Here is a 67,498-nt window from a genome sequence, read left to right as displayed (position 1 = left end):
TACAGAGCTTTAAAGTCTACAATGGGCTTGACACAAATTACCTCTTTTGAACCTCATAACAATCCCAGGAGGTAGAAATGTATCAGCATATAATATGCATAAAGTTTAGGTTGGACCTGTTCCTAGAAGAGGAGAAAAAAAGAGTTCAAAGAATATCTTTCTATTCTCCAGAGTATCAGGATTAAGGAAGTATTCCTTTGGAAAATTGATGAAGAGCTTAAAGCTAAAAACACAAGAGGCTTGTAGATTTAAAGAACCAGAAAGAAATCTTGACCAGTGTCAGAATATTAAAAGGTTAAAAATGTGGAAAAGAAAAAAGTAAAGGACTAGTGAACACTTGAAATTAAGAAATAAATACAAGCTAACTTTCATAACACTAACCACTAAATGGAAAGGAAAAGTGGCATAGACTCGGGTGTGTCATATAAGTCTTCTTGTACAGTATCTCTCTCCCTTCACTTCTGGACAAAGCTTTTGAGATTTCTTCAATTTCTTGTTGGTCAGTCATTTAGTTGTGTCCTACCCCATGAACCATTCTGGTCTTTTAGCATTTTAATATTCTTCATTGGGTTTTTTGGCAAAGACACTAGAGTAGTTTGCCATTTCCTTCTCCAGTGGATCACTTTTTGTTTGAGATCTCCACAGCATTGCTTAATTATATTGAACTAAACAAGTTCTCTGCCATGTCAAGGCAGTAGGAGAGAGGATTTCTCCACAGGAAGGTAAATTTTCTTGCTATCAAAACTATTTTCAAGAGCAAGCTTCCCCAACTTATGATGGCCATCACAATTTCAAAAAGACTCTCTATAAGACTGACTATCTCTATCCTGGCCAAATAGTGCCATCATCCCTCCCCAAACACACACCAAATTAAAGATAATTAATAGTCAAACTCTACTAAAATTTTTTTATCAGAATCAAAGACTTTTTTGCATGTTTTTTTCTCTAAATAAGCAAGCACAATAGCCTTTCCTCATGTTGCCTAATTTTCACAGTTGTAAGAGCTCAACATCAGTGTGAAGACAGAAAGTATCATAGGAGACCAAAATAAACACTGGGCCTATTTCATTTCATCATGTTTCTTTGTCATCTTGGCATATGTCTGGTTGACCTGTACCCTTCCATACAAGCTAGAGTTTTATATGGAGTGATGTAAATGGAGTGAGTCTCACATGTGTGATGAGTCTCCACTTGTGTTTACAAGGATGCTGTGCTTGTTTGTGGCTTGAAGGGAGACAGAAACTTTTCTAATTTCTTCTCTCTCTACTGTTCTCTAAAGCATATTTCTAGGAGGTGAAGCAGAAGGTTGGGGCCAGAGGACACCACATTATTCTTCTCAAAGAGAGAAAGTAACAGGCTAAAAATCTATCTATCTGTTCCTTTAAATATCATTTATCCAGAGGATATGATTGAGTTCCATCTAACTTTTGATTGTTTTGTCATTGGGGGGAAAGACCTCAAAGCTTCAAAGCCAAGGCTTAACCCCTTCCCCACTCCACTATGAATATACAATGGCAAAAAAAAAAAAAAAAAATTCCACATCCTTGTAAAACAGAAATTAAAGAATGTATAAATCAAAGAATATATACTAGATAATATAGAACTAAGACATTCTCCTATTAAAAGCAATCTATAGCTCAATCAAGAGAGAGATCTCACCCAAGGGGAAAACTTTCTGTAGCCCCTATAGTACAACGTTGGGACAGGAACATATGAAGAGTACTTCTTTCTCTTATTTCTTCCCAGCATCTTTTTTTTAAGTAGTCTGAAGTGGGGTTGGTCTCTTTCATCTTATCTCTCAAAGCTGGAAAGTCAACTTGACATAGTCAAGTGAACATAGGTTCACAGAAGACTCTCACTTGGAGAGACCCTAAAGATGAATTGCCTGAGAACTGAAACGCTCATCTCTCACCAGCTCTCGCCCCCATCTCGTACATAGAATAGGACCTTCTTTCAACTTCAGGAAAAAGGAGAGCATCCAAAGTCAATGGGCTTTGAGACAAGGATTATTTATACTTAAGATCTGCACTGAACTCAGTAAGCTATTAGATGTTGGGGAACAGTCAGAGAAATCAATCACCTCTCTAACTTCTGAAATCAGCTTCTTAAACCCTAGAACACCAAGTTTGGTAGTTCATAAGCCTTAATATCCAAGGGGTTACAAACACTAATTAAAGTTGTGTAGCAGTAGCAAGGAGGACATCCTGTTAAAAATTCAAATAGAAGAAAGCATCCCTATTGGTATAAAAGTTGCACTGAAGTTTCTATTTGCAAATGATATTATACTGATAGCATCAAGCTTTGGGACATTATATAGAGCCTTCTGAGTAACATCCATAACATTCAAAAGCATCAGACCGAGGCATCCACGTAAGAGAAACAAAAACATAAGAACAATGCATATTTCTAAGTTCAGAGGTTCTTCAATATTTTGGGGTCATGGTAGTTTGGTGAAGCCTATTAACCCCTTTTCAGAATAGTATTCTTTGTTATGGGAGATTATCATTCTATAAGAAACGATTAGCAGGATGACTTCAGAAAGACTTGAGGAGACTTACATGAATTCACAATATTTAAGTTTTTCGATGTTTAGATATTTTTCTTCGGTGAAGCAGAGGTTTTGCAATGTTTTTTCACAATATTTAAGTTTTTCGATGTTTAGATATTTTTCTTCAGTGAAGCAGAGGTTTTGCAATGTTTTTTCACAATATTTAAGTTTTTCGATGTTTAGATATTTTTCTTCGGTGAAGCAGAGGTTTTGCAATGTTTTTTCACAATTTTTAAGTTTTTCGATGTTTAGATATTTTTCTTCGGTGAAGCAGAGGTTTTGCAATGTTTTTTTCACAATTTTTAAGTTTTTCGATGTTTAGATATTTTTCTTCGGTGAAGCAGAGGTTTTGCAATGTTTTTTTCACAATTTTTAAGTTTTTCGATGTTTAGATATTTTTCTTCGGTGAAGAGACTTACACGAATTGATGCTAAGTGAAGTAAGTAGAATCAAGAGAACATTATAATAGCAACATTATGTGATATTCAATTCTTATGGTGTTCTTATTTAATATGTTCTTATTTAACAATGAGGTGATTCAGGACAGTTCCAATAGATTTGTGAAGGAGAGAGCCATCTGTATCCAGAGAGAGGACTGAATATGGATCACAACATAGTGCTTTCACTTTTTTGTTGTTGTTGCTTGCTTGCTTTTTGTTTTCTTTTTCATTTTTTCCTTTTTTGATCTGATTTTTCTTGTATAACATGATAAATATGGAAATATGCAATAATAATAATATTATTATTTCTCTTTTTGAGGCAGTCAAAATTAAATGAATTGCTAAGGGTCACACAGGTGGTGTCAAGTTTCTGAAACCAGATTTGAACTAGGTTGTCCTGACTCCAGGGTCAATGCTCTATTATCGTACAAAAATAATATTTGTAAATGTATAAAATGAACATAGGATTACCAACTGTATTGAAATATAATTATGAAAATATTTTTTAAGTTCACAAACTCCAGGTTAAGAACTCCTGCCTTAATTTATACCATACAATTTGACTAACCAATCCACTAAGTTAGTCCACCAGTCCGCAAATCTTTGACAAGAGGTTACTGATGGAAAACGAGCTGGACCCAGTGTTGCATAAAATAGATTGGACTGCATCTTATCTGAGAAATTTCCAGGGATTTCAATGAATCCAAGAAGCTTCCTATCACAAACCAAACTTTTTTAACCCAACATTCTCTCAGTGATGATATGTTTATGAATGACAGTACACCACAAATTTTAAAGCTTATAACCATAGGTGATTCACAAGAATCATGGAGAAATATACTGTATTTTTAAGTATATTTGCTGGGTTCTCACCATGGTATATGAGAGGCAGCTGTGGTACCTTTGCTGAGATGGAGATGAAAGTGGTTTGCAACCTACCTCCCTGTATAGCTCCCCAGAACATCTGAGAGCAGACTAGAGGAAATATAATCTAGGTGACTCAAATTTCAAAGTGACCAAGAGCAATAGCACTGTAGTCAGGAAGTGGCTCAGATTTTCTCAATTGTCATCAGTTTCAGAAAAGTAAGAAAACCTTGCCAAGTGACATGTGTTTTTAGTTCCTCCTACCAGCAGAAATGGATTGCTTGAGTTCTGAAGTTCTGAGCTCCAATAAAACTAATGCCAATCACAGCCTACTTTAAGCCTTATGTGAGCCCCCCAAACCTGAGGAGAGACAAACTCAGGTCAGAAATGCAAGTGGAACCAAGTTTCCGTGCCAATTAGCAATGGGTATAGATCTTAACTTTTAGCACAAGAAAGACAGATCCAATTCCTTCTCCAAAATACAGCAACAGATAGCAACCTGATGGAGAGAACCAGCTGAAGTTCCTCTTCCCTTGGGACTCTCTGGTCTGGACTTTGCATATTATCAGGAGAGAGAAGTCCCGGGTGTCTGCTCAATAGGGCTACAAGCTATGGAGCAAAGGAATAGATGAGAGTGTTGAGGTTGGGAAGAGGGGACCCCAAAAGTTTGGGGTCCCAGACTGGTGTCATGAGGTATCTCAAAAGAATTTGCAGGCTTGAACCCATCTCCAAGTCAAGGGACAAAGTTTTATTGAAAGTAATGGCACACCATTACAAAGCAGACTGAATTGTAAAGAAATTTAGTAAAGAAACAGAAGAAAAGAGATACTTTTTTATCCAGCTTCTATCATAGATATGCTAATTCTATGGCTTGAGAGTAGGGTTAGGGAGTAATCAGCAGATGAATTGAGGGTGGTCTCCAAAATTTGATTATCATTGATCAGATCATCAGTCAGCAATGAACTGAGAAGTAGTCTATTCAGAATCAGACAGACTGGGTGTAGAAGTTTCCTAAAGCAGACTCCAAAACCAAAAGTTTTAGGGTTTCACATTAGATCAAGGGCAAACTGTCCTATTTTAGCTACAGTATCATTCTCTGCTTCTTTTTGTACTATAAATATAACTGTGCATTTTAAAAATTTAGATATGTAAAATAAATAGAAGGCATGAGTAGATCTTATATGGAGCTCCCCTCAAAAATAGGATAACAGTGGGCCAGAGTAGCCATAGCCCCAAAGCAGTATTTCCCTGCTTACAACCTAACAAGTATGGAAGCAAATCTAATATTATTAACTCCATTACACAAGTGAGGGATAAAATTCAGAGAGTGCTGGCAGAGGGTCACATAATTCACAAACATTAAGGCTACATTTTAAATTGAGGTCTTGATTCTCTTTTCTCTTCATCATAGAAAATTTTATTCATTTATATTTCTTACCTGCATACTTGGCAAACATTCACAATAAGCTGAATAGTTGCCCAAACTAATCATGTAGTTGTGTCAGACAGGAGCTGGGGCTCACTTACATAAGGGTGTGCCAGACTCTCCCTTAATTTCGCCTGCAGGAATGACACTAATGCTAATTCTGGGTGGAGAGGAAACCTGTATGTGATAGGAGTTGCTTGAATATTCTTAAACTTTCAGATCAGAGCTACTCCATCAAATATTCCATAGGATGAGCTGACAAAAACCCCCATCCCAGGACCCACATGGCCCATGCATCAGTGGACAACATGCTGGAGAAGCTCTAGTTTATCAGATGAGGTGAAAGAATGAGGGACTGCATAAAGAGAAAATGTAAATAAGAAGTTAATAGCAAAAGAGGAATTATTTATGGAAACTGAGAACCTTAACTGAAAATAAGGAAGTGTGCCAAAAATAAGGCAGATACAGAAAGACTTAAAAATCAGCCAGTGTGGAATGGACAGAATTGGGGGGAAAACAGTCCAGGTTTCTGAAACACACTTATTGGTTCATCATATGGCCTAGTCCTTGGGGGAAGGAAAATAAATCAGAATCCATTTTCCTGACCACCTCTTCAATTTCTCAATCTAGTTTTAAACATTATGTAAAATGTTCTTTGAAATAAGATCAAAGAAATGGGTTCTTGTTAATATTTGACTTAAGGTCCTACCATACTTTAATATCTCTGATATAATTTCTTCCAAGAAATAATTAACATATTTAAGTGTTTTTATTTATTTTATTTTTACTTTATAAAATAAAAACAAGGATTTCCATAACACAGTATGATTAAAAAAAAAAAAAAAAAGATGATTGCACATGAAAACTGCAATCTACTATACACAAGTGATGGAGAAAAGTTCAGAGAATGCTGGCAAAGGGTCACATAATTCCTTTCAAATTCTTTAGAAATAAACAACAAAATTATCATGTAAATTTCTTTTTTTCTTTTTTTCTTCCTCCCCCGCCCACCATCCAGAGATGGCTACCATTAGACAAATATATAGATACATACATATATATGTATATATTTGTGTTTGTATGTGATTATTCAAGACATTTATTAGTTCTTTCCTTAGATGTAGTGTCTTTCTTCATATGTTCTTTATAGTTATTTATAATAATCCAAATAATTTATTTGCTCAAAATTATTTATAAACAATATTGCTGTTACACTCTACAATGTTCTCTTGGTTCTTTGTTTTAATATATCATTAATTATGAGCTCATATTTTGAAACAATCTTTTCAGACCTTCTAAAGGGGACTGTTCCTAATCAACTTTTTTCCTCCCTGGCTCATCTTATTCCCCAGATTGCTACAGTTCCTTACTTCCTTATACTTTACTCCAGTCCCACTTCAAGCCCAACTTTTCAACTCCTTTTAATGTTTTGTTTTCTCCTGCTAGAATATAAACTCTCCATCTGTATCCTCAGGACTTAATGTAGGTCTTGGAAATTAGTAATTTAGCTTCATTAATGCTTTTTTTATTTAACTATCCTCACCATCTAGCTAGCTTTTTCCCTCCTTTTCTCCCCCCCCCCCAATTTTTCTATTTCTTTTCCAGTCTCTTTCCCCACCCTTATTTTTTATTCCCTGCCACTCCTACACACACACACACACACACACACATGCACACACATACCAACTGCCTTTCCTTTTCTTATGTAATATTCCCAGCAGACTCCAGTCATGCTTTCTTTTCCTCCCTGCCCCCCAGCCATCTTATTATCTCCAATCCCACCTTATTTTACAGTTTGGAAACATAACCAAATCTTTTCTGCCCTTGTTCCTGAGAATTCCCTAGAATTCTCCCCTTGAGCTCTATTTATTCGCCATCTCTATAACTTCCCAAACCAAAACAGCCCCACAGACTCTAATTTTTTTTTTTTTTTTTTTATGTATTGATGGGTTTTTTCTTTTTCTCTTTCTCTTTTCAAAAAAAGTCTTTGTTAGAAAAAGTGATTCACTTGGAGGGGAGAAGAGAAAGGATACTGAGGAAAGAAAAAGTAGACTGCAAAAGAAACAAAAGATATCCTGCAAAAATCTGTATTTTAAAAAAGAAATTTAACTTTTTAAATTTGTATTTATGTTCCCAACACAAAGCATGATGCAAGATACAGAATGTTTTATAAATGTTTTTCTAATTCACACATTTTCTTTGTTCATTATATACTTTACCTATCCTATCTTAAATCATATATAAATTAAATCATAGTATATCATATACCTAAAACTACAAAAGACCACTAAGGCCATTTAATCCAACCCTCTTATTTTACAGAAAGGAAAACTGAGGCATGGGTCACTGAGGTGAATTTTCTAAAGCTACATTAGTATTGAGTACTAGAGGTGGAATTAAATCTTCTGACTCTAGAACCAGTGTTCTTTCCAATAATGTCTTTCTTTTTCCGTGTAAAAAAAAACTTTCTCATTCTCTTTTTTCTCCCTTCATTAGCTTTCTTCCTTACATTCCCTCTTACTCTTAAGCTAGAAAATCCCTACCAATTCCTTCCCTCTTCCTCCTTTCTAATTTATTTATGTCTCCTCTATGATGCTTTTCATTATTCTCTCATCTCTTATCTCTTGATATTCTCATTATTTATGAGCATACAATTATGCAATAAATTAAGGAACTATAAATACAAAGAATGTTTTCTTCTCAGCAAGAGAGAGAAAAGATTTCTATTTTACTCTGGTACTTCTGAGGCAGAAAAATGAATCAAGCCAAATTTTCTACGGAAACTGCTGGCAAGGTGAGTGGAGAGTTTATTTCTTGAAATATATTCTCATATTTCAGTTTAATGATAAAGTGCACAGAGAAATGTGTTGTCTCATTAACTGAAGAATTTTATTAAGTAAAATGTTATTTTACTTGTATATGAAAGAATTGCTTATTTATATATTGATATATTCCTGATCATTTTTGCAATTCAACTTATAAAATGTGTGTTTTACTGAAATAAAGTTCTTGCTACTGAAAGAAGTAATTATTTTTGGACTCCTATTCTATTCCAATCAATGTTAATCAATCTGATAGAATCATTTCAAAGTTCTGTATATAGGGTCTTAGAACTGTGAGCTGCAGATTCTAAGTTTACTTGCTTAACTATAGGAAATTAACTAAAGGACCTCCATACATGTTTTGCCTTGTGATGATGACCACGTCCAGTGGCAGAGGTGACAACTACATGGAAAGTCCCCCAAAATATTTTTGTACCTCCAGATCAATCACTTGTCCGATAGAAGCAGATGACTATTTTATGACTGCTTAGGTCACTGACTGTTAAAATTTGTAACATTTCTTTCTGCCCAAATAAAGAAGAAACCAGTCTACCTTATATGGAGATATCTCTTGCTTTATCCAACTTGTGATCCTGCTGACATATTGCTTATTTTAACTTATGTGTCATATGTCAATCAATGAAATAATTCTGTATTTGGAAAAGCTGTTTTGGATTGACTGGACAGTTAGCCCTATAAAAATAAGGCTCTGGAAAGAAGAGGCATCTCAGATCATGAGGAAGATCTGAGGTCCACTTGATTGGAAGGACCCTTGAATAAAGTGCCATTGACTCAGATCTCTGTGTCAGTCTTTCTTGTAGGTGGACTAATTTTAATCTCAGAGAAACCATTTGGTAAATCCTTTGAATAATTTTTTTTAATCCAATCATCTCTAATATGTATTAAGGTCATGAGAGACTATGTAGAGGGCTAGCCCTGGAGTCAGAAATACCTGGGTTCAAGCCCTACCATACATAGTAGTGGTTCATCTAAAGACGAATCACTTAATTTCTTACAACTTCAGGCAAGGTAGAGCAGAAGGAATATTGGCTTTGCAATCAGAGAGCTGTGGTATCAAATCATGTCTTTGTCGCTTACTATTTTTATGACTTTGAACTTGATCTCATTTTCCTGATCTGAAAAATAAAATATTAGATTAGTAATTCGAATTAATGACTTCTAAAGGTGTCTTCCAGTTCTAAATGTAAAGCAGAACAGTTACTGATCTATATTGGTGGAAGGAATTTTCATATTAGAAGTTGCCTATAGTGATAAAATCCCAAGTCCAATCACTCTCACCAAGACATTTCTTAGTTATAAGCAAGTTTGGTAATAAATTTAGGAACAATTCTTACTAAAGCAGGAAAACATCACAAATGATACTGTCCCTACATAAAAAATGAAGGGAATATAAAATTCTTTTCTCAATTAGAGGAAAACATGTTTATTTTTATGATTGTACTATGGTGATGAATTCCCATCTTAATTTTAGAACAGAATAAGAACTAGCAATTGTCCTGCAAAAGTCTAAACTCTTGGTTCTCAATCCATTCCTTTAAACATTTATCTAGTAAAAGGAAAAATTCACATGTATGTAGCACATTATAATTAATAAGGACATTTCTACACAAATTATTTCTTTGAGACTCTCAATACTATGGTTATGAGGCATGTGAACAGGGATTGGGATTAACACTTCACAAAATAACTGAGCCTGAGAAAGATGAGTGAGATGTCCAAGGTAATTTAACATAGAAATGGTTGAGGCAGGGCGTAAAATCAGGTCTTCAGATTCTACATCTATTACTCTTTCCAATACATAAAAAATTGTTGAAATATATGAAGGACACAGCAGAAAAACCATCAACCTGAACAAAATTCCATCCTGCCACAAGTGTAGAAAGAAATCCATGTTCTAAATGGCTACTTTAATTATATACTGTGTATTCAGTGGTATAATGGATAAGAGGGATGGAACTGAAGCTAGGAGGGTTTGAATTCAAATCATGTTGCCCTCTATCAGCCTCAGTTTCCTCATCTGTAAAATGAGGACAATAGGAACACCTATCTCCCAGAACTGTTGTGAGGATCAAATAAGAGATTACCTGTAAAACACTTAGTACAATATATGTCCCATTACTATGCAACTTCATAACTACTTGTTTCCTTCCTTCAGATCTTTATTTTTATATTTGTCCAAAATGTACAGGTTAGAAAACCATCCTCAGTTTGAAAAGATAGCAAAGGAGACAGCCAGGATGTCTTCAGTAAAAGGGATGTCAAACATAATTTCAACTTATATCAGGAGTTTGTTCTATTTAATTAATTTGACAGGTTATCACATGCAGAGCAGCCATTGCCTGGGCAAGTAATACTCCCTTGTCTATTGAGGAAGTAGAAGTTGATCCACCAAAGGCTGGAGAGGTTCGAATCAAGGTAAATTTGATATTCATGATTATCTTCTAAAATTATAAATTCAATGCGAATTCCTGCGTTACGAATGAAGATTTAGAACTTTTAGTTTTCTCTCTCTCTCTCTCTCTCTCTCTCTCTCTCTCTCTCTCTCTCTCTTTTTTTGCTGAGACAATTGGGATTAAGTGACTTGCCCAGAGTCACACAGCTGGGAAGTGTTAAGTAAGATTTGAACTCAGATCTTCCCGACTTCAGGGCTGGTGCTCTATCTACTGTGCTATCTAGCTGCCCCTGAAGTTTTAATTTTCTATATACTTTTTTTCAAAATTTCAAGAAACTTCCTATCTCTTTAGACTGCCTCCCTGAGGTCTTCCCTCTGCAGCTAACTGATGTCATTAAATGCTGGGTTCAGCATTCTTTTAGCCAATCAGGACTTGCATCCTATGCACACCATAAAGCCCAGGGTCATCTTACAGGGCACTACCCAAAGAGATATTATATGTAATTCAATCCAAATCAACATATATTATTAAGCATTTCTATGTACAAAGCACTAGGGAATATAAAAAAATACTTTAAAATGGAAAATCTATAAAAGATGGCTCTCAAAAATGTTCAGATTGATCACTTACTTCCAAAGACATATATCTACTTGTTTCATAATTAACAATTGCTTCATTAAATGATCTCTTGTTTGGTAAATATCGATCTTTATTTCCCTCCAAACTGATGAGACGCATGCTTGAACATCCATTATTATAAAGCGAGTGATTCAATGTTCTGCAAACATTTTACAATTATTTTCTCAGTAAGATTTTTTTGACCCAATTTATTTTCTAGATTTTCTTAGTTATGAAGGACAGCTGGATGGAACAATGATAGATAGAGCCACAGGCCAAAAGTTAGGAAGACTCATCTTTCTGAGTTCAAATAGAGTCTAAGACACTGGGCAAGTCACTTAACCCTATTTGCCTCAGGTTCCTTGTGTATAAAATGAATTGGAGAAGGAAATGGAAAACTACTCCACTTTTTCTGCCAAGAAAACCTCAAATGGGGTCAAGAAATGGTGGACATGATTTTTTTTTTTTAAAAAAAATTAATACCTTTTTATTCTTCAAAATACATGCAAAGATGGCTCCCAACACAAAATGGACATGATTAAAATTCATGAAGAACAGACAAGATCAAGGTTTCTGTATGTTAAACTTGCTACTTGTTCATTAAATATAGAGCTGATCTTGAAGCTAGAAAGACAAGATTCAAGCTGAAATTCTGACACAATTTGACTTGTGACTCTGAGTAAGTTCTAAGGAACTCTCTAAGATTATAAATTGTGCAGAAGGTATTAACTAGCACTGGCAGTGGGAGTTTCACCATCCTGGAGTCTGCTATAGCACAGGTCTATTTCCTATCTTGAATCTCTTCTTCATTTATACTAGCCATTTTTCATCAAGATGGAATAGTTACCACAGAAGTCACAGACATATAAGTAATAAATGCTGAAGGGGGACAGGAAGTTGAGTGGATTTTGTTTAGCAAAAGTTAATTAGAAATTTGAATATCTGGAATTCAATTTCTAGAGTTTTCAGTTTCTCTTCCAATAAAGCAGAGGTTCTTATCCTAGGCCTGGTCCATTAGATATGTTTCAATTGAACTATGAACATGGAAAGGGGGAAAAAATACATGTTTATTTTCCCTAAGTTCCAACTGAAATTTAGCATTTCCTTCAATTATTTAAAAACATTTTTTCACAGACGCAGTCCATTGTTTTCACCAGATTGCTAAAAGTGAAGTTTAAAACTCTTGAAAAATTAAAAGTCATGATTTATATAATGTGAACAATAATCATTATTAAATAATTTTAAAAGGTTTTAGGGCCTATTTATCACAAATGTTATATAGATATATAGATATATAGATATCTATATCTATATATATATATATATATATATCTTTCTGGTATCTTTTAGGGAATGGATCTGAAAAACCATCCTTGTGGGCTCTCCCTTCAAAGATACAAATTACAATCTGTTTGTATCTATCCTATGCAATGTTCCTGTCTCTTCCCATAAAATATCCACCAATTTTGCCATGCTCCAAGCTTGGATTATGTCTACTCTCCTTTATCTCATCTTCTATTCATGTGCTGTAGAAATGATGAAGCTGCTCATTGGGTCCACCACAAATTTGTGCTAGCTAATCTCAACTGAGTATTCACCATGATAAAGCATTCCATCCTAATTAATTCAGTCTATCCACCACAATAACTATTTCAAACTATTTCATGCATCCTTAAACCTCCTATCCTCCCAGCTGAAAATTATGTCTCCTATTCAAATAAAATATGTGAAGCCATTTGCCAAAACTTCTCTTTTCTTCTTTCCTTCTTATCTCACAACATTTGGATGTCTCTACCCACTAACTCCTCCTTCATTCCAATTTCTCATAAAAAGTAACCTTTTTATTGCCAAGTCAAATTTCTATACATGTGCTCTTAAACCCTATCAGGAGGCTATCTTCTCCAGTAGATTGTCCCTTCTGTAATCCTCATTTTTTCCCAACTCATTCCCAATCTATTCTTCCTAACTACTGCTTACAAACATGCCCTTGTTTCCATTATCCTTAAAAAAAACACTTCTCACTAGATCCTATTAATTACACTATATATTGTCCTAGATCATTCCTTCTTTTTATAGCTGAATTCCTTGGGAAAATCCATTTATAATCCTATTATGGTACTCATAAGAATTCAGTATCAGATTATCTGAGCAATTATAGCATTTTTACTAATGACCTGACTGAACACATAAATGTAATAACTTATATTTTCAGATGACACAACAGCAACGATAAATAACACACTGAATTACAGAATGAGAATGCAAAAATAAATCTTGATAACCTGAAACATTGAGCTTCAATCCCAATTTTTTTTCATTCAATAGGTATAAATGTAAAGTGTAACAAGTGAGTTCAAAAAACCAATTTCAGAAGCACAAGATGGATAGAACAAAGCTAAAAAGTAATTTGTATGAAAAAAATCTGAGAACTTCAATGAACTTCAAGTTCAAAATTATTCAAAAAATATGATGTGGCAGATGAAAAATCCACTTCAATCTTAGGCTACAATAAGAGAGACAGAGTATCCATGATCATGGAAATGAAGTGAGAGTATTCTGCCCTGGTTTGACTATTTTTAAAGTAATATGTTCAGTTTTGAGTGCCTCACTTCAGGAATGGCATGGATATGGAACAGCAAAAGGGAAGAAGATTCAGGATTGTGAGTTCATGTCAATATGATGAGCAGTTGAAGATATTTAGAGAAGATATGGAAGAATTGCAGGAGGATTTCAGGTATTTGAAGGGATTTTCCATGAAAGAGAAATTAGATTTATTCTGTTTGCCTCATGGATGTACATATACACTGGCTTACTATTAAAGGCAAGTATTCTGAGTTATAGTTTTAGACACTGCATCCATACAGGATGCCTTGCACTATAAGTAATTCAGCAAGCATTTATTAAGCATCTACTATGAGGACACGCAGGGCCATTAGATGGTGAAACACAAAGAGCACCATGCCCAGAATCAGGAAACCTGAGTTCAAATCCAACCACAGACACAAGTTGTGTGATCCTGAGCAAATCACTTCACCCTGTTAACTTCAGTTTTCTCATCTATAAAATGAACTCAAGAAAGAAATGGCAAACTACTTCAGGATGTTTGCCAAGAAAATCTAAAATGGGGTCATGAAGAGTTAGACATGAGTCAATAATAACATGGCAGGATCGGGGAGGGAAGAAGAATATGGAATCTGTTGTATCAGCCATAATATGCTTTAAATCACATTTGTCTGATAAACCTAAGCGTGTCAACCAAGGGGGTCAGAGAAAATATAGAAAATTCATCAGAACTAAACTAGATTATGGTGGATTTTCAAATACTAGGATTTGGATGTTTTTAAAGAAAATCTCTCTTTAGAAACATACTTTCTTAGTTTTCTTTGCTTAAATCTCTAGCAAGATGGAAAACAATCATCAGAGGATAACTGGGTCATCTAGCTGGCCCTGACTCAGAAGTTTTTTAAACAAAGGTTCTGATATATACAAAGAATTAAAAAGAGGATTATATATAAGAAACTTTGAACTTCTGTTTTACAACTTTTTTTTAATATACAGTATATACTATACTAGATTTCAGTGAACCTCTGATAATACAGAAAGAAACTATTCTACTGTGTTTGATGTCATTTAATTGCTATGCAGGTTATATCTTCAGGGATTTGTGGTTCAGATAATCACATACTAGATGGAACATTCAAAACACCTTTACCTGCAATTTTGGGACACGAAGGAGCTGGGATAGTAGAAAGCATTGGAGAAGATGTGAACAGTGTGAAACCAGGTGAGGGTGGAATCCAAAATGGTGTTTGATGAGCATCCTCTCCTTTTGACCACTCAACAAAAACAATAAAATTCTCTTCAAAAAGGAAAGCAATTTTGAAGTAGATTCATATATTACAAGTAGATTAAAGGATTCAGAACTGGAAGGAACTTAGATTACTAGATTGCCAAATCCTCTGTTAGAATATAAACCTTCCCAAGTTTATAAAAGTTCTTCTCTCTTAGTTTTGATCTTATGCTTGAAAAATCTTTCTTGATTTGATTGGTTGTCCTTCATTCTCAAAGAAGACCAAATGGACGTCACTATGTTAGAGACGAATTAATATGTCTGAATGTGACTGATCAGACCAATACAAGTTTGGAATGCTCTTTCATAGATCAGACACAAATAGTCCCTATGAATATTTGGGGTGGACTCTCCATCTCTCTGCTTTACTCATAGTGTACAGCATCTTCTCTGAGGAGGGCACATCATGCTGGGATATCCTGTGTCAATGTGTCCCATGTCATATAATAAATTCCAAAGTTTTTTTTTTTTTATATATTGTAGCTTTTTATTTACAAGATATAAGCATGGGTACTTTTTCAGCATTGACAATTGCAAAACCTTTTGTTCCAACTTTTCTCCTCCTTCCCTCCTCCCCCTCCTCCAGATGGTAGGTTGACCAATACATGTTAAATATGTTGAAGTGCAAGTTAAATACAATACATGTATACATGTCCAAACAGTTATTTTGCTGCACAAAAAGAATTGGACTTTGAAATAGTGTATAATTAGCCTGTGAAGGAAATCAAAAATGCAGGTGGACAAAAATAGAGGGATAATTCCAAAGTTCTTAAGAGAAGCCTTGAGAATGTGCTTGCATTGCTTTTCTGACTTGTAAACACTTGCCATGCGTGACTTCTCCATAAAATAATATTAGTACATTAATTTCATGATGGCATGCTTGCCCGTGTTCTAGACAATGGATAATGTTCTTGAGCTTTCCCAGTCACCAATGGAGTGAAACAAGACTATGTGCTTGCTCCCATGCTTTTTAACATGATGTTTTCAGTCAATGAGGACAAACAGGGAACCTTTCTTGACTAAAATCAACCTGAATGTAATTTCTTTAGATACAAAAACTGTGTTATTCAGACAAAGAGCCAGAAAAAGGACTATCTGCCTGTAGTTGTGTCAATAAATAATGGAAGAAACAGGCAGATGATTGAATTATAAAGTGGAGGGAATGGTACCCAGATCAAGGTACATTCTGCAATTCTCACTTCTGGATGTCGGGGAAAGCTTGTGGATAGTTAGGAAGCATGGAATGGTAGCTAGGTGGCCCAGTGGTGAGAGTGCTAGACATGAAGCCAAAAAGACCTGAGTTCAAATCCAGTTTCAGACTCTTAGCTATATGACTGAGCAAGTCACTTAACCTTTGTTTGCCTCAGTTTCCTCAATTATAAAATGGGAATGATGAGCCCAGGTTTTATGTGCAGATCAAATGAGAAAATATTTTGTCAAGAGCTGAGAACAATGTCTGTCATATATTTGGTAAGTACCTAAAAAATGATTGTATCTTTCCCTTTCCCAAATGTGCTAGAGAGGGAAATAACTTGAGACTTGCCTGATATTAAAAGATCAAAAGTTGTGATCTCCTTCAAGTGAAACTATGCTTAGTGCCGCCGAGTCTTGGCAGCTCCTGGTGCCTATCTTCAGGAAAAACCAAAACCAGAATTTTTCAGGTCCTTCTAGCTGCAGCAACAAAGGGCATTCTGGGATATCCTCCTAGTGCTTGGTTTAGGCTTTCAAAATGACTGTTACCTCTCAAGTCTACCCTTTGTAACTAAGGTGTCAATGTTTCATTCCAATTTTTGAGTTATTTTTTATAAAATCCAACATATACAATTTGATGAATTATTTCCTCACTTTATGTTTATGTTATTCCGTTTTCTCTCCATACAATATAAGGACCATTTTCTTCTGTTTTCCTCCCTTAGGAGATAAAGTCTTATTAATTGCTTTACCTCAGTGCAGAAAATGTGACTCCTGCTTACATGCCAAGGGCAACTGTTGCCTGAAGGAAGAGTAAGTACCCTTATATCACTGATTTTGCTTACAAAAAAATGTAATGTAATGTAAAAAAATGTAAAATTGTAATTCTAGAGCTAATGGGTCTCATTTATCTTTGTGTGGATCTGTGTCTGTCTGTCTCCATGAACTAGTATCTTTTCTCCATTTGGATTGATGCTTGATGGTACCACCAGATTTACATGCAAAGGAAGAAAAGTGCATAATATTTTTGGAACAAGCACATTCACTGAATACACCGTGATGCATGAGATTTCAGTAGTAAAAATTGATGATGATGCACCCATGGAGAATGTCTGTGTATTAGCCTGTGCATTCCCCACAGGCTATGGAGCTGTTGTTAATGCTGGACAGGTGAGTATGTGTTGATGGGCAGTTCAATAAACAAGGATTTTCCCTGATGAATGATTGAATCAGCCAAAATGGTCAAGCAAGTACCTTGTAAAGACTCAGGCAGACTGTGCAGAACATTTCTGCTATTTTGATGGTTCAGGTTTATTCAGCCCTAAAAGTCTCACTAGGAGTTTGTGTTCTTCATATGCAGGTGACTCCTGGTTCTACCTGTGTTGTCTTTGGGCTTGGAGGTGTTGGCTCTGCAGTTGTTATGGCGTGCAAAGCAGCTGGTGCTTCCAGGATCATTGGCATTGATATTAATGAAAGGAAATTTGAGAAGGCAAAAGCTCTTGGGGTCACTGATTGTCTTAATCCTCGAAACTTCAAAAAGCCCATCCAGCAGGTGATAATGGAAATGACTGAATTTGGTGCTGACTTTACCTTTGAGGCTATTGGGACCATCGACACTATGGTATGTTATCTGTGGGCACAGAAAGAATGTGTTTTATGTCAGCAAGTAGCTACATATTAAATGAATTTAACCTTACCAAAAAATACTTAAAACTTAAAGACAGCTTTACCTTACCTTCAATGACCTATATAGTAGAATGTTTTAAAATCATTTAAATCACATATTGTACTCAGTGATATAGCATTAGAGTACACAGACACTAAACAGGGGAGGTACTTAAAATAAACTCCTTCATGTGACACATTATTCTAATTAAGAAACAGGAGTTTATGAACCTATCTCATGTGGCTCAAATTGATATGATTAATGCAGCATTAATTTTACTGGTTCTCTTGGTAGTAAGCTTCACAGTAAAACACTATGTAACAGAGGTATAACTGAAGGACTCACAATTGCATTCTTAACACTTAGGTTGCTGCTCTGGAATCCTGCAACATGAGCTATGGGGTCTGTGTAATTATTGGAGTAGCACCAGAAAAATCCCAGCTCTCTTTTGACCCAATGAAGCTACTGTCTGGCCGGACCTTGAAAGGGAGCTTGATAGGAGGTAGGAAGAAAATTTGAAAGGACTAGGGGTTTTAACTCTAACAAATACTTTTGAATTTTTCAGAAACATTGGGACATACAAATATAGCAGTTAACATTTATAGAATAAGAGAGAAGAATAAAGTCAGTCAATGAATTAGTCATATCTTTGTTGAGCATCTATTATGTACCAGGTATGTACTAGGTAGTGATATAGAAAAAGTCAATACAGAGAAAGCTAAAAGTATTTCTATTCCATTTCTAAAATTAGGGGTGTGCCAGAACCAGCTCACAAAAGCTTAAATTTTTGGTGCAAGCATTTACACCTCTGAAATTGGCAAATGTTAAAAAACAGTTCTTTACTTATTGTTTTGTCTATTTTTAGGGTTAAGAAAATAATAGATAATATTTAAAATATGCTGATCAAACTTAAAATTGGGTCCTGTATACATACATTTTTTGGTAGAGTCAGTTATTTTATATATAATATATATGTGTATATTATATATATCATATTATTATAAATATGAGTACATCCCTGACTAAAGGATAGAGTGGCAGATTTATAAAAATTGATTGATATTATTTGCAACTAAAAACTGATCATTATCATGAAAGGCTATTATTCATAAATAAATCAATTCAAAAGTATTTATTCCAGAAGACAAAGGAATGAGGATCATAACCAGGAAAATATAACCTACAAAACTGTATATTCAATGAAATAGAGAATTCCAAGCATTCCTGAAGAAAAAAACTGGAGAAGAGAAGATGGCAGCATAAAGGCAAGGATTTACCTGAACTTTCCCCCAAATCCCTCCAAATACTTTAAAATAATGACTCAAAACAAATTCTAGAGCATAAAAACTCACAAAAATGTAGTGAAACTATTTTCCAGTCTAGGAAAAATTGGAAAGTTGGCAAGAAAGGTTTGTCCAATCAGGGTAAAAGTAGAGTACAGTACAGTACAGGTCACACAAGCATAGCCTTGGCCCAGAAAAGCAGGAGAAGGCCTTGATCACAGTCCTAGATGTCAGTTTCAGGATGAGAAAGAACACTAGCACACCAGAGTTCACAGCAACAGTGGAGTACAAGTGCTCCTCAGGTTTAGGGCTGAAAAGAATGCTTATGATCTCTCACAAACCAAAGCTGAAGCCAGGAGATTAGTAAACAAACCTTTCCTTATAACATACCACCTTGGAAGAACTGAAAACTTACAGATCCCAAGAAGTATCTCTAAAAACAGCTGCCCCCCCAAAAAAAAAACAAAAACAAAAACAAAACAAAACAAAAAACTCCTGAAGCTTGAAACAGTGCATCCTTTATCCTAGAAGCAGAATCCTACTTTAACAAAGAGTTAATAGTCAAAGCATAGGCTAGGGAAATTAGCAAACAACAGGAAAAGATTCTGACCACAGAAAGTTACTATGATGACAAGGAAGATCAAAACATACACTCAAAAGATAATAAAATCAAAGATCCTATACCACAGAAAGTTACTATGATGACAAGGAAGATCAAAACATACACTCAGAAGATAATAAAATCAAAGATCCTATATCTAAAGCCTCCAAAAAAATGTGAATTGGTCTCAAGCCAGGGAAGAGTTTAAAAAGGATTTTGAAAATCAAGTAAGAAAGAAAAAGGAAAAATTGACAAGAAAAATAAGAGTGCTGTAAGTAAATCATAAACACAAATCAACAGCTTGTTAAAGAAGACACACACACACACACACACACACACAACCTGAAGAACAAAACCTTAAAAAAGAGAATAAGCCAAATGGCAAAGGAAATACAAAAAACCATTGAGGAAAAAAATCCCTTAAAAAGCAAAATTGACAAGTAGAACTAAAGACAAAAAAATTCACTGAAGAAAATAACTTCTTAAAAACACAGAATTAGCCAAATAGGAAAAAATTCACTAAAGAAATCAACTTCTTTAAAAGCAGAATTGTATAAATGGAAAAGAAGGTACAAAAATTCAGTGAAGAAAATAATTTTTTAAAAATTACAAATGAGAACTAATGACTTCATGAAAAATCAAGAAAATCAAACAAAACCAAAATAATAAAAAATAGAAGATAATGTAAAATAACTTATTGGAAAATAGATCTAGAAATGATAATTTTTAAATTATTGAATTACCTAAAAATCATGATCAAAAAAAGGACCTCAAGGGGCAGCTATGAGGCACAATGGATAGAGTACCAGCCCTAAAACAGGAGAATGAGTTCAAATCTGATCTCAGACATTTAACACTTTCTAACTGTATGACCCTTGGCAAGTTACTTAACCCCAATTGCCTCAGGGGAAAAAAAAAGGACCTCTACATCATCTTTATTGTCAAGGAAAATTGCCCTGATATTCTAGAACTACCTATTTAAATAGAAATTGAAAGAATCCACTGATCACCTCCTGAATGAGATCCCAAAATGAAAACTCCCAGAAATATAATAGCCAAATTCCAGATCTTCCAAATGAAAGAAAAAAATGTTTCAAGCAGCCAAAAAGAACAAATTCAAATATGGTGAAGTCACAGTCAAGATAATACAAGTTTTAGTAGCTTCTGCATTAAAAGACTGGCAGGCTTAAAATATGATAGTATGAAGGGCAAAGGAGCTAGGATTATAGTCAAGAATCACCTATTGAGCAAAACTGAGATAATCCTTAAGAGGGTAAAGTAGGGGAGAAATAAAGGACTTTCAAGTCTTCTTGATGAAAAATCCAGAACTTAATAGTAAATTTAGCTTTCAAATACAAACTCTTGAGAAGTGTAAAAAAGGAAACAGGAAAAGGAAAATCATAAGGAACTTTAAATAGGAACTGTAAATAAGGAACTATTTACATTCCTTCATGGGAGGATGATACTTGTAACATAAGAATTTTTTCCTTATTATGGCAGTTTGAAGTATATATATATAGACTGACAAGTGCTATTTGAATTGAAGAATATTGAGATCCTTTTACTCAATAATCACTAACCAATCCTAATTCCCAGACCTGTTCAGAGAAATCTCTGGTAAATATAATATCAAATCTTACCTTTATTTTGAGGTCTCCAAAGTCCTCCGGCTGCTATCTCATGCAGATGCAGTTTGAGCACAACAGAGCACCCAAGAATTTATGACAAACAAGTTCAGACTTTATTCACGTGGTTTGCACCTCACTCTATGAAAATAGGAAGGAGGGAAATACAGTTAGTAATCATAACTGTGAATGTGAATGGCCTACTCCATCTCAACTGTGCTTGCCTGGCCTTTCCAATGGACCCTTACAAAGGGATAATATCTAAAGAAAATAAAATTAAGGGATGAAAGAAGAATGTACTGGGAGAAAGGAAAAGGGAAAAGTAGAATGGAGTGGAATGTCACATAGGAAAGAGGTAAGAAAAAGTTTTTACAGTACAAGAAAAGGAGAGAAAAGAATGAGTGAACCTTACTATCACCAGAATTGGCTCAAAGATGGAATAAAACACAGTCAATTGGATAGAGAAATCTATTTTACCCTATAAAATAGTACAAGAGGAAGGAGATAAGTAGGACCAGGGGAAATAGAAAGGAGAGTAGATTTCAGAAGAAGGTAATTAGAAGCAAAACACTTGCAGAGTTGTGAAAGGAGAGGGTGAAAGGAGACAAAGAATTAAACAGAAACAAAATAGTTAGCAAAAGTAATTGTAAAAAAAATTGAAGCAAGTTTCTCTAAGGCTTTATTTCTCAAACATGGATAACTGAATCAAAATAAGTCATTCCCCAACTGACAAATGATCAAAAGATATGAACAGTTTTCAGATGAAATAATCGTAACTATATATACCCATATGAAAAAATGTTCTAACTCACTAGTGATTGGAGAACTGACAATTAAAACAATTTTGATGGGACAGAAAAAGAAAATGACCAACATTGGAGAGGATGTGGGGAAAATGAGATATTAAAGCACTGTTTAGTTAGAGTTATGAACTGATTCAATCATTCTATAGAGCAATTTGGAGATATTCTCAAAGGCATATAAAACCATGCATACCCTTTTACCTAGTAATACCATTCATTACTAGATCTCTATCTCAAAATAGATTTTATTTTTAAAAACTGATCATCGCACAATTTTGCTATTGCTGTATACAATATTTTGCTGGTTCTGCTTGTTTCACTCACCATTAGTTCATGTAAATCTTTCCAGGCCTTCCTAAAATCAGCCTGTTCATCATTTTTTATGGAACAATAACATTCCATTATTTCCATATACTATTACTTATTCAGTTATTCCCCAACTGATGGACAGATATCTACTCATTTTCCAATTCTTTTTTACTACAAAATAGATAAGCTTTTCTTTATTTTTTCATAAAAGCAACTCTTAGTTTTAGTTTAATAATTTAATTAGTTTAATAGTTTTCTTACTTTCAATGTTATTAATCTCACCTTTGATTTTTAATGTTTCTAATTTGTTATTTAATTGGGATTCTTAATTTGTTCTTTTTTTAGCTTTTTTAGTTGTATGGCCAATTTATTTATCTCCTCTTTCTCTATTTTATTTATGAAATGATTTAGAAATGTAAAATTTTCCCTAAGAACAACTTTGGTTGTATCCCATAAGTTTTGCTATGTTGTCTCATTATTGTCATTCTCTTGGATGAAATAGTTGATTGTTTCTTTGATTTGATCCATTCATTCTTTAGAATTGGATTATTTAATTTCCGTTGGCTTTTAGTATATCTTTCCCTAGCCCTTTGTTGAATGTAATTTTTATTGCATCATGATCTGAAAAGGAAGCATTAACTATGTCTGCCTTTCTGCATTTGATTATGAGATTTTTCCCTAAGGGTCAGTTTTTATGCAGGTGCTGTGTATATTGCTGAAAATGAAATATTTATTTCTGTTCCTATTCATTTTCTCTAGAGAGCTAATCATATTTAAGTTTTCTAAGATTCTATTAACTTCCCCTAGTTTCTTTCTTGTTTATTTTATGGTTAGATTTATTTAATTCTGAGAGGGAAAGGTTGAGGTCCCCTACTAGTAGAGTTTTGATGTCTATTTCTCTAATTGGCTTAACTTCTTTTCTAAGAATTTGGATGCTGTATCACTTGGTGCATATATGTTTAAGTATTGATATTACTTCATTGTCTATGATACCCTTTAACAAGATGTGGTTTCCTTTCTTATCTCTTTTAATTAGATCTATTTTTGCTTTTGCTTTATCTGAAATAAAAATTGCTATACTTGATTTTTTTTTTTTTTTGCTTCAGCCAAACCATAATAAATTCTGCTCCAGCTTTTTACCCTCAATGTGTATGTATCTGTTTTAAATGTGTTTCTTGTAAACAATATATTTTAGGATTCTGGTTTTTAACCCACTCTTATGTCTGTTTCCAGTTTATGAGAGAGTTCATCCATTAACATTCACAGTTATAATTACTAACTGTATTTCCCTCCTTCCTATTTTCTTCTCTATATAAACATTTTTGTCTCTTTCCACTCTGTCCCTCCTTAGTAGTGTTTTGTTTCTGACCCACACCACTCTGAACCTGTCTTCCCTTCTATTATCTCTCCTTTCCTCTTTTTGTCCTTTCTCCTGGTGTTTCTGCCCTCCCTTCTATCAAGCCTCTTCCTTTTTTTTTTTTAAACCCTTTCTCCTTTTACTTCCCATATATTCTTCCCTTGCTTCCCTATACAATAAATTTCTATACCCAAGTGAATGTTATTCTCTCTTTGAGCCAAAACTGATTAAATTAAACTTCAGATAGGGTTTAAACCTCTCCCTTTTGTGCCTCTTCATGTGATCTAATTTTCCCATTTTACCTCCCCTTTACTTTTCTCTCAGTACAATCCTTTTCCACCTTTTAATGTCATCACATCAGAGTCAGTTTACACTCACATGTAAACTTTGTCTACGGATGTCCCCTCTAACTGCCATAATAAAAGATATAGTTCTCAAGAGTTTACATGTATCATTTTCCCATGTAGGGATGTAACTGGTTTAATCTTTAAAAAGTATGTGGGGTTTTTTTTTCTTGTTTACCTTTTTATATTTCTGTCAAATCCTTTGTTTGAAAATCAAATTTTTCTGTTTAGTTCTGATCTTTTTAATAGAAATGATTGAAAGAACCTTACTTCATTGAAGATCCATCTCTTCCTTTGAAAGATAATACTCAGGCTAAAGTATGAGTCTCAGTCTCAGTCTGAGACTACTCAGTCTTACTGCGTAGTTGATTCTTGTCATAATTCCTGGTCCGTTGTCTTCCAGAATATACTGGCTCTTCAGTCCTTTACTATAGAAACTGCCAGATCTTGAGTAATCCTGACTCCTCAAAACCTGAATTAGTTTCACCTTTTTTTCAGCAGCTTGCAGTGTTTTTTCCTTGAGATTATGGTTCTGAAGTTTTGCCACAATGTTTCTTGGGCTTTTCCTTATGAGATCTCTTTCAGAAAGTGATCAATGGATTCTTTCAATAACTATTTTGTCCTCTGGTTCTAGTATTTCAGTGCAGTTTTCCTTGATGATTTCTTGAATGCTATATAGACTCTTTTTTTTAGTCATGGCCTTCAAGAAGACAAATAATTTTTAAATTGTCTCTCCTGGATTTACTTTCCAGGTCAGCTGTTTTTCTAATGAGGTATTTTACATTTTCTTTCATTTTTTTCATTCTTTTTAATTTGGTTAACTGACTCTTGATAAAGTCATTAGCTGTTATTTTCATGATTCTAGTTTTTAATATATGATCTTCTTCAATTGGGTTTTGTAATCTCTTTTTCCATTTGATGAATTCTAATTTTCAAAGTATTGTTTTTTTTCAGGGATTTTTCCTTTTGCATATGGCCAATTATGTTTTTTAAGGAATTGTTTTCTTCAATTTTTGACCTATTCCCATTGCATATGTCTCATTTATTTTCCCAATTTTTCTCCTAACTCCTTTGCTTGCCTTTTAAATTCCTCTATGAGCACTTCCAAGAAGGATCTTTGAGTTTATGATCAATTTATAACACTCTTTGAAATTTCCCCTATGATCATTTTGTTCTCTTCAAAGTTGGTATTTTGGTCTTCCCTGTCACCATAGTAGCTTTCTATGGTTAAGGTTCTATTCTGTTTCTTACTCATTTTCTCTTCCTTCCTTCCTTCTTTCCTTTCTTCCTTCCCTTCCTCCTTTCTTCCCTCCCTCCCTCCTTCCTTTCTTCCTTCCTTTCTTCCCTTCTTTCTCTTCCTTCCTTCCTTCCTTTTTTCCTTCCTTCCTTTCTTTCTTTCATTCTTTCTTTTTTTTCTATTTTGTGACTTTTGAGGTCAGGCTCTGTTCTTGAGATAAAGAGGCCACTGTCCCAATCTTCTTATGGCATTCTGAGCCTTGGCTTCAAGCATAGAAGCCTCTTGTGTTTGATGTTATGCTCACAGTAGGGGATAGCCCTAGCTGCTCTCTTCAGAACACAGCCTGGTTTCCCCAACCTGGCAATTTGTCTTCTGAGCAGGGACTAGAAGATACTCCACTGGTCTAGCCTGCTATTGAGCAGGGTCTCAGTTGCTTATCTGCTGTGATTAAGACCCTCTCACTGGACATTTTCTGAGCTGGCCTGACCATCCCTTTCACCCCAGTGAGTCTGACCTCTTCTGAAGTCCTTCTTGAGTTTAAGAGTGGTTTTCTATTCTGTCTCTTCATAGTCTCTGTCCTTTCAGACTTTGTTCAAGGGTCTAATTCCATGTGGTTTTCAAGGGAAATTGAGAAAGCTTGAACAGTTTCCTAGCTTCATTCCACTATCTTGGCTCTGCATCCAGAAGTGAATTACTTGCATCCTCAATGTAGGCAAGGAGTAGGGAGGGAAAAAGAAAGAAATCTGGAATTCAACATTTTAAAATTTTATGCTAAAATTGTTTTTACATGTAACTGGGTAATAATAAAACACTAAATTTTAAATCTAATAAGAAACACACAAAAAGGAAAAAACATATGAATAGAACATTTGACATTCAAACACAAGACTAAAAATAAGCATAGAAAGGTAAATACAATAGCAAAATCATAAAGTACCCAATAAGTTTAAATTGTTTATATTCCTGTACTGGAAAGTTTTATACACACACACACACACATATTCACCTATATATGTATGTGCACGTACATATATGTACATATATGCATATACACACAATTACTTTTTATTTTTAAATAGTTTTTTTCAAGTACGTGTAAAAATTTTTCACATTCATTTTTTTAAATTTTGATTTTCAAAGTTTTCTCCCTCTTTCCTTTCCTTTCCCCCTCCCTAAAATGTTAAGGAATCTGATATACTATATGATTGGTTTTATATAGGTTTTATGACAGATATACATAATTGTAAAACCAAAAGGAAAAGCATCCATACACACACAATGAAAATAGTATATTTTAATCTGCATTCAGAATTGTGTTTTCTATCATGAATCCTTCACATACATATAATTTCTAAGAACTTAATGATTATTATACAGAAGGAATCTATATAGACAGAAAGTATGATTAATTATAGTAGAATGGTTTAAAAAATCAAGGAGTGGACAGCTAGGTGGCACAGTGGATAGAGCATTTGCCTCTAGTCAGGAGGACCTGAGTTCAAATCTCAGACACTTAACACTTCCTAGCTGTATGACTTTGGGCAAGTCATTTAACCCCAATTGCCTCAGCAAAAAAAAAAAAAAAAAATCAAGGAGTGAATAAGAAAGAAATATTAGGAGGAATGGAAAGGAGAAGAAAAATGGGGGAAGTTATCTGGTATAAAAAAGTGTGCAAGGAAGAGTATTGATGGTGAGTGGGAGAATGGAGCAAGCAATTCCTAAACCTCATTCTGCTCATCAGAATTGGTTGAAAGAGGGAAGAATATATATTTGCCTTACCCAATAGAAAGTAGGAATACAAAAGGATAAAAGAAGGAAGAGAGGGGGTGATAAAAGGGAGGGCAGATTAAAAGAGGTACTAGTCAGGAACAAAACAGACTTTTGAGGAGGAACAGAGTAAAAAGAGAGAGAAGGATAAAGAGAATAAAAAAGAACGAGAAGGAAATACAAATCATAAACATGAATGTAAATGGGATGTACATTCATAAAATGTAAGCAAATAGCAGAATAGATTAGAAACCAGAATCCAGTCACATGTTGTTGACAGGAGACATGCTTGAAAAAGAAAGACACATATACAGAGTTAAAATAAAAGATTGAAATAAGATCTATTCTGCTTGAAATCATGATCTCAGACAAAGCAACAATAAAAACAGAGCTAATTAAAAGAGAAAAATCAAGGGAACTACATTTTCCTAAAATGTATCATCAACCAGGGCTTCTTAAAGTTTTTCTACTCAAAAAGCCTTGGTATTGATTTGTGTGTGTGTGTGTGTGTGTGTGTGTGTGTGTGTGTGTGTGTGTGTTGTATATATTATACATGTATACATAATATACACATGCATATATATACAAATCAAACATTTACTGATAATAAACATAATTTTGCAAACCACACATTCAGTTACATGACCCCATATTGGTCGTTTAACAAGCTTTACCTTAGACAATGAAATAATACTAAAATCTGTTTCTCTGATACAGGCTAGGTTTATAGCTCCAAAAAGATTAAAGGAAAAGGCTCTATGTGTACAAATATATTTATAGTAACTATTTTTATAGTGGCAAAGAATAGAAAAATTAGGTAATATCCATCAATTGGGGAATGGCTGAACAATATGTACCATTTAATTGCAATAAAATGCTACTGTACTACATGACATAATAAAGGAAATAATTTCAGAAAAACCTGGGAAGACCGCTAAGAACTGATCCAGAGTGAAATGAGAAAACTTAAGAGACCATTGTACACAATAACAATATTGTAATGATAAACTATGAAAGACTTGGCTACTTTTAATCAATACAATGATGCAAGACAATTCTGCTATTCACCTCCAGAAAGTGGACTAATGAACTGAGTACAAATTGAAGTATATATATATATTTATGTTTTTATTTTTCTTTCTTTGTCATGAAATATGGGTAATATAAAATATGTTTTGCATTTATATGTATAATTTATATATTGCTTGCCTTCTCAAAGTGGTGAAAAAGCTAAAGAGAGGGAAAGAATTTGGAACTCAAATATTTTTAATTAAAAAAATAACTTTCAAACATTTTTCTGCAGAGAAGTCACAAAGGTTGAAGAAAAAGAAAAGGACACAATGCAATGAACATTCAATTTCTTATACATGAATTATGAGCTCTATAGAGCTGTTCAATGCAAATCCTATCTCAATGCAAGGACCCTATCCCTGTGAACAGGGGAAGTCTGGTTCTTCCTGAAAATTTAACTTTGAAATAAATCAGTGGAGGGGAAGGGAGGGGAATCGGAAAAAAAAAAAAAAAAAGATAACATCCAAGTAGAATGAAGGAAAAGTCTTCATGGATAAGATAGTATTTTAACTAGGTCTTGGAGGATTGTTAAAAATTTCAGCAGGAAGGGATTATAAGGATCTTCTAATCATGTAGAACAAAGACATAGCAACGGGAAATAAAATATGAAGAGAGCACAGTGAGGGATCCAATTTGGCTGCAGAGTGAATCTATAGGGGCAATGTAATGTGGTAGACATAGCCCTGAATGGAGAAGCATGACAATTTGAGTTCATACTCTGACTCAGATACTTCTGAACTGTTTGTGCCTGAGTAAATGATTATTCTATTTCGGTCTCAGTTTCTTCATCTGAAAAACGAGACGATTCGACTCAATAGATCTTTTCCAGATCTCAATCTATTCTCCTATGATTTATGATCCGAAGGAATTTGAATTAAACTCAAAATCTGTAGGGCCTTGAATGACCAGCTCAAGCAGTTAAGTTTTATTTAATAGATAAGAAAAGGTCTTTCAGTCTTTGAGAAGAGGAGAAATATGAACATTCATAGGAATATGAATGGAAAATTGTGAGAAGAAACTCACAAGCCCCATCTAGTGTTTCTTCTAGGCAATCAATTAGCTTCTTATGTTACTTGGAAAAGATGGAAAGAAGACTCTTACATTACTGTCAAGGGAAATTTCTCTGTTCATTATTCTATGGTACTGACATTTACTTGATTCATTAGCCTTATTGTTCAAGTACTAGTTTTATCTTTTTTTTTCTTCACAGAATATAAAATCAGAGACGATATTCCTTTATTAGTGGATGATTATATGAAAAAGAAAATTGATGTGGACTCAATGATAACCCATAAACTGCCTTTTGTCAAAATCAATGAAGGGTTTGAACTCCTCCAATCAGGAAAATGGTAAGAGCTTTTTTTGGTCAATTTTGTGCCGACATTTACATAGAAAAATCACAATGAATATGAAAAATTCTTTGTCATAAAATTCTAAATGAGTTAGGAACAGATGAAGAGAGTAGCCCTAAGGAAGGAATCAGGCAATCATCCACTACCAACTTCACTACTCATTAGTTATGTAATGTAACAAAGCCTATCCTTTCATCTCTCTGCACCTCAGTTTCATCATTTAATATAAAGTCAACATAATAAAACCTATCTGACCTACTTCAGATGGTTCTTTTTGGAGGGTAATTTAATCATTTTATTAATAAGGCCAGCAAGTTATTAATAAAAGGATGGTCATTTTGCCATCTCTTTTAGACCAAAGACAATCATGGACAAACATGTCCATCAAACACTTCATCAAGGGTTTCTAAGTAGAGACAATGTGAGAATAAAAAGGGAAAGATGGTTGACACTTTGACAAAAATCAAAAAGGGCAATTTACTTTGAAAAGTAGACCCTATACATAAATGATTCAAAGGGGAGAAGAAATAAATGTCTCCTTTCCTCTAGAAACATCAGATTCAATCTTATGGTTCTGATATGGTCTCAGTTCTTCCCTAGTTCAGGTTACTTGTAGAAATTTCCTTCAAAATTGGTCTTCAACTTAAATTTACTTTGGCTATTCCATATCATCTATCTCCATCTCTCTCTATTTCTGTATATCTTTACAAACAGAAATCAGAAGCCAATTTTATAAGATGAATTCTAATACAAAAATAAATTCATTTACAAGTTGCCAGATGTAACTTCAGTTACAACAAAAAGTTCTGGGATGGATATATAAATACACTGAATAACACAAGTTCCATTAAGTAACCCCATTTTAAAACTGCATATCAAGTAAAGTATTTACAATTAAACATTTTCAGCTTCTAACTGTTCAAATGAATAAGTCCTTAATAAAAATAGATGTCCAAGATACAGCAAAAAAATTGCACTGGTATTCCTTTCCTTAACACAGAACAGTTCTCATATTAACTAAATAACAGAATATTATGGCTTCTCAAATCTATATATCATTTGCCTAATTATCCTCATAGCATTGAGAAATTAAAAGATCTTAACCAAAAATATTTAGTTAGTAACATGTCAAAAACTAAGCTAAACATTTAATTACTTGTTTGGAATATATAAGGTACTGAAATCATAGATCAAATAGTTCAAATCTTATATTTGCACCTTACTATAAAGAATAATTTAAATGTACTCCCAAAATTACTTTATGTAAAAGTTTTAATATTATCTTCCTACTTGTGATTTGTCATGATTATAGAAATTTGCCATAAAAGAATAGGAACATAATAGAAAATGTTCCCTTCTTTTGATGTCAATTCCAAACAAAAGTTATGTAGATGACCAATTTGCCTCAAGCTGGATGGGATATTTTTCATTCAAGAAATAATCATGTTGGGGAAATTAAGTCAGGAGAATCCCACCTAAGCTCATGTTAACATTTGTTCTCCCAACCTTTCCCATAAATACTCCCACGTATGGTTTATGCATATAAAACCCCATAGGGTTGCTGGCATCATGGATCATGGTTCAATAGCATGGCTTGATGATCATACCTGGCATAATCATCTAATAGTCCCATAAGGTCTTAAATAGCAATTTCCAATAATCAGAATTTCAAGTGAGTTCAGTTCTCAAGGATTACACATCCTAGTATTAACTATAATCTCACAGTGTTAATAGTAAAAGATTCACAGGGAAAAAAAAAACACAACTTTATATAACTAAGTTGATACACATTAAGATGCTAATAATACACATTTAGATAATAACAATATAGTTTGGATGTACACATATAGTCATTCTAAATTGTACTTAGAACAGATTTTGTGGAAAATTGTCTATAGTAAAAAAAAAAATCCACATCATATTTAATTGGACATAAAATCAGATTTCCCATTGGGATGACAATAGATAACTCAAATTCTGAATTAAAAAGAGGCTGGGGTAGCCTTCAAGATAACTTTCCTAAGTTTGTTTCCAGAGACAGATAGACACTAGCCTTAGAGCTCAGATATTGTTTTCATTAAGCTACTGACTGTTGTCTCTCCCTAAAACAGTAAATTGGTATTCAGGATCCCAGGGTCTCACTAATCACAGTAGGTTTGGACATAATTGTTATCCAATCAATATCAAAATAGTTTTTAAACTTAAAAATATTTCTCCATTTAAAGTATTTCCCTTTCTTAAAAATTTATCCTGATGTTAAAAAAGAATAATCACTGCACTTCTATAAAGTCAATTAGTTAGGAATCTCTCAAATCACAAATCTCTATTCAATATTTCCTAATCATTAAAAAATTTCCAGTTACTACTTTCCTTTAGCCAAAAAGTGTTTCAGTGGGAAGGATATTAAGTTTTTATAAACTAATGAAAAATACAACCAATTAAATTAGTCTTATAACAATAACAAAGTTTCTCAATATGTTTTCTTCCCTTTCTCTTTAATTATCACCTCCTTTTTTGTCTTGCTTCTCCTTTCACCTTTTAGAATCTAGAAAGATAAAGGTTAAAAACAAATCAAGAGTTGTATTTCTCTCATACCCTTCACCAATATTTCTTATAAAAGAATAATAGCTTTTTTAATGTCAATATGTATTTTTAAAAAAACTGAAACTCTAAAGTGATTACATTCAAGACTAACATATAAAAGCCCTGGCTTCTGCGCAGTTGTGTCCTGATGTCTTTTTTTTTTTTTTTTTTTTTTTTTTTTTCCCAGCGGTGGGGTTGGGGAGGCAGCAAAAATAGTTCAATCTACAAACTTCAGTTTTGGGATCTAATTAAATCTGAATTCATTTAACTTTGTAGTAAAAAAATTTCTTGGCTTTCCTTCATTAGCTTTTGGTATCTTCAGGCTGTTCAGTCTAGATTATTATCAGAATAAAGCTGCAAAAATAAATCATGTTCCTTCATGGAGGAGTCCCAAACTGCTGCTTTTTCATCCTCCTAACCACGCTAACTAGAAAACCTTACACAAATGGAGAGAGAAAAACAAAACAACCTTAGGGACCCAGAAAGTGAAAAATTGAGAGGAGAACAAATAAGAATATAGAGCATATTCTTATAATGACCTTAGTTGTATCCTGAAGACCTGTTAAATGGAGCTCTCAGGAGCTCTCAATGGTAGATCATTAATTTTTCCTGCCATAAATTTAGGGTTTTTATACCTTAATTCTTCTGCAAAAGACTTTGGACCATACTTGTTCAACAAGATTGAAATAATACAGGTCCCTATTTTACTCTATAGCCAGAATTCCCAGGAGGCCTCTCCAAAAAAATCTTCACAATAGAAAAGTCTCCCAACCTGTATCAAGGAGACCACAATTTACTGTTTATAGTAAAAATTCAGAAGGGTTGTAGTTCAAATACTTAGAAAAGACATAAACACATATGTTAACCCAGAAATGATCCAAGGTTAGAATCAGAAGTTTTAGTTTTAATAGAGTCAAAATTTCAACTTAAAGATTCTCAGGATAGGACCTATTTCTAGGCAAAGAAATCTCATGAGTACTCAATAGAAGGGGCAGTTTCCTGGAAGAACCTAAGCCAGAATTGTCTTTTTTCCACCAAACTCCCTTGTCTGACTCCATAATTGAGACATTTAAAAAGGTTCACGAGACATAGTTTTTAATTATTTTATTAATAATATCAGCAAGTTATTAATAAAAGGATGGTTATTTGTCCATCTCTCCAAGACCAAAGACAGAGGATACTTAAGAAGAATAAGTGAATAAATGAAAATAAAAATTTAAATTAAACATGCTATTTAAGTTCCTAATATTATTAATATTGGTGTTACAAGTCTCAAAGTTTAAGTAAACACATTTAAAATTGCAACTTAAATATGGGAAATGTGCAGTGACTGGATAGCAGAAGGGAGAAAGGACTATTGTGAGAAAAAAAAAAAAAAAAAAACTTGATAATGGCAAACCAACAAGAAGGCTAATGCAACAGTCCAAGCATGAGGTAATGAGGACCTATTGTGTCAGATCAGATAAGGGAAAATATAAAAGAAATGTCACAAAAATAGAACTAACAAGACTTAGCAACAGACTGGATGGAGGTCTCAATTTCATCAAAAATAAAGTGGAACAAATACAAATTCTATCTATTTATTAGAATAAAAAAAATTTTGCTTTGAAAACCATAATGTAAATGGCATTTACTAATATTATTATGAAGTAATGTTGAAACTGGGATCCATAGAGATTCAGTAAGCTATTCAAAGGCACATAGCTAATTAAAGCTAGCTGGAAGAAGCTGGGTCTTTAGATTTTCAGAGCGGTCCTCCTTTCACACGCTGTTTGGCTTCCTCTGGTCCCCAGTTACACATGATGATTTTAAACCATGTCAGCTCTCTTAGAAAATATGGGCCCTTTGTCACAAAGGAAATTGTAAAGAAAGGATGACTTGTGCCTCGCTGACATTAACCCAGGAGCCTTACCATGCAGTGGGAAGGGCATCACTTTTAAAGCTCAGTGGCAAAGGGAGGCAGGATGTTGCTTCTAATTTTAAACTTCTCAGACTTTCTTCCTCATTGCTAGAATCACTGGATCAATAACATTGTCCCTGTAATGTTAATACATTCTGAGATTTATATTATATTATAGATACTCTTCAATACAACATACATAGTAGGAAGTTCCCCCACTTTACATTCTTCTATGATATATTATTGATCTGTGCAGAGAATCAACATCAGAGGAAAGAGAATGAAAGGATTCTTTCCTTCATTGTAAAAGTTAGGTCCAGGTTATTTGTTGCTCTTCCTCAAGTGGAAATGTTTTTGGGAGAAAAATCAGAAGTGGAAATTAAGGACAGGGACTATATATACTACTTCAAAATTCTCTTTTTAATATAATCTGTATTTTATATTGCTTTTTTCCTATTAACAAGAATTCATTTTATCTCCTCACCCAGTTGAAAAGAAAAAGAAAACAAAACCCATGTAACAATAATGGACAAGAAAAACAAACATCCAAATTGGACATGTCTGGAAACATGGCTAAATAATTATTTTTGCACTTCTGTATTTCAGTATTCGCTGTATCCTGTTGTTTTGAGATCTTAGTGGGTAAAAGGGGAATGGAAATGCAAGGAAACATCCTTCCTTGCTAAAGTGTCATCCTCTTGAAGACTTCATATTCATCAAAACTGGTGTTGGAAACATGGTACTTCTTAGAACAGTGGAAAGTGGAATAAACTACTTCTGAAGATTGTACTATTAAAAGATGTTTGTTTTAAATGTGTATAAAATTGACTCATGGCTTACCCTTAAGGGTATGGGCCCAGTCTCAACCATGTACTAGATTTGCTTTCTTAAGACAAACATAAATAATGAGAAACTATCAGAAGTGAGCTAGCCATTTGGTAATTACTCTTTTGGCTATAGCTATCCATGAAACAATAACAAGAATACTAAATGAACCTCACTTTTATGAAGACTTCTTACATTCTGGGCCAGAGAAATGGAAAAGTGGAGCAGAGCATTGTCAGAATCATATAGGTTTTAGAACTAGTCTAAAATTGAGGAATAAATCTAGTTCTGGGGTGAAACTAATATTCCATCCCTGTTCTGCACCAACTCCTACCATATGGATCTAATTCAGATCTGGGAAATTCCTCTCATTAGAGAGAATATCCTCCCTTTTTCCCTCACTTTTTGGCTCATATAGTTCTTCACCCTAGGGGAAAATTGTTTAAAGTTTAGCTTATGAGTCAGGTTTAGGCCTTCCCAAGTCAAAATTGGACTCAAAATACAATATGAATCAGGGACAGATAATTTAATAATAATGAAACAGATAATTTACACACACACACACACACACAAATACTCTTAAATGCTACCCATAAATACAACACACATTAAGTGGATTCAGTAACTTAACACATCTACTGTTGTATTTGGCTGTTTGGAAGACTAGTATTTAAACCACATAAGAATATGGGGCACTTTTATAAGACTGCTAATCACATATTTTACATTTCATCTCAGCTCTTCAATATCTAAACTCTCCAGCTAGTCTTCAGCCAGTACTGTGGTCAGTAAATGGCTTTTCCTTATCTATTTCAATTCAATAGGACTGTTGGCCTGCAGATATTCTCAACTTACAAAGTTGTATCTAAGCCTGGACACATCCATTTTAGATTATTTGTTTACAAAAGTCAGAAAAAAAAACAAGTACAAAAGGAACAAAGATAGCCAGGAGCATAGGTACAAACTGACCCACATAAGATATGTACTCACCCAGCTCTCAGGAATCAGCTCGGAATTTTCCTCACATCCCGAAAAAAGGAAAGAGATGTAAAAGATCTAGTCAGTCTGCTTCTGTAGTATAATTTCCCTGGTTCCTTTTGTAACAGTGGCCTCCCTGGCTCTTACTGTCTGAAGGCATATATATTTCATTTTACCTTTATCCAAGGCCCACCAATACCATTAAGGTTATTTGAGTTATCTAGTATCTACCATTGGCTCCAGCCACCATGAATGGTAGTCAGGGATACTTTGCAGTTCAGTCCTTTTAACCCTTTAACAGTTGGATTCACTTTTACAGAAAATAAACATTATTCCCATACTGGGTGGACATAATCTTCACTATCTACTTCCTACTCTGCAGATAGGGAAGGCATTCAGTTTATTGCTTAGCTCAGTTCCTACTTAGACTAGTCCTGATAAGTTCTAAGTCACAAGTCAACTCTTCAAGAGCAAGCTCACTGCCCATCTGGCCCAGAGCTCCCTATTCTATGAATATTCTACCACCTGTGCTTAGAACTGAAAAACACCAAAACAAAACCCAAACCCATTTCTTGGGACCAAAGGGTTAAGGAGAAGAGCAAGAACAAATAGTAGCTATTTCTTCCTCCCAGATGGTACAAGGTGCCCAAGCTGTGGGTGAATGGAAATTTCACCTTCTCTGGATGCCCCAGGAAAGAAAAGGAGTGTCCCAGTCTAATCCTAACACGCAAGCTACTGTGCCTGGCAGTTTTCAAAGACACAATCTGTTCCAACTAAGCAGCCAAATAAAACAGTCTTTTCCAACCCCATGTGGTAAGGATTGAAGAAACAGGTTCTCCCAGAACCCAAGTATCTGAGCTAGGTGATATGGGTTTGCACAAAGCAAATCCTTAATTACACCTCAAATTGACCTTCCAAGAAACACTCTTGAAACCCTTCCTTTTTTTCTGTGTAGCTAAATTGTGGGATTAAGTTCAAGGGCTAGGGTCAGCAGATTAGAATCAGAGGTTTGAATTACAGTTAGGACTAAGGGCTAAGATTAAAACTGAAGACAAGCATTTGAGAGTAGGGTTAGAGCTGGAGGGTTATAATCAGATGATAGGATTAAAATTTCCAGGTAGGGTTAGAATTTGAGATGGAAGCATTTAAGCTTGTGTTAGATTCCCACGGTTGGTGGGGGAGTCAGAAGAAGAGTTGGAGAGGAGGTTTAAGGTTAGAGTTGGAATTTTGAATTAGTCGGAGGTTAGAATGGGGGGGTGTAGGACTGAAAGTTAAGACTATATTTAAAGTCAGGATTAGGATTAGGGTTAGATTTAGTTTAGAATCAGACAGTTTGGGTTAGAGAAGTAAAGTGGGTCAGGGTTTAGGTTGGGTTAGGATTAGGATTAATTTGAGTGTTAGAATCTAAGGGTTGGGTTAGCATTAAGATTAGAGTGGGATATTAGAGGATATAGTTGTACATTATAGTCAAGAGATTAGAGTTGGAATTTAAGATTACAGTTAGATTCAGAGGTGGAGATGCATTTAGGATTAGTGTTAGAATTTAGGATAAGAGTAGTAGTTTAGGGTTTAAATCAAAATTGGGGTAAGGGTTAAGTTTAAAGTTGAAGAATTTAGACATGGTTTATAGCTGCACAGTTAGAGTTGGTTTATGGTTAGAGTCAGAGAATGCATCACAATTTGATTAGTTGGATTAGGATTAGTTTTAAAGGCAGAGTTGGAGACAATTAGGGTTAGGGTTGGAGTCAGAGGCCCTTGGAATTGGATTAGAGTCTGGAATTGGAGACAGAGGTATAGATTAGCATTAATTTCATTATAATTATAATCAGAGGGGTAGATCGAGAGTATTATGTCAGGGTTAGGGTTAAGGCTAGTATTAGATCAAAAAATGTGCATTTAGAGTTAGTTTTAGGGTTAAGTTAGAGTCAGAGGACTAGAATAGTAGGTTAGGGTTAGGATTTAGGGTTGGGATTGGAGTCAGAGACTAAATCAGAGGCTTTTATGATTAGGGTTAAGATTTCAGTTGGTGGTGTTTAGATTAGGTTAGAGTCATCCTATTTCAGATGGAGTCATGTGGGAGGCAAATTCAGAGGCTAGGGTTAATGTTAGGTTAAGATTAGGCGTAGAGATGGGAACTGGATCACTTTTGGGTTGGGTTAAGGTTCAGGCTAGGATTAATCAGAGGTATTTTGGATTTTAGAGTTAGAGTTAAAGTTAGGGTTAGGATTAGAAACTAATTCAGATGCACCAATTTAGGGGTTAGGTTTAGGGATGAGGTTAGAGTCAGAGGCATATAGGCTTGGGATTAGGGTTAGAGTTTGGATTATAGTTAGAGTTGAAGGTAAGGTTAGAGTTAGGGTGAGAATAACCTTGGAATCAGGAAGACTCAACTTCCTGAGTTCAAATCTGTCCTCAGATTACTAGCTATGTGACCCCCTTAATCCTCAAGCCTCAAGCCTCAACCCTTAAACCTCACTTGCTCATCTGTAAAATGAGTTGTAAATGTCTCATTTGCAAATGGCAAACCACTCTAGTATCTTTGTCAAGGAAGAGGCCACAAAGAGTAGAACAAACTCAATGACAACAACAAGGTTAAAACTGACTACTGAAGTTTAGAATTCTCAAATTCCAGCCACCCACTAATCTGACCTGGAAACAGAGATGACAGCTCACCCTGGGCTTGCAGGAAATTTCTATAACAAAAGTCTATTATTTCTTTCAGAAAAATTTCCCAAGCCCAACACCCTTTTGGAAGACCTAGGACCCAATATACTCCAAATTATACATGTGATGAATCAAATCTAAATGAAAAAATCTTATTAAGTTACATTTAGTTCCATTGATCTTTTACTGAGTGGTCATAAGTATTCACAAATTACCTTTCAGTCAGCCCATAATCATTTTTAAATCACCTACTATGGCTAGCCATCATGTCAAGCACTGGAGTTACAAAGAAAGCCAAAAAAAATAAAATAAAATAATAGCCTCAGCCTTCCAGGAGCTCATCATCTAATGAGAGAGACAAAATGCTAGCAACTATTTGCAAAATTTGTATTCCATATATCCTATAGGATAAATGGAAAACCACCAACAAAAGGAAGGCACTAGAATTAAAGGGGATCAAGAAAAGTTTCCTGTTAGAGGTTGAATTTTAACAGGAACTTGAAGGGAAACCAGGAGGCAGAGATAAAGAAGGAAAAAGAATTCCATGCATGATACACAGCCAATGAAAATTCCAGGTCTTTTTAAATAAATAGAACTGATGAAGTCACGAGGACCTGAGTTCAAATCTGATCTCAGACACTTAATACTTCCTAGCCGTGTGACACTGGGCAAGTCATTTAATCCCAATTGCCTCAGGGGGGAAAAAAAGAAAAAAATTCTAAATGAACTCTATTGGCACTATAAATAGTTTCAGACTTGGAAATAAAATTAGGTCAGTAGTGCCTATGTACCCATAATTATACCTAGAGGATATAGGACTAAGGGTATCTCTGTAGGAGTTTTAGGTTAAAGGTTAAAAATAACCTTGAGAGATATACAAGAACCAAAAACAATTATATTCTATCTGTTTCTCAAGCATCTTTATCTAAGTGAAAAGAAGTCCTAATGTGATAGTCAACAGAATGGCAAAAGGAGTAGGGGTTGGGGAAGTTTTATCCTTTCTGATAATGTAGATATAGACATCATGTCTTTTGTTGTCAGCGTCTGAAAAAGTCATCTCCTTTACTTCCTCAGGCCACCTCCAGGAACCACTGATGAAACAAATAAAAGTATGGAGGGGATAAGGTCACTGCACTAATCAAAATAAATGTTTACACGCAGTTGATGGGTTTTGAGCATGGCCATCAGGCCCCAAAGGACGAAGGCTGATACACTTCCTAGGCTTCAAAAGCAATAAACAGCAGGACATGTTTATTAAGGGAAGCCCATCCTCATACCCCCTGGGAACTGCAGCCCCCTAATATAGAGCAGTCATAGTAAGGAGTAAAGCCCCAGTTTTTGAAATATTCATGTAACTCCTTAACTCAGTCCACAAACTTTGGGAGAATGATCAGGACAGAGAACAATCCAGCCAAAGATGATGCAGGAAGGTGTGGTCAGTGAGAAAAGAACTTGTTTTTTTTTAGTGTAAGGGGAAAAACTAAATAGTGCTCTAAGCCTGGTGATTTACTTCTTAAATGGATCAGGCCCAATTGACAATGAACCTTTCCTTCTCCTCTTCCCTTAACTCTCAAAACCAGTTCTTTTGAATCACATACAACATTGACTTCCTCCTCATTATGTCTCAGCAATATTGGTCTCAAAGTTTTGAGGGCACTTATGTATGTGCACATTCAGCAAAATTCTCTCCCCTTAATCATTAATGAAGTGCTTTAAGGTTATACACCAAGAAAATAGTATAGTATATCAGAAAGATCATTAGCTCCAAAATCAGAGGGCTTTGGTAGAAGAGTCCACTAATGGGAGGTGGGAGGTTTCCCCTTCCTGGAAATGGATAAATAAAAAGCCTGTCAATCATGACATCAGAGATGTACAACTAGAAGGGACCTCAGGGACCTCATTTTATAGATGAGAAAACCAAAGTCCAGGGAAGCTAAATGACATAACAGAAGGAAATCTATCATTATCATGTTATGGCCACAGGTAAGTAAGTTTCTTACCTGTGTGTCCTTAAACAAGTCACTTAGCCTTCCTCTACAATGAGGGGAGATTTAACCAACTCCCACTGGCAACCTCCTCCACATATGGAGAGCTCTAATTTTTGAAGGGGTTTTTTTTTTCCCCCTATATCGAGTCTAATTCTGTTTCTCTGCAATTTCAATCCATTGTCTGTAATTCCACTCCCTGGAAAGAAATAGAACCAATCTAATCCTACTTTAAGATGCCAGCCTTTAAAACATTGAAAGATGACTATCACCCCCTCAAAATCTTTCTCTTTTTCTCTATACTTAACATCAGTCAGTAAACATTTATTAAGTGCCTGCTATATGCCAGGTGCTAGACATACACACAAATAAAGCAAAAAATATTCTTACCTCAAAGAGCTTACAATCTAACACCCCAGTTCCTTAAATTGACTGAGCCATAGTTTTCTCATTTGTAAAATGTAGGCTATACCAAGAGAACATTGTACATAATTACAGCAATATTATTTGATGAAGAACTGTGAATGATTTAGTTATTCTTAATAATACAATGATTCAGGACAAATCCAAAGGACCATGATGAAGCATATTATCCTCCTCTAGTAAAAGAACTGATAATTACTGAATATAGACTAAAGCATGCCATTTTCACTTTCTTTCTTACTTTTATTCAAGTCCTCTTATACAAAATGGCTAATGCAGAATTTTTTACGTAATTATATATATATAACCTATATCTGATTGCTTATTGTTTTTAGGGATTGTGGAGGAAATAAAATTTTGAACTCAAAATCTTTTTTAAAAACTGTTAAAAATTGCTTTTATGTATAGTTGAAGGGGAATTTCATATATATATGCAAATGTGTATATAGATGTGTGTATACATATATATGTATATATATATGTGTATATATACATATATATATGTGTGTGTATATATATATATATATATATATATATATATATATATATATGTTTGTATTATAATTGCCCATAGATATAATGATAGAAATCTCAAAGATGGCAAAGTCAGGAAGCTGCTCAAGCTCTTCCAGTTACCCTCAAATACAACATGAAACCAAGCCACTGAACAGAATCTGATGAATGAAAGAACTCTCCAGCACAAGATAGATTGGAAAAATTTTAAGAAACATCAGTTTTATTGGGATGAAAAAGGTGTTCAGTCCAGCTCAGATAGACTCTGGAAAAGCCAGTGAGAAAGTCTTAATCACAGCAAATCAGCAACTAAGACCCATCCTGACTCAGTAGAGGAGCAGATCAGGGAAGCCTCCAGTCCCAGCTCAGCAGGAAAACTCTGGGAAATCAGGCTGTTTCCTGGAAGGAGCAGGCAAACTACCCCCTACAAACACAAGGGTTCCCTATGTTCAAAGTTCAGAGCTACATGGGATGCTTGGAACAGCGCTTCCTTCACCTCAGCTGAGCTCAATCATAAAAGTCAAAACAGAGGAAATACCAAAAGAAAATGAAAAAAAAATGAGCAAGAAACAGAAAAAAAACTTTGACCATAGAAAACTACAAGAGTGACAGGGAAATCCAAAACACCAACTCAGACAAGGACACAATATCCAAAAAGGAGATCTCAAAGAGTAATATGAATTAGTCTCAAGCCCAAAGGGGCTTCTTGGAAGGGTTTATATAAGACTTTAAAAGGCAAATAAGAAAGGTAGAAGAAAAAAGAAGAAGAAATAATTGTCAACAGCTTGGAAAAGAAAGGAGGAAAATTGACTGAAGAGAACAACTCTTTAAAAAATATTATTGGTCAAATGAAAAAAAAAAAAAAAAAACCAATCCACTAAAGAAATCACCTTCAAAAGTAGAATTAACTAAATGGAAAAAGAGATGCAAAGTTAACTGAAGGAAATGGAAAGAAATGTGAACTACCTTATTAGAAAAACAGCCCATCTGGAAAATAGATCCAGAAGAAGTAATTTTAAAATTATTGGCCTACTTAAAGACCATGACCAAAAAAAAAAAAAAAAAAAAAGAGCCTGGATAACATTCTTCAAGAGATTATCAAGGAAAACTGCCCTGATATTCTAAAAACAGAGGGGGAAATACTTATTGAAAGAATCCATCAATCACCTTCAGAAGGATATCCCACAAGGAAAACCCCAAGGTAATCCCAAGTTGCAAAACTTCAGAACCACAATCTCAAGAAAGAAGGGCTGCAATGTGCCAGGAAAAAAAAAAAATATTCAAATATCAAGAAGCAATAGTCAGGATTACCCAGGATCTGTCAGCTTCTGCAATAAAGGATCAGAGGACCTGAAATACCATAATCCAAAAGGCAAAGGACCTAGGATTACATTAAGAATTAATTACCTAAGGCAGAGCCAAGATGGTGAAGAGGACCCATGCTTCATTCTGAACTCCCCTACTACCCTCACTACTAATTACAAAATTCAGCCTCAGAAATAGTGCTTGACTGGTAGAATCCACAAATATTGGGAGTACAACAAATTACCAGCCAACGATAACTTGGAAGATCACCAGAAAAGATCTGTCTTGATTGGGCACAGGAAGAAAGCAACACAGGCATGGAGGCAGAACACAGAGGCTAACACACTGAATGGATAGGGAGCGGGATGGAGAATTTGCAGGGAGGACTCTGCCACAGTGTTGGCTGCTCTGCTTTGGTTGCATAACGGTAGATCAGCAGAGAAGTTACACAAACACCAAAGGTAGAGTGTACTCCAAAACACCAGAGTTTCACGGGACCTGGCCACACCTACCCAGCACTGGGAGTGACTCAGCACAATCACAGCCAGTTGCTCTTTGGAGGGCAGCCCCTCTTCCCAGCCTGTTCACAGGACAGCCACTGTCCATCAGTCCTTATTTTGTAGAGGAAGCTTGGAAACTCCTTGTCCTAAAGGCACACACCAAGGGTTTTTGGTTTGTTTGTTTTTTTAATGAATAAAAAAGCAAAGAGAGCTCTAGCTATAGATAGCTTCTATACTGAAAGTGAACAGATTTCCAACCCTGAGGAGACTAATAGCAGACAGTCTCCAGACAAAACTCCAAAGGGGGATATAACCTGGTACTTTCCTAGAAGAAATTTTTAAAGTTCTTAAAAGAGAGCTACAAGAAAAATGGGGAAAGGAAAGGAAAGTTCTGCAAAAGAGTATGGAAAAGGCATATAACTCATTAAAATAAAGATTTGAAAAAGAAAACAACTACCTGAAATGTGAAATGGAAAAGATAAAGAACTCCCAGGGAAACAGAATTTATGAATAGGAAAAGATAAAGAACTCCCAGGAAAGTGGGATTTGTGAATTGGAAAAAGAAAATAACTCATTAAAAAAATTGTGAAATGGAAAATATTTCTATAACACAAAACAACTCATTTAAAAATTCAATTGGACATATACAAAAAGAAGTAAAAAAAAGTAAATGAAGAAAATAACATTAAAAATCAGAACTGAACAAATGGAAATGAATGATTCTAGGAGACATCAAGAATCAGTCAAGCAAAAGCAAAAAAAAAAAAAAAAAAAAAGAAAAGAAAAACTAGAAAAATGTTAAAGATCTACTTAGAAAAACAACAGGCCTGGAAAAAGATCTAGGAGAGATAATCTAAGGATTATTGAGCTCCCTGAAAATCATGATGAAAAAAGGAGCCTAGACACTATTTGTCAGGAAATCATCAAAGAGAACTGTTCAAATGTTATAGAATCAGAAGGTAAAATAGCCATTGAAAGAATTCATTGAACACCTTCTGAAAGAGACCCCAAAATAAAAACTCCTAGGAATATTGTGGCTAAATTTCAGAACTATCAGACTAAGGAAAAATATTATAAGCAGCCAGAAAAAAAAAATTCAAATACCTATAGCTACAATAAAGATCACTCAGGATCTAGCAGCTTCCACATTAAAGGATCAGAGGTCCTGGAATCTAATATTCTGAAAGGGAAAGGAACTAGGAATGCAGCCAAGAATAAACTACCCAGCTAAGGGGAGCTTTTTCTTCCAGGAAAGAAGATGGACATTCAATCAAACAGGTGAATTCCATTTATTTCTAATGAAAAAACCAGAGCCAAACAAAAAAAATTTGACCTCCAAATATAGGACTCAAGAGAAACATAAAAAGTTAAAAAGAACTCTTGAGAACTATATTTCTGTTATATAAATACATAAAAAGTGCACATATAATCTGATTTTACTGTTATAATATTTTTTAAAAGGGAATTAGAAGTGGAAATGGGATTGTTTGAGAAAAAGGAAAAAATGGAGGTAAAAAGAGGGAAATTATATCTCATGAAGAGGCAAACGAAACCTATCATATCTGAGGGAATTAACGGAGGGAGAGGAATATTGTGTGAATCTTACTCTTATAAGATTTGTCTCAAAGGAAAAATATTAAACATATTTGGTTTAGAGAAAAACTTCTCTCATCTCATTGAAAAGTGAAAGAGGAAAAGGAAAAAGGAAAGGGGTATGCTAAATAGAAGGGAATATAGAAATAGTAAGGGAAAGGTATAAGAAAGGGGGATAGATTCTAAGGGGAAGGGGGGATTCTAAAGAGGGAGAGCTGCATGAGGCAAGTGGTGCTAATAAGCTTAATACTGGGGAGGGGGGTAAGGGAGAAAATAACGAGAAAAATATAATCTAGGGATAATAAAATTATCACCTTCTTGCAACTCTCTTAACTTCTCCTTTAGGAATTTAGATGCTATACCACTTGGTGCTTGAAACTATTTCTAGCCATATGAAAAGATGCTTCAAATCATTATTGATCAGAGAAATGCAAATTAAGACAATTCTGAGATACCACTACATACCTGTCAGATTGGCTAGAATGACAGGGAAAGATAATGCACAATGTTGAAGGGGATATGGGAAAACAGGGACACTGATACATTGTTAGTGGAATTGTGAATAATAGACCCACCCATTCTGGAGAGCAATTTAGAACTATGCTCAAAAAGTTATCGAACTGTGCATACCCTTTGATCCACCAGTGTTACTACTGGGCTTATATCCCAAAGAGATTTTAAAGAAGGGAAAGAGACCTGTATGTGCAAGAATGTTTGTGGCAGCCCTCTTTGTAGTGGCTAGAAGCTGGAAATTCAATGGATGCCCATCAATTGGAGAATGGCTGAATAAATTGTGGTATATGGATGTTATGGCATATTATTGTTCTGTAAGAAATGACCAGCAGGATGATTTCAGAAAGGCCTGGAGAGACTTACATGAACTGATGCTGAGTGAAATGATTAGGACCAGGAGATCATTATACACTTCAACAACAATACTATATGATGATCAATTTTGATGGATGTGGCCATCTTCAACAATGAGATGAACCAAATCAGTTCCAATTGTTCAGTAATGAAGAGAACCAGCTACACCTAGCGAAAGAACACTAGGAAATGAGTGTGGGTTACAACATAGTATTTCTACTCCTTCTGGTATTGTCCGCTTATATTTTTGTTTTCCTTCTCGGGTTATTTTTACCAAGATAACTGTATAAATGTGTATACATATATTGCATTTAACATATACTTTAACATATTTAACATATATTAGTCTATCTGCCATCTTGGGTGGGGAGAGGGGTTGGGAGGAAGGAAGGGAAAAGTTGGAACAGAAAGTTTTGCAAGGGACAATGCTGAAAAATTACCCATGCATATGTCTTGTAAATAAAAAGTTATAATAAAAAGGGGGGGAAAGAAACACAATACAAATATAACTCTGAAAACTCTTTGAAGTTACTGAGAATAATTCAAGAGGAAAATCGCATGTATCTGATACATTCACATTTTGAACATATTTTTTCACTCACATATCTCTTGAAACCTTTTGCAAGTGTCATGTCTAAAAGAAGTAGAATTTGGATATAGAAAAATCATCTACCATAAAGTAACATCTCATTAATGTAAAAAAAAAAAAAAAAAAAAAAAAAGAATTATATATATAACCTAAAGGTTAAACTGTTTACATCCCTAAATAGAAAAATGACATGTTACTCTTGAGAACTGTGATTGTACTGGGGCAGACAAAGCGGGGCATCACATGGATAGAGGATGAAGATGTGAATGAACTCTGATGTGATGATATCAAAGAAAAAACATTAAAGGGTGGGAAAAGGTTGGTACTAAAAGAAAAGGAAAGAGGAAGTATATGGGACAATTAGATCACACGAAAAGGCATGAAAAACCTATTACAATTGAGGGGGGAAAGGAAAGAGGATGAACATTGTCTGAAGCTATATATCATCAGCTTTGGCTCTAAGACAGAATAACTTACTCATTCAGTTGGTTATAGAAATTTATTTAACCCTATAAAGAAACAGGGGGAGAAAAAGGAAAGAAAAGGGAGGGGCAGGATAGAAGGGAGAGTAGAAAAACTAGGAAAAAAAGGTAAGAGAAGTGGAAGAGGGAATGATAGGAGATAAGGTAGGGGGTGGAGTAAGTAAAAAAAGAAACACTACTAGGGGCAGCTAGGTGGCACAGTGGATAGAGTACCAGCCCTGAAGTCAGCAGGACCTAAGTTCAAATCTGGCTTCAGACACTTAAAGCTTTCTAGCTATGTGACTCTGGGCAAGTCACTTAACCCCAACTGCCTCAGCAAAAAAAAAAGAAAAAAAAAAGGACAGGATAAAAAAGAGGATGGAGGGAAATACAACACTAGTAATCATAACTGTGGATGTGAATGGGATGAACACTCCCATAAAATGGAAGCAAATAGCATTATTGGATGAAAAAACAGAATTCTACAATATGTTGTTTACCAGAAATACATTTGACAGAGAGATATATAAAGGACAGGTCAAAGGCTGGAACAAAATTTATTATGCTTCAGATGAAGGTTTAAAAAAAAAAAAGCAGGAATAGCAATTCTGATCTCCCATAAAGCAAAAGCAAAAATAAATCTAATTTTAAAAGATAAGGAAGGAAAGTACATCCTAATAAAAGGTACCATAAATAATGAAAAAGAAACAACACTAAATACAACACTAAATATGAAATCAAGTGGTAGACCAGTTAAATTACTAGAGATTTTAAGCCAGTTAGAGGAAGAAATAGACATCAAAACTATAATATTGGGGAACTCGGTCAGACAAATCCAACAAGAAAATAAACAAGAAAGAAACTAAGGGGGTTAAGGACAAAAAGGAATACACCTTTTATAGGCAGTACATTGCACCTATTAAAAAAATTAACCATGTATTAGGACATAAAAACTTCACAATCAAACGCAGAAAGAGAGAAATAATAAATGCTTCCTTTTCAGACTACAATGCAATAAAAATTATATTAAATAAAGGAACAGGGAAAGATAAACTAAAAGCCAATTAGAAATTAAATGATCTAAGTCTAAAAAATGAGTGGGTCAAACAACAAATCACAGAAATAATCTATAATTTCATTCAAAAGAATGACAATAATGAGACAACAGCCAAAAATTCTGGGATGTAGCCAAAGCCAATTTAGGGGAAATTTTATATCTCTAACTACATGAATAAAATAGAGAAAGAAGTCAATGAATTAGGCATACAATTTAAAAAGCTAGAAAAAGAACTAATTTAAAATCCCCAATTAAATACCAAATTAAAAATCTGAAACTCAAAGGAGAGATTAATAAAATTGAAACTACGAAAACTACTGAACTAATTAATAAAACTAAGAGTTGATTTATGAAAAAAAATAGGTAAACCTTTGGTTAATTTGATTAGAAAAAGGAAAGGAAAAAACTACATTACCAGCATCAAAAATGAAAAGGGTGAACTTATCACCACTGAAAAAGAAATTAAAGCAATAATTAGGAGCTATTTTGCCCAACTATATGGCAATAAATTCAACAATTTAACTGAAATGGATGAATATTTACAAAAATATAAATTCCCCAGAGTAACAGAAGAGGAAATGAATTATTTAAATAGTCCCATTTTAGAAAAAGAAATTGAACAACCATTAATGAACTCCCTAAGAAAAAAATCTCCAGAATCAGATGTAGTCACATGTGAATTTTACCAAACATTTAAAGAACAATTAATTCCAATATTATGTAAGCTATTTGGAAAAACAGGTAAAGAAGGAGTCCAACCAAATCCTTCTATGACACAAATATGGTACTAATACCTAAACCAGGAAGAGCCAAAACAGAATGAAAATTACAGACCAATCTCCCTAATGAATATTAACACAAAAAAAAATTTAAATAGAATGTTAGCAGAGAGTAAAGCAATGTATCAGAAGGATAATATACTATGACTAAGTGGGATTTTCACCAGGAATGTAAGGCAATGACTCCAGTAATTCACTTTGATAAACGCAACAACTCCAACTTCTGGGATTAGAACTTAACTCTGACAAAAAATGCTGGAAAGCTGAAAAAAAAATGACAGAAAGTAGAGACCAATATCTCACTCCCTATGTTGAGATAAGATCAAAATGGGTTTGTGATTTAAGCATAAAGGGTAATGATATAAGCAAATTAGGACAGCAAGAGATAATTTACCTGTCAGATCTTTGAAGAAGGGAGGAATTTCTGACTAAACAAGAAATAGAGAACATTATGAAATGCAAAATGAATCATTTTGATTACCTTAAGTTTTTGTACAAACAAATCCAATGTAGCCAAGATTAGAAGGGAAGCAGAAAGCTGGGAAACAACTTTTACAGCCAGTGTTTCTGATAAAGGCCTCTTTTCTAAAATATACTAGAATTGAATCAAATTTATAAGAATACAATTCATTCCATCAATTGATAGTCAAAGAATATGAACAATTTTCAAATGAAGAAATCAAAGTCATCTGTATCATATTAAAATCACTATTGATTAGAGAAATGCAAATTCAAACAATTCTGAGATAACACATCATACCTCTTAGATTGGCAAGATGATAGAAAAAGATAATGATGAATGTTGTAGGGGATGAGAGAAAAACTGGAATACTAATGTTGTGAACTGAGCAATTTGAAACTATGACAAAGGCTATAAAACTGTGTATACCATTTGATCCAGCAATGTCATTATTGGGTCTTCATTGCAAAGAGATCATGAAAAAGGAAAAGAATCTACATTTGCAAAAATGTTTGCAGCAGCAATTTTTGTGGTGGCAAAGATTTGCAAATTGGTTGCATACCCACCAATTGGAAAATGACTATATAAGCTATAGTATATGAGTATAATGAAATATTATTGTTCTATAAGAAATGATAAGCAGGTTGATTTCAGAAAAACTTGGAAAAACTTACATGAACTGATGTTCAGTGAGGTAAGCAGAATCAAAAGAGCATTTTACATAGTAACAGCAAAATTATGTGATGCTAAATTATGATATACTTAGCTCTTCAGAGCAACACAGTGATCCAAGACAATCCAATAGATTTTGGATGGAAAATGTCATCTACATCCAGAGAAAACTGAAAGTGGGTTGAAGAATACTATTTTCACCATTTTTTTTATTATTTGCTTTTTCTTTTTTGTAATTTTTTTCCTTTTGTTCTGATTTTTCTTCACAACATGATTAATATGTAAATATGTTTTAAATGATTATACATGCAAATCTCTATCAGCTTTCTTGCTGTTTTAGGGAAGGAAAGGGTAAGGGAGAAAAGGAGGGAGAAAAGCCTTGGAACTCAAAATCTTAAAAAATGAATGTTGAAAACTCTCTTTACATGTAATGGAAAAATAAAATACTATTGAATAAATAAATACTCTGTTCTATATAAGAAAAAATAATTTAACCTACCTTATTAACATTTTCTTAAGTTCAACAAACCAATAAATCTAGTTCTATTTGTAGTGCAGATCATAGAAGCTAATAAGGTTGATGAACTAGAAGGGCAATGTGTCCAAAAAATATTTGTGAGCCATATATTGATTTAGAAGAAAAAAAAAAAACACTTGTTAATATTATGTTTTGGGTTCAATATTAGGAAAACTATTAACACAATTGATTATATCAAAAACCAAACTAACAAAAACCATATGATTATCTCAATAGATGCAGAAAAGCATTTGGTAAAATCCAGCATCCATTCCTATTAAAAATACTAGAGAGTACAGGAATAAATTGACTTTTCCTTAAAATAGTAGCTTCTATTTAAAACCATCAGCAAGCATCATATGTGATGGCGATAAATTAGAACCATTCTCAATAAGATCAGAGGTGAAACAAGGTTGCCCACTGTCACCATTACTATTCAATATTGTATTAGAAATGCTAACTTTGGCGATAAGAAATGAAAAAGAGATTAAAAGAATTAGAGTAGGTAATGATATGCAGATGATATGATGGTATACTTAGAGAACTCTAGAAAATCAACTAAAAATTATTAGAAATAATCCACAATTTTAGCAAAGTTGCAGAATACAAAATAAACCTACATAAATCATCAGCATTTTTATACATCAATAACGAAATCCAACAGCAAGAGATACAAAGAGAAAATCTATTTAAAATAACTGTCGATAGTATAAAATATTTGGGAATCTATCTGCCAAGGAAAAGTCAGGAACTACAAGCAAAACTACAAAACTTTCCACACAAATAAAGTCAGATCTAAACAATTTAGAAAAATATCAAGTGCTCTTGGATAGGTCGAATGAATATAATAAAGATGACAATACTACCTAAACTATTTATTTAGTGATATACCAATCAAACTCCCAAGAAACTATTACAAAACATAACAAAATTCATCTAGAAGAACAAAAGGTCAAGAATTTCAAGGGAATTAATGAAAAAAAATGCCAATGAAGGTGGCCTAACTGTACCAGATCTAAAACTACATTATAAAGCAGCAGTCATCATTTGGTACTGGCTAAGAAACAGAATAGTCAATCAGTGGAATAGGTTAAGTTCACCAGACAAAATAATCAATACCTATAGCAATCTAGTGTTTGACAAACCCAAAGACCCCAGCTTTTAAGATAAGAATGCACTATTTGACAAAACTGCTGGAAAAATTGGAAACTCATATGGCAGAAACTAGGCATTGACCCATACATAACACCATATGCCAAGATAAGGTCAAAAATGGGTTCATGATCTAGACAAAAAGAATAAGATTATAAATAAATTAGAAGAATATAGGATAATTTACCTCTCAGACCTGTGGAGGGGGAAAGAATTTGTGATCAAAGAACTGGAGATTATTATTGATCACAAAATAGACAATTTTAATTATATTAAGTTAAACAGTTTTTGTACAAACAAAACTAATGCAAACAAGATTAGAAGGGAAGCAATAAAGGGGAAAACATTTTTACCTTCAAAGGTTCTAATGAAGGCCTTATTTCTAAAATATATAGAGAACTGACTCAAATTTATAAGAAATCAAGCCATTCTCCAATTGATAAATGGTCAAAGGATATGAACAGACAATTTTCAGATGAAGAAGCTGAAACTATTTCTAGTCATATGAAACGGTGCTCTAAATCACTATTGATTAGAGTAATGCAAATTAAGAGAACTCTGAGATACTACTACATACCTCTCAGATTGGTTAAGATGACAGGAAAAGATAATGATGAATGTTGAAGGGGATATGGGAAAACTGGGACACTAATACATAGTTGATGGAACTATGAACGAATCCAACCACTCTGGAGAGCAATTTGAAACTATGCTTAAAAAGTTATCAAAGTATTGCATACCCTTTAACCCAGCAGTGTTTCTACTGGGCTTATATCCCAAAGAGATACTAAAGAAGGGAAAGGACCTATATGTGCCAAAATGGTTGTGGCAGTTTTTTTTGTGTGTGTTTTTTTTGTTTTTTTGTAGTGGCAAGAAACTGGAAACTGAATGGATGCCCATCAATTGGAGAATGGCTGAATAAGTTATGGTATATGAATGTTATGGAATATTATTGTTCTGTAAGAAATGACCCACAGGATGATTTCAGAGAGGCTTGGAGAGACTTACATGAACTAATCTTAAGTGAAATGAATAGAACCAGGAGATCATTATATATGGCAATAATAAGACTATATGATGATCAATTCTGATGGACATGGCTCTCTTCAACAATGAGATGATTCCGACTAATTCCAATTGTTCAGTGATGAAGAGAGCCATCTATACCCAGAAAGAGAACTGTGAGTACTGAGTGTGGTTCACAACATAGCATTTTCACTCTTTTTGTTGTTGTTTCCTTGCATTTTATTTTGCTTCACCTTGTGCAACATAATAATTAATAATAACATAATAATGTTCACCTTGTGCAGCATAATAATAATAATAACATAATAATAACTATGTAAGTATATATTGGATTAACATATATTTCTACCATGTTTAACATATATTGAACTACTTGCCATCTGGGGAGGGTGTGAAGGAAGGGGGGAATTAAAACACAGGGTTTTACAAGGACTAATGTTGAAGAATTGTCTACACATGTTTTGAAAAATAAAAAGTTTTAAATTTTAAAAAGGCAAACAACTTCAAAAAAACAAAAATATATATTATCTGCCTTTTGTTGAATTTTCATTTACTTTGTCAAATATTTCCTAATTACAATTTAATATGGTTTGAGTTATACTTGGGAGTACATATTTGATACCTCTGACTTAGAAGCCAATAAGTTACATCAGAAAGATATGGTCTATCCACATATATAAATGGTGTGAACTTCAAAGATGGAAAAGTTGCAAAGTGAAGGTGGTAGAGGAATAGTCTGCAAAGAGGAAGAGCTTGAAATATGGCTACTGTTGATGACCTAATTAATGCTTCAGGGAGTATCAACTTAGCAATAGAGAGGGTCATTCTAGGAACTGCAAGGTTTCCATTTGTGGAAGAAAATCAAGAGAAATGAAGATATCCAGAATGATGAGGAATGTGTTGACAATAGATTTAGAGTTCTGATGGGTATCAAGGGACTAGAAGGCACATGAGGATATGGATTTTGGAGGGGACAAGATTGAAGTGGATAGGGATGAGAACATGGAGAGAGGAAAGAATGGGGAAAGATTTTTACTTCAACAATTATTGAATCTCAGTCACAAAAATAACTCCAGGACCTTCATGACATGGAAAACAGGGTTCTACCTTCTAGGCAGACTCTCAACTATAACTAAATCTAAGAGGCCCCATATCTCTTCTTGTTCTGAGACTTAGGCAATGGAGGCTGAATAACATAGGGGTTATACCTCTGAGGTCCAATCCCAAAATAATAGGTTATAAAGGACACCTAGATTTTTTACATGGCACTTAGCTCTCAACCTACACACACCTACAACTGACATTCTGCCTAAAACTTCATGCCAAGATGGTGAAAAAGATGGGGGACACCTAGAAGTCACCCTGAATATAAAACTACACTCTGCTCCTAATCTCTAAATCCCTGACAAACACTAGCATTCTCTGGGATCCTGAGGCTTGCATTCTGTCAGAGAAGACTCTACTTCTTTTGGCATCCTAAGAAGAATCATCTCTTGTGGTTCTGTCATCTTAGAAGTAGTATTTTCCTACTTCTGCTGCTTTGAGTCTTGGAGAGTATAATTTATGTTAACATGTTTTTGTACCTAAAACAATGAGTCAAGTCAACAAGAATTTATTAAGTTTTTTAACATATGGCAGACAGTACTAAGGGCTATGGCTATAAATATAAATAAGCAAAAAGAAAGATAGTCTCTGTCCTCTAAAAAAATTACATTCCAATGGAAAAAGAATTGTTCTTGCTATTTGTCCTTTCTTCTTGAAGAGAACCAATGATATCAGGAGGGTGATGTGATGACTAGCAAGAGAATTGCAAATGAATTGGATTTAAGTAAGACAGTACTGTGCAGAATCATCAGCCTCACTCTCTCCTCCAGAGTCACCAGAGACCAGCATCAAGACATAAATCAGGACAACTGGAGATGGCCCTGGAAGAAGTGGGAGATCTTGGCCTTTAGACCTTCAAGACCTTCCCTGGTCTCAGTTTGTTTGAGGCAACTCTCATTCAGTAATTAAAAACTAGGAAAAAATGAAAGCAAAAAGAGGGCAAAAATTGATGCAAAAAGCATCAATTTGGGAGGGGAAATGCTCAGAGTTTCTTCCAGAACAGAGCATATGTGTTTAAACCGTTTAAATAAAGAGATACCATGTTCAATGCTATTCAATATTGTATCAAATGAGATGTTTGTAAAGTGCTTTGAGAATAGACATTTCACAGTTAGGTTAGTGTTTGAGTCCTATGGGGCCAGAGAGATACCAAAAGTTGTGTGGGGAGGAGGATGGAGGCCTACAATAGGTAAAGGTACTCATGCAAGGACATCATAACCAAGTCCAGAAAATGAGGGATGGTCAATCTGTCCTTCTGTAAAATAGAAGATAATAGGAGAAGGCATCCTTAGGAGAGGAGAGAAGGGTCTCCTCTGGAAGAGAATTCTTTTTAGAATTGACCTTCTATTACTGCCTAAACTATGGGTTTAAAAGTAAGATTAGCCCTGTAATTTTATATAGAGAATTCCCAAGTTAGAAAACTTTTATCTACCAATGCAGATCAGCACTTTCTCTGCAATTTGTAATCTGAAATAGTTGGTTCAAAGAATGAAAGTTTAAATCACTTGCCTAAGGTCAGAAAGGTCTGAGGTGGGATCTGAATTCAGGTACTCCTTATTCCAAAGCTAACTCTCTAAATACTATACCACTCTATTATACTGCAATTTAAAAGAATAAAACTCAGATGACATTCTTTTCTAAATTTCATGCTGATGTGGGTACTCCCTCTTATAGTGTCATTTGCTACCCTGCCCTATTCAATTTTGCCATTTCCTCTGGAAAACTCTTTACAAAGGTATCTTGGTGTCTTCTACTGTTCTTGACAATGTGTGTGAACCAATGGATAGTGTAGACTGTCCATCTGCTAACCCTCCCCATATGACTGACCCACTTTCTTTTCTAGTCTCTGATACATGTCTGATACATCTCTGGGATAATATCTTTTTTATTGTTTTTTTTTAATTAAATGTTGACTTGAAACTCTTCAGATCTGCTCACTGGAGAACCTGATACCAGCCTGAGTCCTGATCTTGTATGAGGAGTGACAAGGTGGAGCTCATGAGGATGGTCAAGCAGGAGTCTGTTTATTCAACAAATCCTCAGCCTTATATGCCCTATGCTTACATGATACACTTACATAACTATAGAATACTGCACATGCGAGACCACATAAACAATTTGCTCTTCAGTGCAAATGTTTCCTTGCCACATCAGCATAACTCTGTTTCAAGTACAACACAAGTTGTCGTGCCCCCTGATGCCTCAGGAAGGCTGAGATGCCCTTAGGTAGCATGGGGAACCAAACCAGACACATCAGCAAGATTCCTTACTAAAAGATTGTATACCTTGCTCAGGATTTCCCCTATCTGTGGCCCCTTACATTTCCCCCTTTCTTTTATTTTAATTGAAGCAAATATACATCAGTGGTTAAATTCATAAAAAGGTGAATACCAAGTTTTATCATGGGAGGAATTACACAGGCAAGTAGTAACATAACAAGCAATATGAATAAACAAGATGCTATAAAGGACTTTCAGGAGTTCCAGAAGGAAGGTATAGAAAATAACTATTGTCTTACAACTTTCATCCATTGAGCCACCTCATGTAGGTAGTATACATTTGTCGTCACCTGTTGTGAGTTATTGATCTACATACAACAAGAGGAATTCACAACCACACATACACCTCCTTCAGCAGCCAAGAGAAAGTCCAAAGCCAATCTATTGTCTATCACTTCATGTGCCAGGGAATCCAATGATTCCTGCAGGTTTTGAAATCCTGCATAGTCAATTGCCACACACATAGGGCTAACAGCCATGCTGTTTCAGTGACAGGCATAGTCAGAGAGGAATGTTTCCTGGGGCTTCTCCTTCACTTTGAGGGTCTTTTCTTTTTCTGTCTCTCCCTGATAGACAAGACAGATATAGCACATTGGCACCCATTGGGTTACTTCTTCATCTGTAGAGACACAAGCAAACCCTCTGCCCCAACTGGTTAACCTATCTGATCCCTTCCATTCACCATTCTCTGGATTTCTCCACATCACCTAGTGAATATCCAAAGATGCTGGAGCTGCTCACATTGGACACTGCCCTTCCTTGTGGGTTATGATACCTGTCTCCTGGAGCCATTTGTGTACTCATCAAAAACCAAAAAATTAGTAGTATAAAAGACTAAGTTTAGGAGTTCTCTAGGATTATCTGTGGTTTCCCCTTTCTTTTGTTTTTGGAGGAACGTCTTGATATCTCTGTTCCTTCTCTCTACCATTGCCTGTCCTTGAGGATTAAAAGGTATGCCAGTGTTGTGTGAAATCTGATATTGTGCACAAAAGTGTGCAAAATGTTTAGAAGTATATGCAGGTCCATTATCTGTTTTTATTACTTGTGGCATGCCCATAATTGCAAAGTCTTGTGTAAGGAATTCAGTGACCACCCAGGCCATCTCTTTTGACACTGGTACTGCAAAAGTAAATCCTGAGAAGGTCCATGGCAACATGGATAAAAGACAGATGGCCAAAAGATTTATAATGGGTCATATCCATCTGCCAAATTTCATTGGGCTCCAAACCCCGAGGATTATTCTCTGGAGGGAGTGTAGGAGTGAGGAAAGGGGAAAGCTGAACAGGCTTTTACTTTGCTCCCAGCTTCTTTTTTGTTATCCCAAACTGCAGCTGTAAAGTTTGTGTAGTCTGATGATATTTAGAATAGGATTCTTGGGTGATCTGAAATAGGGAATGTTGATGAATATGGCTCAAAGGCAATCTGCCTTCGGGTTTCCATAAAAAATGGGTCCTGGAAGACCAGTATGAGAAAGGATATTCAAGAGGTAATACTTACCTAGGTGGCTTTGCACTTGCTCCTGAAGTTCCTTAAAAAGCTGATATATGTAGAGGCTACAAATTTTACCTAGATTATGGAAATTATTTGTACTATACCTACTGAATAAGCCAAATCAGATATTATATTTACATCACTTGGGTAATAAGTAAGAGCTAACAAAATTGCATGCAACTCATTTTGCTGAATGGCCTGAAAGGAAATTCTGACTACTCTTTATAACTAAGTCAGGAGAATATACAACACAAATGTTATGTTTTGTCACATCTGTAAAGATGGTTTGTCCTTGAAGAGGGATCTTAGAAATCATTTCTTCAAAAACCCATGGCCCAATTATGTAATAGCCAGGCTATCCTTAAGGGGGACCCATGCATGAAATTTGGTGCTATATGCAATAAAATTTGCCACATTGGGATGATTTCACAGCATACATTAATTTGTATATTGCTATAAACGTATTAGGTCCTATCACAGATAATTGTATTACTCATTCAAAGGCTTTTAACAAAAGCATTTGGTAAGGAATAAAACTTTGATCTGGTTGTGCTGGGAGGGTGCTTTTCCCATGTTTAGGTCTTGAAAAGCCTGGATCATAGTCTGGGCATAGAAGGTATGTGTACCCACCATGGCACAGCACCTTATGATCTCATCCATCAAAGCATCTTTTTTTAGTTCCTAGATAACTCTTCTTATTAGTATTTTCTCTAGTAACTTGTCTTATCATAATTTCCATTGCTTCATTTTCTCCAGTGGTTCATGTGATAGCTGTGTGCAGATGCCCCACAAAATCAGCAAAGGATTTGTTGAGATCTTGCACTATTTCCCTGAAGGCTTCCCCTTTATCTTGTTTTTCTGGGAGGGTGCCCTATACTTTGGTAGCAGCAGAAGCAATTTGTCCATACACTGCCAAAGGGCAATTAATCTGCACTAATGTGTCTGCATAAGAACCTGTACTTGCTAGTTGGTCAAAGGAAATTGGTATACTAACTCCAGAGTGCCTATTTTGTTGGGCTTGTGTTTGACAGCTTTCACTATACTCAGAAAGTCATAACAGGATCTATCCTGGTTCAAAACATGTTTTTGCTATGGATTTCCAATCATTAGAAGTTAGGATTTCGTAAGCCAAGTTCTCAGAATGTCCTAATGCAAGGTGATACAAGTCCATTGAACGTGCAAGTCTTTCAGATCTTTGATAACTTCCAGATTAAAAAGAATGTGTCTTCTGATTTGATCTGGAAGCCCATTAGGGTCCAGTTCTTCAATTATAAGGTTGCTTCTATTCTCAATCCCAATATATCCCATCCCTCCTCCTTTACCTTAACCAGTGCCTCCTTTAAACAAGACATAGGAAGAGGACAAAATGGCAGCACTGACAGTGCTAATGGTACCATCACCTTTCCTGTTTTTCCATCTCCTGCCCATGAAAGTAAAGTAGAGGGAGGAGGGTGAAAAAGTAGTGGGTCAGGGATCAGGGGATACACCAGGGGTGCAGGTGCAGGGGGAAGTGGAGGCAGGCTGAGAAACAGGCAAGTGCTACACCCCTCAAACCTCCTAGCACCATCTTTGTCTTTGTCTTTATTCAGCATGTCACATCCTTTAGAGTTGTCAGCACTTTCTTTTTCTTTGTTTTCCTCATCCTACACTAAAAGAACCCTACACTAAAAGCCCTATATATATATATATATATATATATATATATATATATATATATATATATGGGGGGGGTGGAATCTCTCAAAACCAATTTTATTACATTGTACATAAGGAATGTGTGCTCAGGGATTGAGCCAGGATCCAAAGTATGGTAATATTCAGTTAGTTGTTCTCCCACTAATTTCCACTTATCTGACTCCAATGTTCCCTCCTCCGGGAGCCATGGACACATGCACTCCACAATATCTAAGAACTCAGTGATCTGCTTCTGAGTTACTAATCTAACCAAGCATTTTTCATACTTCCCTCAAGAGGGAGGATTTTTTGTTAGTTCTTATCTCATTTTGGCTGGAAATCGAAAGTGACTAGATTAGCCCTTGCGGAATCTTCCCGCTACCCATTTATACTTATCTTGTTCCTGGGTACCAGGGATTCCTCACCTGAACTTGCACTGTTTGTATCAGCCAAGCTGCTGTGTGCCCTGTTCTCAAGAGTCCCACATTGGGCACCAATTGTCTGGAACTGCTCATGAGAGGACTTCAGCACCAGCCTGAGTCCTGACCTTGGATGTGATGAGACAGAACTCAAGAAGATGGTCAAATAGGAGTCTGTTTATTCAAAGGAATCCTCAGTTTTGTATACCCTATACTTACATAATATAATTACATAACTCTAGGATACTGCACATGCAGAACCACAAAAATAACTTGCTTTTGTTTGCAGTTGTTTCCTTGCCATGTCAGTATAACTCTGCTTCAAGTACAACACAGATTGTCATGCCCCCAACTTCTCAGGAAAACTGAGATGGCCCTAGAGAGTATGGGGAGCCAAACCGGACCCGTCAGCAGAGTTCCTTACTGGATTAAAAGGTCTTATATCTCACCCAGGGTCCCCCACTATGTGTGGCCCTCTATATGAAACATACTGCAATCTACTCATATCTGCATGAGTTTCCCATTTGCCTTGAGGATTAATTCTCTAGAGGAGAACGTGAAATCAAATATGTTTCTCAAGAAATTAAAGAGATTAAAAATTCAAGAGGTGAATGAGTGATCATTCAGGAGCTATAGAACAATTAGGAAAAAGGTGTAACCCGTGGGCAGCTTTCCACAGCACATTCCATGGAAATTGGCTACAAGAGTTATGGACAAGAACTAGAATCTGTAGAAAATTTGGAATCTCACTTCCAATAAGTTTATATGGCAAGGATAAATTTGCAGTAACCTGCATACAATACAAAAAAATACAAGATTTTTTTGATTCTGTCACAGATGTTGATAATAGTTGATGTTTATACAGAGTTTTAAAGTTTACAATGTGTTTAACACAAATTATGTCTTTTGATCTTCATAACAACCCCAGGAGATAGAAATGTAACTATAATATACGGATAAAGTATAGGTAGAACTCTTCCTTGAATAGGAGATTTTAAAAGTTCAAAACTTATCTTTCTATTTTCCAAAGTATCAGCATCAAGTAAGTATTCCTTTGGAAAATGAAGAGTTTTAAAATCAGAAAGAGATTTGTGGATTTGTAGAGTCAGAAAGAAATCTTGGCTAGTGTCAAAATATTAAAAGATTTTAAAATGCAGCAGAGAAAAAGGGAAGAGAGACCAGGGAACACTTGGAATTAAGAAATTGATACAGGCTAGTTGTCATCAATTTAACCTCCAAGTATCAAGGAGAGTAACATAGTCTCAGTTGCATTATGTAATGTATCTGTATTATGTATTATAATATGTAATATGTATTAATGTAATGTAACAGAGTATCTCTATCCCTTCACTTCTGTCATGAAATCTGTTGGGCTTCTCTATTTTGTTGTTGATCAGTCATTCAGTTGTGTCTGATTCTTTGTGACCTCCATGGACCATTCTGATATGAGCCTTACATGAACCTCCAAGCCTATGGAGAAATAAACTAATATCAGAAATGGAATGTATCATAGCATCCGTGACAATCAGCAATGGAACTGAGCCTGTAAATAGCTGCTACAATTTTATTGTGTGCAAGAAAGAACGATCCAAATCCCTCAAAAATTATAGTAGCAGATACTAACCTGATGGAAAGATCCATCTGGAGTTATTCATCCCTTGGGACTCTCTGATTTGGATTTTGCATGTTGTTAGGAGAGAGGTTAGAGCAAAGAAATGGATAAAGGCAAGCTGTGCTGTTTTCCCTACGTCATCCTCCTCTCCTTTATATAATGCAAATATATGTGTGTTTTTATTTAGAAATGTAAAATAAATATGAACTCATTTTTAATCAAAGTTCCAGATGCACATTCCCAGCAGGTTGAGTAGATCCACTATTAAGCCCCCTCAAAAATAGGATCACAGTGGGCCAGTAGCCATAGCTCCAAAGCAGTATTTCCCTACTCATGACCAAACCATTATGAAGGGGATTCCAATGTTATGAACTTCATTACACAAGTGAAGGACAAAAGTTTCAGAGAGTGCTTGCTGAAGGTCACATAACTCATAAATATTAAAGCTAGAATTCAAATTGGTCTTCTGTTTTCAAGCTTGATTCAAATATACATATTTGAATCTTTTATGCCACAGTTCTCTTTAACTGTCCTGACTCAGTTTCCCTGCACTAGTTTCCCTTGTCTCAGTTTCCTTAACTGTTCGGTCTCAATCCCCTTAACTGTAAATCCCCCTTTGACCCATTAAGACTGAGGACTATTTGCTCTAAGGTTATAAATTAGCAAGATAAACAAGAGAGTAGACCTCCTGACTCTTTTCTGTCCTCAAGAATTTACAATGTCCCTCTAAAAATATTCCAAGATACCTCACTGATATCTTTACTTCTTTGTATTCAGACATCCTGTCTCTGGGTTTTTAGAATTTGTGGCCTCCCCCATCCTGATAGAGGTTTTCCCTCGCTTCTTACCCCTTCCTTTCTTTAGAGAAAAGGTATTTAAGAAGTTGGGATTCCTCCATTCATGGCTGGAGGCTGGAGGCTGGAGGCTGGAGGCTGGAGGCTGGCGGCTGGCAGCTGTATGCTGGACACTGAATTCTTTGGGATGACAGTCTCCTCCAGCCCTGGGACCAACATGGATTCCTTGGTCCCAGTATATCTTTATCTCTGTTTGATTGGATAATTTGAGACAAGAGTCCTGTCCAATCAATTTTACTCTCCCATTAATAAAATATTAAAAACTCTCTAATCTCTCTCCTGCCTCAGTTTCTCTGGCATTACAAATCAAGCTTATATGTATAATTTTCATACTTGTTGAACATTCAAAACAACTGAATAGCTGTCCAAACTAACTATGTAGTTGTATCAGGTAGACAGGAACTAGGGCTCACTTATATAAGGGTGTGCCAGACTCTCTCTTAATCTTGCCTCCAGGAATGGCATTAATGCTAATTAGCAGGTGGAGGGGAGACTTTCAGGTGATAGGAGTTCCTTGAATATACTTAAAGCTTCAGGGCAAGAAGATGAATTAGTGCTACTCCATCAAATATTCTACTGAGTGAGCTGACAAAGACCCCCATTCCAAGTCTCACATAGCCCATGCATCAAAAGACAACATGGTGGGACAGTTCTGGTTTAGTAGTTAAGGTAAAGGTATAAGGAACAGCTGGAAAAGAAGCGCATATACAAGAAGTTAATAGCAAAAGACGAATTACTCATAAAACTGAAGACCTCAACTGAGAATAAGGAAAAGTGTGACAAAGATAAGATGGGGAAAGAACTGAAAATTCGCCAGTATGGAATGGAATATTCTAGCTTTCTGAGGACAGAATTGAGAAAACAAACAGTCCAGGTTTCTCAAATATACTTTATAATATATCCTACAGCCTCGTCCTTGGGTAGAGGAAAATAAAATAGGGGCCATTCTCCTGACCACCTCTTCAATTTCTCAGTCTAGTTTAACAAATTACATGGTATGTTTGTGTGTGACAGAGACCTTTTTCCAAATTAAAATCAGAGACTCTCAAGCTAAAAAGCAAAAAAAATAAAAAAAATATATTACAATCTTGTGAGAAAGGGCAACTCCCATCTAGTTCAGATGGATCTGAATCGGTCCCTTGTTCGGGAGCCAAAATGTTGGTGAGCTTTTTCTTCTCAAAGCGCAGCCAGGTGATAAAAGTTCAGATCTTTTATTATCTCCAATATAGCCTGGTTAGCTTAGAGGCCTATCTCTCTGCTTGGTTCCAAGAGCTCTCTCCAAATGTCTTTAAATCCAAAGGTCTGGTCCTTCAGCCTCTGCCTCTGCTTTCTTCTGCCTCCAGCCAGCTCCAGTCTTCATGTCATTCCGGTGAAATCTCGACTTGTAGGGTCTTCCTCTGAAGAACTTCTTCGACTGGCCCATTGGCCTATTTATGTTCCTTCTAGAGAGAGGGATTATGGGTTTTCTCCCATAGTGCTCTCTGGCCCAAAGAGCTTCAAGGGAGGTATGAACTCATTGAACTCCAATGAGTAAAGGTGTGAACACAAGCCTTGTATTAATTAGTTCTACTTAGTACCTTGTTTCAGGTTCTGCCCAAAACATCTTCTTGTAAGATTAGATCAACTCTAATTAGTTAACAGTTAGTAAGGATTCCAACAGGAATATTCTAGCTTTCTGAGGACAGAATTGAGAAAACAAACAGTCCAGGTTTCTCAAATATACTTTATAATATATCCTACAGCCTCGTCCTTGGGTAGAGGAAAATAAAATAGGGGCCATTCTCCTGACCACCTCTTCAATTTCTCAGTCTAGTTTAACAAATTACATGGTATGTTTGTGTGTGACAGAGACCTTTTTCCAAATTAAAATCAGAGACTCTCAAGCTAAAAAGCAAAAAAATTAAAAAATAAAAAAAATATATTACAATCTTGTGAGAAAGGGCAACTCCCAATAGACAAGTGCAAAGAACAATCTGTAAACACAGGATAATATAGACCTTAATGCAGAAGCCCTTTCTTTTGACTGGGGAGTTCTAATTTACTTAGAGAATAAATATATATCCCAGAAACAAAGAATATTAGTAAATAACACACTCTTTGCTTTATTAGGTATTTAATGCTAATGAAAAGATGGAGGGAGGGAAACATGAGGGTAATGTTTGTTTATCTAAGATAATTGAACACCAGAGCTTTAGCTATAGTTCAACTTGCTATTGCCAAGTCTCAAGTCACAATTAGTTCAAGATCACATTCTTATAAGAGATCTTCATTAGGTTTATTCCCAGCCAAAAAAAGAGTGTGAGAACAACCACTTTTAATATTTGACCTAAGGTCATGCCTTAGTATCTCTTACTGCATTTCTGCCAAGAAATGACTTTTAACATAGGTAAGTGGGTTTTCTAACTTATTTTATTTTTATTTTATGGAACAAAACAAGGATTTTCATAACACAATACCATTAAAAAGAACTGTTCATGAACTGGAAATCTACTATGTGCAACTTGATTTTTCCTTTTAAAATGAACAACAAAATTATCATGTAAATTTCTTTTTTTTCCTTCTTTTTCTTCCTTGCCCCCTCCCCAAATGGCTACCATTAGACATAAAGATATACACATATAAATCTAGATAGAGATGTGAATATGTATATGTGTGAATATATTTATATATATACATATATGTGTATAGGTATACATATATACACATGTATATGTGTATTTATATGTAAAATATATACATGTATATATGTATATTTATGTCTATATATACATATGTATGTGTGTATACCTATATGTGTGTGTGTATATATACATGTAAACACACATATGTATAGACAGACAGAGATAGAAACAGAGAGAGAAGTATCAGGTACATAAAGTACCCAGGTACCAGTTTGTGGGAGAGCGGTTTGCAATGTGAAGAATTCAGGAGACATTTATCATAATCACAAAGGATGCCCTTTATTGATGGGAGGCAAGGAGGAAGATCAAGGACTAAATCAATATTGATTAAGCAAAGTTGCTTTGGGTGAGAAGTCTTTTAAGGTCACAGGGAAGAGAGACAGGGAGTAAGGGTGGGGTCTAGGAAGTTACAAAGAAGTTGGGGTGTCTCCTAATTTTTGAAACAGAAGCAATTGAATTATCCCTTAGTCATGCTTACAAGACTAAAGGAGTTGACCTACTTTTGTGTATAATAATGGGACTAGGATGAGGTAATTAAAGTTCTAACAATGGAGGCAGCATGTATTGCAGTTCCTGCTCCACATCAAGAGTGTGTGTGTGTGTGTGTGTGTGTGTGTGTGTGTGTGATCATTCTAGACATACTTTTTATCAGTTCTTTCTCTGGATGCAGATTATGTCTTTCTTCCTATGTCCTTAATAGTTAATTTGGATATTTCTAAAAATTCAAATAACTTATTTGCTTAAAGTCATTCTTTAAACAATGTTGCTTGTATCTTTGTTTTAATACATTGTTCATAATGAACTCATATTTTGAAACAATTTCTTGGGACCTTCTAAGGGGGACTGTTCCTAACTTAGTTCTTTCCTCTCCAATTGCACTTAGTCCCCAAATTACTTCAGTTCCCATTTACTGGTACTTTATTCAGCCCAACTTTCCATCCTTTTATGCTTTGTTTTCTCGTATTAGAATATAAACTCTTTGTAATAATTATGGACCCTCTTCTTTCTTTCATCTGGATCCCAGTACTTAACATACATTGTAGAACATAATAAGTGCTTCATTAATGCTTTATTTACCTAGCTAGCTCACCATCTAGATATCTCCTTCCTTCCATTTCTCCCATGTAGTTTTTCTATTTCTCTTCCAGTCTCTCTCCACTCTTTTCATTCCCTGCCACAACTGCACACACACACACACACACACACACACACACACACACACACCAACTGCCTCCTCTGATACAGTATTTCCAGCAAGTTCCAGCCATGTTTCTCTTTCCTCTCTACTCCCCTACCATCTTACATTTACATCCTCAAATCCCACTTTACTTTCCAGTTTGGGAACCTTAACCAAATCTTTTCTGCCCATCTTTCTGGAAATGGTGTGTCAATCTATTCCCCTACAACTCTATTCACACTCTATCCCGTTGACTTCTCAAACCAAAATAGCACCAGTAAGTCTGAAATTTAGGCTTCAAAACAAATAGTTCACACAAAGTTTCAGGCTACACACAATATCTTTTATACATAATATGATAAAAATGGCAATACTGCCAACATTAATTTACAAAAAACAAAATTCATTTGGAAAAAACAAAACAAAACAAAACAAAAAAACAAAAAAAAAAAACAAAAAAAAAAAAAAAACAAATAACCTAGACTGTCAAAGGAAATTATAAAATAATTAAATGAAGGGAGAAAAGCACTTCCAGAGAGCAAACTACATTACAAAACAATGCCGGTTTAAAAAGAAAAAAAAAGTAAATTGCTTAAATAGATTAAAGGAAAAATTAGAAGTCATTAAATTCAATGATTCAATGTTCAATAAACACAAAAAAATATAAATTGTCTAAGAAAAAAAGTTCTTATTTGCTAAGGATTGTTGGGAAAACTGGAAATAGTCTGGCAGAAATCAGTTTCAGAATAACATATTATATCACATTTCACAAGATTCACAAGGGTTAGGTGAGCTGAATAGGCTTTTTAAAAAATAGAAGAAAAGCAGACCATATACCCTAGACAAGAGTAGGAGGTGAGTTCTTAACTAAAGAAGGGACAAAACCAATTATAAAAGATAAAACAGTTTTGATTTCATGAAATTGAACAGTTTTATACAAATTAATAAATTATAGATAAGATGGAAATCAGCCTACTGGGGAAAAAAAAAACCTCTCATCAAATAACATTTATAAGATTTGAATACACACATATACTGAAATACATAAGGTCAAAGGCTATTCCCAAATAAGGGTCATAAAAAATATGAACAGTTTTCAAAAATACTAAAAAGTATTAGCAACCTTATGAAAGAAAAAAATGCTGAAATACATATTAAAATAGTTCTGAGGTTTTACCTCACACCAACAAATTGACAAAAAAAAAAAAAAAAAGACAAGAAAACAGTAATAGTCAGTGTTAGAGGGTTATCAAAAGACAGGCACATGCAAAAACATTTTTGGTGGAACTGTGAATTGATAAAAAAAAAAAAAAAAACATTTTGGAAGGTAGTTTGTAATAATCCAAATAAACTGGCTAAATATCCATACCATTTGACCTAGAGATTCCATAGCTAAGCATATATCACAAACAAAAAGGTCACAAACAAAAAGAGAGACTCCACACTCATACACAAATAATTATAGCAACATTCTTTTGGGCCAGAAATAAAAAAATATGACTGGGAAATGACTAAATAAATATGGTATGTAACATAAGACATGATGAATAGATGAATAGAAAAAAGCATGAACTTACACTAACAAGTGCAAAATGAAGTGAAGTCAAGGAAAAAAATATACACAATGGCTACAACATTGTAAATGGAAAAAATAAACATAGAACAAATAAAACAAAATAATGATGAGAAAACTTGGCTTCAAAGAAAAGTTTGAAGGAGACAGCTGACCTCTGCTCAGACATGAAGATCCATGGGCATGAAATGTTTCAC

The 67,498-nt window shown here is 34.9% G+C and overlaps 1 protein-coding gene across 1 annotated transcript; it reads left to right on the top strand.

Annotated features, from left to right (window-relative positions):
- Positions 1-8,033: 8,033 nt before the first annotated feature.
- LOC127541453 (alcohol dehydrogenase 1-like) lies at positions 8,034-34,884 on the top strand. Its single transcript, XM_051966712.1, has 9 exons — positions 8,034-8,072; positions 10,435-10,536; positions 14,778-14,916; positions 16,899-16,986; positions 17,124-17,343; positions 17,534-17,794; positions 18,206-18,341; positions 29,447-29,585; positions 34,678-34,884. The coding sequence occupies exons 1-9, from the start codon at positions 8,034-8,036 to the stop codon at positions 34,700-34,702; spliced, it is 1,149 nt and encodes a 382-aa protein (XP_051822672.1). The 3' UTR covers positions 34,703-34,884.
- The last annotated feature ends 32,614 nt before the right edge of the window (positions 34,885-67,498 follow it).

Source organism: Antechinus flavipes, chromosome 6 (genome assembly GCF_016432865.1).
Source record: "Antechinus flavipes isolate AdamAnt ecotype Samford, QLD, Australia chromosome 6, AdamAnt_v2, whole genome shotgun sequence".
NCBI classification, from domain to species: Eukaryota; Metazoa; Chordata; class Mammalia; order Dasyuromorphia; family Dasyuridae; genus Antechinus; species Antechinus flavipes.
The sequence above is the reverse complement of the archived record's forward strand: the minus strand, read 5'-3'. Positions and strand labels throughout refer to the sequence as shown.

What these genes read in the sequence shown, in the direction of transcription:
- LOC127541453 (XM_051966712.1), top strand. Translation starts at nt 8,034, where the DNA reads ATGAATCAAGCCAAATTTTCTACGGAAACTGCTGGCAAG. An exon ending in CTACGGAAACTGCTGGCAAG is followed by an intron (nt 8,073 to 10,434) that starts GTGAGTGGAGAG and finishes TTAATTTGACAG; the next exon opens with GTTATCACATGCAGAGCAGC. An exon ending in CTCCTCCAATCAGGAAAATG is followed by an intron (nt 29,586 to 34,677) that starts GTAAGAGCTTTT and finishes TCTGTATTTCAG; the next exon opens with TATTCGCTGTATCCTGTTGT.